Genomic DNA, 72,089 nt, shown 5'->3' on the forward strand with positions numbered 1-72,089 from the left:
AGGAATGATCACTATGAGTATTCGGTAATGCCGTTTGTGGTAACTAATGTGTCGGGTGTGTTCATGTAGTATATGAACAGGATTTTCCATCCGTATTTGAACAAATTTGTGGTTGTTTTTATTGATGATATTTTTATTTATTCGAAGAGTGGAGAATATCATGCTGAGCATTTGAAGATTATGTTAACAGTGTTGAGGGAGAAACAGTTGTATGATAAGTTTTCTCAGTGTGAGTTTTTGTTGAAGGAAGTGAGTTTCCTTGGCTATGTGATTTCAAGCGAGTGTCTTGTTGTTGATCCGTCGAAAATTGAAGTTGTATCCTAGTGGGAAGTTCCAAAATTTGTTTATGAGGTTAGGAGTTTTCTTGGTTTAGCACGTTATTATCGGAAATTTATTGAAGGATTTTCCAAATTAGCTTTACTGTTGACGCAATTGACTAGGAAAGGTCAGGCATTTATATGGGATAAGAAATACGAATGGAGTTTTCAAGAGCTTAAGAGAAAATTGACGACAACTCCTATTTGGATTTTTCCTAATTCAGCAGAACTCAAAGTGCAGATGCAGAATCAGCAAGTTGTGGAAGAATAAGCAGTTATTTAAGGTTCCCATAGATAACAATTGTCTTTAGACCTTACACCCTTCATCAAAATAGTATCTTTACCATCTTTGACTAAATATCCTGATTTTTAGAAATTGATTAATAATCCTTGGTCACACAATTGAATAATGCAAATAAGATTAGTAGTTAGTCCTTTCACAAGAAGAACATCTTCTAGACTAGGAGAGCCAACACTCACCAATTTTCCAACTCCTTTAATTTCACCTTTAGATCCATCACCAAATCTGATAGAACCTATGGGATGAGATCTGATACCCACCAACAACTTCCGAGCCCCTATCATATGTCTAGAGCATCACCTATCAAAGTACCAATCTTCTCTGGTTAAAGCTCTCAAAGAAGTATGGGCCTATAAGACTAGTATCAACAAACTTAGGTTTCCATTGCTTTCTACTTTTAATCATCACATGATTAGCCCTAGGGTGTTTTGGATGTTTAGGATAACCATACAATCTATAGCAGAATGGTTTTATGTGACCATATTTACCACAATAATGACATTTCCAAGGCTAAAACTTGGCTCTAGTCTGAGTTTTTTGAAGTCTGTCAAGATGTTGTAACATTTGGTCAAACATTATGAGCTCATTCTTCACTTCAACAGGAACAAGTTTTGTCACAATGGTTTTTCTTTTATTATTTAAAGTCTGATAATTAAACCATATACTAGTAAATGTTCTACCTCCTTCCCCAACTTGAAGAATTTCATCTAACACATTAGACCCATTGTTTAACATTCTTATGGTTGATCATGTTTTCAAGTTTGGAGGTCAATAAAGTTACCTCATTTTGAAGAGTTACATAGGAAATGACCATTTTTTTCTAGAATGTAGTTGAGCTATGATTCTCTTCTACTTTTCTCATGTCTTGCACACCTCTTCACTTCTGACACAAAGCTCTTTGTAGGAAGAAATCAATTCTTCATAAGAGAGATCTTCATCATATTCATACCTTCCAGTGAAGGTTGTAACATACATAACAGTTTCATCATCAGTTTCACCCTCAAATACCATCAAACAAGCCCTTATTTTGTTTCTTGAGGTATGTGGGACATTCTGATCTAATGTGACCAAAACCCTCACATTCATGGCACTACATGCATCCACCTTGATTTGGCTTCTCCTATGTTCTTCCTTTTCTCTGAAACTCATTGTTCTTGCTGATGCCAGATGATATGTTCTTGACATTTAGTCTTGATTTCCTATCCATACTCTTTAGCACCTTATGTAATTGCCTCCCAAGAAGCACAGTAGCATTAGAAATTTCTTCATCAGTATCCAAGTCAAATTGATTCTCTTTATCTTCAGTGTTGGATACAAAAGCTACTCGCTTGTTCTTCTTTTTAGATCTGCTACTAATAGCCAATTCAAATGTTTGAAGTGACCCAACAAGTTTATCCACTCTCATGTTGCTGATGTCTTGAGCTTCTTCAATAGTTGTTACCTTCATGTCAAATTTCCTTGGTAGAGACCTAAGAACCTTTCTAACAAGCTTTTCTTCTGACATCTTCTTCCTCAAGGAACTAGATGCATTTTCTATTTCAAGATCATTCATGTGAAAGTTCTTAATGCTTCCATCATCATTCATCTTTAGATTCTCAAATCTAGTAGTGAGAAGCTGAAGTCTTAACATCTTCACTTTAGATGTGCCTTCATGAGTTGTCTTGAGGATTTCCCTAGCATCTTTAGCATCAGTACAGGTATTTATTAACCTGAAAAAATTCTTGTCCACTCCATTGAATAGAGAATTCAAGGCTTTGGAATTTCCAAGAGCTAATTCATCTTCCTCTTTGGAGCAGTCTTCTTCTGGCTTCAAAGACTCATTCTCATCTTTGTCCTTTACAACAGGATGATTTCATCCTTTCAAAATAACCTTCCAAAATTTTTTGTCCATGGATTTCAAAAAGGTTACCATTCTAACCTTCCAATAGTCATAGTTTTTACCATCTAACAGAGGTGGTCTGTTATTGTATCCTCCTTCCATGTCCATAGTACCAGAAAGTCTCTTCCTTGGAGTTCACCAAAAAAAAGAACAGGGTGCCTGCTATGATGCTAATTGAAATTCTAGCACTTTGAAATAGATGTCAATACTGATGTCCCAACACCAAAATACAATGTCAATACAGATGTTAAGACATCACCTGCAGAGAGAATACTTTTACCAAATTAATAAATTTAACAACAGTAAATAACATAAGGTAAAATACATAATCAATTGTTAACCCAATTCGGTGCAACTCACCTACTTTGGGGGTATCCAAGCCAAGAATGAAATCCACTATAATAGTATTAGTTCAAAGCTAAACAACCCTAGTTTTCAACTTATCACCTAATCACTACCTTATACAACTTCTACCTAAGACACTCCTAGATATGAGAACCCTCTCTCACTTTCCACAATCACACACCTGTGATTATCAACAACAATAACAATTGACAGAAGAAATACTTCCTAATTAAACATATTACACTTTTTCCTAAAAGCTCATGAGTGAATCATAATGAACAAATAATAATCAGTCCAAATCAGTATCAAAGTGATACATGAGAGATATACAAATAACAAATGAAACTATAGAAGATACTAATCCTTATTCCTAGCTTCATGATCTTCTTAGGTTCAGACTTCTCCTTTTATAAGCCAGTGCAGAGCTTGAGCTTAGATATTCAATATGGATATAACCTTATGCAAACCAAATCATATCTAATCAAGTCTTCAAATGCAAGGCAAAAGGTTCAGACATCTAATCAAGTAAATCAGATATTCTGTTATCTCTTCAGCTTTGAAACAAATCTTCAGAGAATCCAATATTCAGCGCGCTGCTTGATCCACAAAATCTTCTGAAATAGTAGAAATAGATCTTCCAGAGATAGAAGCAACACAGGGTGCAATGTCGTAGCAAACATCTTGCTGAACTTATTGTTTACCAAAATGCAACCAACAAAGAAAAATCTAACACAAAGGATAAGAGTTCTTAGGATCATGAGGAGGAGAAGTAGCTAAAGGATAAGCGTCCTTAGGAAGGTGCATATATAGTCTTAGAAGAAAACTTTTCAGTTTCCCTCTAAGAATTTGGACAAGTGGTGTTCCTATTTTGACAGTTGGCATTTTGATTTTTGGAGTAAAATTAAATTAAATGATTTTCTTTTAATGTGAGTTAATCTTATGGCCCATGATGCCCTAGGAAATCGAAATCATGATGGCTGAGTGCACGCACATTCATTGACGTGACGGTTTGGTAAAATTATTCACGATGACGATGGCATATGCAAACTACTATCAATAGTGTTGAGAAGTTACTAAAAACATCACCTTTCTTCCATATTCCAAACATGATCGAAAGTGGCATTTTTGGGGGCATCTGCTAGCCTGAGAATTTTAATTTTAATTCTTGACATGAAAGTGTGAGAATGTATGAAAACGCTAAGTACAAGGTGACCAAGTTATAAGCTTTCGACATACTAATCGTTTCGACTAAGATGGTGAGTTCGACTTGCTTGTCTTTAGACTTAGTGTATGCTTGAGTCTAAAGATTATATGACCTAGAGACCCACTAAGCCTGGTTTGGAGAAATCTCAAGAACATATCCACAAGATTATGATGGAGGAATCTCAAGAACAAATCCACAAGATTAGGATCACTCTCTTCAAAACATGTTCAAAATTTCAAAAAGGTTTATAGTGATTTGACTTATTTGACAGGGGCAGTTAGAAGACTAAAGGATGTTTTCACAGAAGTAGTTAAGAGATTTAAGAGCAATTGTCGACCTAGGTAGTAGTTTAGAGACAGTTCAAAGAACCAAGGAAACATGGAAGCAAAATAGAGACGCAAGCCCACGTAATAGGATATATGTCGAGTTTTGGGGAAGTAATCGTTATCGACGGCTATTGATGTATTTAGTATATGAGTTGATTTTAGTTATGTAATAAAGATTCGCAAATTTTATCAGTATTCTCTATTGAACTCGAGTATCCAAGTCACAGAGAGAAAAGAGTTTGTGAAAATCATGTATGAATCTGCGTCCATTTTCTAATTCTTAAATCATAACATTCATTTCATTACTTGTAATATTCTCTTTATTTATTTTATCTCTTTAAACAATTATGCATTGCTCGTATTTGAAGTTCTTTCCAATTTCACCACATTCAAGCACCAAATACCCAAGCATAAACATGTTTCAGCAAACAGACTTGCACAAATTGTCCTTATGATTTTTTTCGAGTTTAATCCCTTAAGTGAACGGAAACCTGTGATTTGATTTACTAAAAACAATAGTAAATACTATCAAAGTCAAGAATACAGATGATCTCGATCCAAGATCTATCGGACAAGTCTCTGCATTCCATGACAGTAGATCAACGAGCGGCTATAACTGCCTATTATATAAGGGGAAACACGTCATTTCTCACATACAATTTGAATTCAAATCTCATTCACCTAATATTACTCAGATAGTGCCTTAAGCGTTGAAATGTAAAACCACCGAAAACTCAAATCCATGTTGCAATCTACATCAGTCAATCACTATCACTGATCAATTTTGATTCTCTCGCGGAAGAATATTGATTAAATTAAAACTAAGAACCTGGTATTAGATCAGCACCCAACATATGAGTGCACTAATGGCGATAATGTATTGTACCCACTAATGTATACAATACAATACATTTGCGTGCACCATCCTATGACATTGTCATGATCTACTACTGCAGTCCCTATGCTTGGCAATTAACACTACTCAGCTGATAATTGGAGTCTCCATCACATGATTTCACCAACATGGAAGCATGGCTACTTTCCCAGCAACCAGGGGCACATCTTCCCCTAGTTAACATAGCAGGGGCCACTTTATTTAAATACCTATTTAATACTAATTACTATTTCTTCTTTATGCTTTAATATTTTTCTCAGCTTATTTTTTCACGTTATACTTTTATTGACTTATTGTACATGTAATTACTCAATATATATATATATATATATATATATATATATATATATATATATATATATATATATATATATATATATATATATATATATATATATATATATATATATTACAAATTTAAATGTACATGAAAAGATATAATCAAATGGTATGTATAAAGTTTTATTAACATTATTAATACATACTAATTAGATCATAATGTATATCATAAGTTATCATTCTTATTTTCATTTTTTTCCAAACATAATTTAAGAAGAAAAAAACAGTATATGAAAAAAGTAAGATAAGGAAACTAGTCACGTGGAAATGTGGTGACCACCACCAGAAGCATATGCAATAATAATTTTGGAACATGAACAAGAAGCGTGTTAAGCAGTACCACGGCATCAATGACTTCTAAAGAAAAGCTGAAGGTTTTAATCCTTGACCACTAGCACCAAAGTGAGTGGATTCTGAAAAGTTTCACATGGAGCCAAGCAAAAAGGTAGTAGCAATAGATTACAAGGGATCGATATTGAAAGATGAAGGATGATTGTAAACCCACATGCACATGCTGTGTTCTAATTGATTAATTGATTTAACATTGATATCCAATAATCTCTATGTAAACAAACTCATGTGAACAAACCAACTTTTGTGTTTTCCTTGGTTTTGGTGGAATATTGTGTGAAATTTGGTATGATAGTTGACTTGTTGAACCACTCGAAAGTCTTAAGTTTAAACTCTTTTAAATGTAAAATATATTAATTAAATAACTAATTATTTAATTTTTGGAATTAGACTTAGGATTAGCCTGATTAATTTGTTTTTAGTGGGTTGTAATTTTGCCTTTTTTATTATTAATTAGCTTCTCGCACTATTTTTAGTGGGTTTTTAGTCGGTTAGAATTGTCAAATATTTTCAGGCATGAGATGCGGGGAACTATTTGATCAAATATGATTGTGGGTGTTTCATAGAGGGTAAGGATTAAGTATAGGACTATACAATACTATTATATATGATCCTTTGCTACTTTGTGGAGGAGCCTTTTGGGCCATACTTTCATGTGGTTGAACTTTCGGACTTTTGGACCTTTGTTCAGTCTGGAATAGTTGCCTTCCAAGGCTTTGATATTTCTTAGTAATGTGAAGGTTTGAGATTCCTGAGCCACCTTGGTTCGCCGTCTTGGTCTTCCTGACGGGACCCCAATGTTTGTAATTGTAAACACTTTATGGATATTCACTTTTGACATTGTGATATGATTGGTGTTGTTTTTCTTCTTCGCACGTACGATTTTGATCCATTATTTATCTTTCTGGATGATTTTATTTTATCATTATGACTCACCAATTTTTTCTTCATCATTTATTTTGTTGAACGATTTTGTTTCATCATTTTATGTCTTGAATGACTTTATTTCATCATCATTATACGCATTTGTTTAACTTCATTTGTTTAACATTTTACGCATTTAGTTTCATTGCTCTGATCTGTAACACTGGGATACAGGTTGATCATTATTGTTTTTTTGAGTTGATGTTTTTCAAAATGATGTAGCATTTCAGACACATTATTTTGTCGAACTATTTTTGAAGCATGTTTTACTAGATGATTCTACTGCTTATTTTCTAAATAAAATCGAATGAGTTGTTGTGTCGAGCATGTGTAACATCTCATGTGTGATAATCATTCATTTATCTCTTTAAAATTAAAAGTATGGATTTTAGGGTGTTACATAGTTGGTATTAAACTAGATCGTTCCATTTGGCCAGGTTTTTGACATTTATTTGTTCTCTAGTATGCGACATGTGTATCAATATTGTCGATGCTTGTTTATCCTAATATTTGTTGTTGGTGTATAGGGAAATGTTTAGAGGTAGAAACGACGAAGCAATTGTTGATCCTTTAGGAGCACTAGCTCAAGTGATGGCGCAAACGAATGAGGCATTGCAGGAGAATCAGAATAGCAATCATGACAACCAAAATGGTGGAGATGATCCTATTTATTGACTGAGTAAGTTTCAAAGGAACAATCCACCTACGTTCAAGGGAAGGTATGATCCTAAAGGCATTCAGAGCTGGCTTCAAGAGATTGAGAAGATCTTTTAGGTTATGGTTTACACTGATAAGCAAAAAGTGTTGTTTGGGATACACATGTTGTCTGAGGAGGCCCAATATTTGTAAGATAATACTCGTTAGAGGATGGAAGCGGAAGATACTGAGTTACAAAGTTAAAGTTCATTTTCAAGATGTTTTTCTAAACACACACGATACTCTTTCAAATATTTCAAACAAACAAAAGTGAGCTAAGCAATTAAGAGCCCATGGATAACCATGGATACAAAGGGTGCTTACACATTCCCTTTGCATAACTTACCCCCCGAACTCAATCTCTTTCAAAAAAGGTCTTTCCTGTTCTTTTTGCCTTTCCAAATTGGATAAAATAAAAGTCGGTGGCGACTCTTGCTATCCGCAACATTTTTAAAAAGTCAGTTCTCCCACCGTATTACAATGAGTATTCGATGATGTTGTTTGGTGTGTCTAATGCGCCAGGTGTGTTTATGGAGTATATGAAAAGGATCTTCCATCCTACTTGGATAAGTTTATGGTTGTGTTCTCGATGATATTTTAGTATATTCTAAAACAGACGAAGAACATGCAGAGCATCTGTGAGTTATACTAGAAGTTTTGCGAGAGAAATAACTATATGCCAAATTTTCCAAGTGTGAGTTCTGGTTACGATAAGTGATTTTCCTTGGTCATGTGATCTCCAACGGTGGTATAGCAGTTGATCCATCTAAGGTAGACACAATGTTACAATGGGAGATTCCAAAGTCAGTTACTGAGATCAGAAGTTTTCTGGATTTGGATGGTTACTATAGGAGATTTATCAAAGGATTTTCAAAGTTAGCGCTGCCTTTGACTTAGTTAACTCGAAATAGTCAATATTTTGTGGGAATTGTTCAGTGCAAGGAAAGTTTTCAAGAGCTGAAGAAGAAGTTAAAGTCGGTGTCAGTTTTGATTTTTCCAGATGCAAAGGAATTTTTCGTTGTGCATTGTGAAGCATCGAAGATAGGCTTATGTGGTGTACTTAGGCAAAATGGTCAGGTTGTGGCTTATGCTTTGAGACAACTAAAGATTCATGAGAGAAATTATCCTACCCATGATTAGGAGTTGGAAGTTGTAGTGTTAATGCTTAAAGTTTGAGGAAATTATCTTTATGGCTCTAGGATCGAGGTTTTCAGTGATCACAAGAGCTTGAAGTATTTGTTTGATCCGAAGGAGCTGAATATGAGGCAGATGAGATGGCTTGAATTTCTGAAGGACTATGATTTTGGGTTGAGTTACCATCTGAGTAAAACGAATGTGGTAGTAGATGCTTTGAGTAGGAAGTCCCTACATTTTTCGGTGCTTATGGTTTGAGATTTGGATTTGATTGAGAAATTCAGAGATCTTAGCTTGGGGTGTGAGGTAATACCTCAGAGTGTGAAGTTGGATATGCTGAAGCTGACTAGTAGTGTGTTGGATGAAATTAAAGAAGGTCAGAAGTTAGAATTGGGAGTGATTGATCGGTTGGTGTTAATCAATCAAGGTAAGGATGTGGATTTCATAATAGATGAGACTAGAGTTATGATATTTTGAGATAGGGTTTGTGTACTAGATTTAATAGAGCTTAAGAAGAGAATTCTTGAAGAAGGTCTCAGGAGCTATTTGAGTATTCAACCTAGAGATACTAAAATATATCAAGACCTTAAAAAGATGTTTTGGTGGCCAGGTATGAAGAAGGATAATGCATAATTTGTATATTCTTATTTTACTTGTCAGATGTTGAAGATTGAGCATCAGACATTGTCTAGATTGTGCAACCGTTGAATATTCCATAGTGGAAGTGGGATAACATTTCGATAGATTTTGTGACGAGTTTTCTTAAGACTTCTAAATGAAGTGACCCAATTTGGGTTGTTGTGGATAGATTGACTAAGTCTACTCATTTCATTCCGATAAATATCAATTATCCTATAGAGAAGCTAGCTAAAATTTATATTGAGAAGATTATCACTTTGCATGGTATTACTTTGAGTAATATTTTAGATATAGATATGAGGTGCACGTCGAGGTTTTGAAAGAGTTTACAGGAAGCCTTGGGAACCAAGGTGAGGTTGAGTTGTGCTTACCATTCGCAGGCGAATGGTTAGACAGAGAGGACGATCCTGTCCTTGGAAATGTTTTTGCGAGCTTGTGTTCATGAGCAAGGAGGTGCTTGGGATAATTACTTACTGCTGATTGATTTCACATATGACAATAGTTTCCATTCTAGTATTGGAATGGCTCCGTATGAAGAATTCTATGGCAGAAGTTATCAGATGCCTTTGTGTTGGTATGAGTCCGGTGAGAGTGTTGTACTTGGATCAAAGATTGTTCAACATACTACTGAAAAGGTCCAAATGATTCAAGATAATATGAGAGCTTCACATAGTACACATAAGATTTATCATGATAAGAGGACAAAGGCTATAAAGTTCCAAGAGGGAGATCATGTGTTTCTAAGAGTTACTCCGATAACTAGCGTGGGTCATGCGTTGAAGTCTTAGAAGCTCGCGCCTTGTTTTATTGGTCTATATCGGAATATGCAAAGAGTAGGATAAGTGGCCTATAGAGTTGCCTTACCGCCGTTTCTTTTGAATCGTCATGATGTATTTCACATATCTCAGTTGCGAAAGAGCATTCCTAATTCGTCTCATATGATTCAAGTGGACGATGTGCAAGTTAGAGAGAACTTGACCGTTGAGGCATCTCCCTTGAGAGAAGAGGATCGAGAGGTGAAACACTTGAGAATAAAATATATTACGTTTGTGAAGGTGGTGTGGAGAGAATCTGCTGGCAAAAGAATGACTTAGGAGCTGGAGAGCTAGATGAGAGAGTCGTATCCGACTTTGTTTCCTTCATGTAATTTCCGAGGGCGAAAATTCTCTAAGTGGGGGATAGTTGTAAAACCCCGTTTTGCTTACTTAATTATTCTAGTCCAGTTAAAATGTGTTATTTTAACTTAATTGGATGTTGATATGTTTTTCTTATGTTATTTAATTTTATTGGGAATTATTAAAATTTATTATAATTCGAGTAAATTAAATAATTAGAAAAATAGAGAAATTAGAGAGTTAGGGTAGAAATAGAAACCATAAGGAATAAAGGGTAATGAAGTGAAAATAGAATTAAGTTAGGTCCACATGTAATAATCAAAATATTAAATTAGGTTTTTGATTAAAAAGTAATTAGTGAACCTTAGAGTTGTCAGTACGTGAAAAACCAAGACAAGTGAAAAGAGGAAGCCCTAGGAATGAGTAGAAACCACCATTATTGGAGCTTGCTTTTGCTGGAAAACTCAAGTAAGGGGGATAATTACTCTAATATGGGTGGATATTGTATGAAGGGTAGAGAGGGATCCTCTCTCTCCTCGAGGTTTTCCTCATATTTGACCGTTGTTGATGCTAGAAGTGTTTTAAGAAAATTATACGCTAAATGTAATCTACATGTTAAGATATATCTGATTTCGTGTACTGATATTAAGGTTAAAAATCCATATGTCTTTATATGCATCCATTGATGGAGTTGTTATTAATTATTATAATTTTGGGGTTACGAACGTAATAATGATTTTTATGATAATTAGATGAAACCAGTGGTGTTTTCAATGTTATAAACATGATATGATTATGTGGTTTTATTTTTATGCGAACTAGGTGAATCAAGATGGAAGTCGGAGCTTTAGAGGCACTTTAATAATGGTGAGGAATCGTATTCTAATTTTTGCAGGTTCGTGTGTTTTCGCTTAGCGAGACCAGAAGCTCGCCTAGTAAGCTTTATGGAGAGAAAAGACATTCGGGTTTTGTAAGCTCATCCGGCGAGGAGGGAATGCGCATGGCGAGAGCTCACCTAGTGAGCTTTTGAGTTGCCTGGCGAGGTTGACAACGCAAAGTATATTCGTTTCAACTCGATTTCTTCGACAGAGTTCTGTTGTTGTGATTGCTTGATTCTGTTGAGTATCGATTATTACTGATGGGTACTTTTATGTTGATTGATGTTTTATTAATTATTTTATGGTGATTTTAATAATTAATATTGATTTTCATGGACAAGTGTCCATGGATGGGTGAGTTGCTAAGTGGGTTGTGTCGGTTTAAAGTGGAACCAATGGTGATTACTATACCTGAATGTTGTTGTTGCATTATCCTTGCATCATATGTTTCGTTGTTGTGATGTGACGAGTTGCTGATTCAGAAGATGGGATCAGTGAAGAGTTTCGGGTTCAAAGAGGGATCTGGTTCGAAGAGGAACCGTAGTTGAGTGGACGAGATCAGTAACAAACCTTGATGTCTATAATTGGTACCACTTGCATAGAGTCGAGTCATGAGCCACATTGGATACATAAAGGCTATGTGAGTTGATTGTTGAGTTGCAGTGTAAATTGAATGTGTGATTGATGATTTTTGTGCCAATGAAGTATATGTTTGATAATTAATGTTGTTGTTATGCTACCCTTTATGATCTTTTGCACCGGTAACATATTTGAGTGTACTGTCACCCCTATGTTGTTTTATTTATGTGTTGATGTACGCTATGTACAAATACTCGAGAACAAGAGTAGTACCTATTGAGAGTTAGTAGGAGGCATAAAGACCTTACTTCATTTGTTTATCGTTTTACGCATTTAGTTTTGTTGCTATAATATGTAACACTTGAATACATATCAATCGTTATTATTTGGTGGAGTTGTATTTTTCTGAATGAAGTAGCATTTCAGACACATTATTTTGTTGAACTATTTTTGAAGTATGTTTTACTAGATGATTTTGTTGCTTATTTTCTAAATAAATTGGAATGAGTTGTTGTATTGTGCATGTGTAACACGTTATGTGTGATAATTATTCATTTATCTCTTTAAAATTAAGAGTTTGAGTTTTAGGATGTTACACATGTCATCCATGTAGACTTCTAGTGTCTCGCCTATTTCAACTTCAAAGATTTTTTTCATCGTTCTTTTGTACGTCATTCACATTCTTAAATCTAAAGGGTGTGACATTGTAATGATAGTTATCTTGCTCCGTCATGAAGGCGGTTTTTTTGCTTGTCTTCCTCTTGCATGGTTACCTGGTTATATCAAGAATATGCATCCATAAAAGACAAAAGTTTATGGCCAACAGAGTTGTCCATCAGCTTATCAATGTTCGATAGTGGATATGAACACTTTGCATAAGCTATTTTGAGGTCAGTGTAGTCAACATACAATATCCATTTTCCAAATTTCTTCTTAACAAACACAACTTTTAATAGTCATTCGATACATCTCACATCAAAATAATATTGGCATTTAATAGCCATTGGACCGTGTTCATGGCGGCTTCATCTTTTTCATGGGATTGTCTTCTTTTTCATTGAGATATATATTGGGAAGAGGAATCGATATTCAATTAGTGTCGCGAGAAAAAACCTTTCTAATATGTAATTGTAGAAGTTTTCGCAAGGGAACCCTAAGAAACACACATCAACAATCCTCTCGCTATTCCCTTCAACAAAAGAAACTGGTAGTTATATGGAACCACAGGGCGGAATCATTGTACGCCTAGAGACTACTACTTTTGTATGATGTTAGATCCTTATATCATAGCCTAAATCTCATAAAGAGCATCTACGCACATGACGTTGCAAGCGCTTCTGTCATCAATAAGAATCCCTAAGACGACATGGTTACCTATTTCGGCTGTTACGATCAATGGAAATATCGCATTAGGAATCTCGTTCACTTTTTAGTTGCCTCAATACCCTAGGATATATCTTCTTTTCTACCTCTTATTCACATTAGGAATCTCGTCCACCTTTTTGTTTACTTTCTCTCCGCTAGATGATCCACCCTTGATTAGATAAACAATGAGGTAGGAGGATAGTTTCAAGGTTGATGAATTTGTGACTTTAGAATCAAAATGATATGACCATGGAGATATGTGAGATTTAGAAGGCAATTCTCACTGGAGGCGCCATTGTTTCGTGGTGGAACCATTAATGATAAAAGCGGAGGAATGGGCCTACTAGAGTGACCATGAATGCTTATTGTACAATGGAGCAAGGTGAACATATAAGATCAACACTCCAACACCCAAGTCAGCGAGCAGAGGAAGAGAAATGATAATGTGAGTAAGAGTGATATCATACATATGAATAATGTGTGGTGGAATCTATATATCAAAAACAATTATAATCATCATGTATTCTTCGACATGAGATGTGAGGAATCGTCTTATCAAATATGACGGTGGTGATCCTTAGGGGGTGTAGATTAAGTATTAGACTTTTCATCAGTATTAAATTTGATCCTTAGATACTTTTTAGATGTATTTTTTGAGGCGGACTTTCTTATAAGGGTTAAATATATAAATCCCCCTGTAATGTTAGCGAGTTTTGTTTTTAACCTATGGTAAAGTTTTTTTTGCAATCCCCCGTTGTAATTTCCAAATTCCTTCAAATATCTCCCTGACTGCCACATTGCAGCAAAGATTCTCTCTTGCTGCCTACGTGGCAGTCCACGTAGATTTTTTTAAAATTTATTTTATAATTCCACGTGGAATAAAATTTTTTTTATAATTTTTTTTAAAGAAAATCATGAGGGGTAAATAAAAATTCGCTAATATTACAGGGGGGTGTTCATAATAAAAACAGTAATAAAATTATTAAAAAATAAATTTAAAAAAAAAAGTTTAAAAAAAATATTTATTCAACGTGGAATTTAAAATTAAAATGAAAAATTCATGTGGACTGCCACGTAGGCAGCAAGAGAGAATCTTTTCTGCTATGTGGCAGTCAGGGGTCCTTGAGGAAATCTAGAAATTACAAGAGGCTGATTGCAAAAAAAAAAAAAATCCAAGGGCTAAAAACAAAACTCGCTAACATTATAGGGGATTTTATATATTTAACCTTTCTGAACTGCTTTTTGAGTTTTATTAGAATGAAACAAAAAATACCAAAAAAATATAGATTATGATATATTCAATTTATTAAAAAGAAAGGAAAAAAAAGGGTTAATGAACTTTTTCATCCCTCTAAATATTTCAAACTTCGTTTTTAGTCCCTTTAAAATTTTCCTTCAAAGAATGGTCCTCCTAAAATTTTAAAATTTAACTTTTGGTCCCTTTTGACATTTAGTGATGATTTTTTATTTAGCAACGGAATTAGAGACCAATTTAATTACGATTTTGTCATGAGGGACCAAAAGTTAAATTTTAAAAGGATATTTTTTGAAAGAAAATTTTAGAAAAACTAAAAACGAAATTTAAAATATTTAGAAGGACCAAAAAGAACGATAACCCAAAAAAAAAATGAAATGGAAAATGTACGCCTATGGTCCTCCTCTTAAAAGTGGTCCAAAGCTTGAGCTTGTTGGTTTACTGCTACATAGGGTTACATAATGTAGCCGATTTTGTTGAATATTTTATGTTTCTGTCAAATAATTTAATAGTTAAATTTGCATGTTTTAAATGAGAAATGGAAAACACCATATTCAAAGTTAGACTTATATATCAACATCCTTCCAATCATAAGTAAATAAAATTTGATGAAACGAGGTTTAAGATTTAAAGTTTCAACTAAAATCGGACTGATATTTTTATATAGATTTTTTAAATAAATCATAATATTAATTGTTTTACTAAATATAATAATTTTTAAAAGAAATATAATAAATTAATTATATAATAGCAATATATTAACATTGCATCACTATATTTTATTTATTTTTCTTGCTCTTTTTTACTATTAAAAATGTTTTTAATACATCACTATATATTAAAAGTAAAAAAAATACTAAAAAAGGCTTTTATTGTTTTATAAATGCGTCATTTCTAACTAATATTTCATATACTCTCTTCTATCATAGATACTTATTTTAAAAATCTAAAATATTTTTATTGACAAATATAAATGAAAATATATTTTAAAAAATAAAAACATAATAAAAGACTTAAGATATTAGCAAGAACATTTTATATACTTTGAAGCGAATTCAAATCAGAGATGTTCTATTTTTTTTATATTTTGTTTTTGGGAATTTTACTATTAAAATTTTTAAAATTAAAAATAATAATAAAATTAGATGCATCCGACTTCTACTTGTATGGTCTATTTGGTCGGTTTGTAATAACAGTTTTTTTTATTTGTCAATAAATATAAAAGTGAGGGAAAAGAATTGTATTTTTTTTTTAACTTAGAATTGATTTCTAAGCAGATTCTTCAATGAATTGAATCCTATTTTATGTCTAGATAGATAGTGAATTAAGAATTCAGATATGTTCAAAAAATGAGTAATGGTTTTGATTTTTTAGTAGTTTTCATGTTCTTTTGTTGGTGGGTCTGGTGAGCTCTAGCATGGTTTCCTACTTTGTGGTGCTGCTTCAGTAAGTGAGTATTTTTTTTTTTTAAGCTTTCTCTTTTATTGAGTGCGATTTTGCTAGTGTTAATTTTTTTCTCCTTGTTACCTTTTGTTTGATTGTGTTTCTTTCTCTTATATCTCTTGTTCTTTTTTCTTGTTTATAAGATGTATTCATTGTTTTAAAATAATCGGCTAATGCCAGGGGTGTAATATTTATAAGGGCGAAATTTAAATGAAGTTATTATGATGTGGCTTAAGCTATCCTTTGTAAAATTGGGGATAATTTATTTCAAATGACATGTACCATTGAAATTTTGTCACGTCAAATAAATTTTAAAATCACATATTAACCAAAAACTTTAAGTCGTTGAGTGTCTTTTTTCTCTTAAAAATAATTCAATATCCTCTTTTCCATCCAATATGAAAATTCTTACTCACATTTCACATACCCGCATCTTATTACTCAAAAATCAAGTCATATATTCTTTTTTGATTTAATTTTAATTAATATATGATTTTAAAATTTTATTTTGCAATTTATTAAATATTTATATTTCACATACATTTCACATACCCTACGGATATCCCTCGCCTTACAGTTTATTAAATATTTATATTTCTTTAAATCATTTTGCCCATTTTCATGAATTAAATAGTTTATCATTTAATTCTTACAATTATATTTAACTTTTTCAAAATTAGTCAATCTAGACATTTACACTTGTATTGCATTATTTTACTTAAAAGAGTTTTATTACGTATTTTCGAAGGACTAAATTTCAAGTATTTTGGTGAAAAGATTTATTCATAGTTATCTAATATCATAATTTATATAAGAATTTTTTTATAAGTTTTTCGATTAATTTCATATTTCTTCATCAGATAATTTACATATAAGTAATATGATATACAGTTTTTAAACTTTTTTTTTTATGTTTCACAGATGTGAAGGTCTCTTTACATATATTCACTAAAAAAAACATATATGTGTATATATCATTGATGTATCATCAATTATCCAGAAATTTGATACACGGAAAAAGGTGATAATCTAACATCAGGTGACTGCTATCACTACTCGCTCATACAATGAAACAGAAAAGAGGGGAAGAAGCAAAAAATTAATATTTGGTTTTGATAAAGATGGAAAATACAAGGAAGGTAATAGTGCAAAACAAAGTGCTACTAAGAATATGGTTGTTTATTAAAAACTAGATCAACACCGTCTAAAAATGGTTAAGGGTGGAAGAGTGATGTAAAATATTGACTTCACAACCACAATTTACTTGATAGATTTAAATGTCATGCATTTGTTGGTCGTCTAAATGCAGATGAGCGAAAATATATTATTGTTTTTTACAAAGCGTCATGCTCCATCCAAATATATATTGTTGTCCTTACGGAAGGAACATCCAAAAAAATGTCACTCAGATGACGCATATATATAAACATAAAAGTAACTTACAAAAAGATATTGGAGGTCTTAAAACTATGATATAATATTTGTTTAACATGATAGAGGATGCATATTATATTTACTAGAGTAGAAGAAGAGACAACTCAGATGCTGTGAGACATATTTTTGGACTCTCTAAGATTCAGTTAAGTTGTTGAATATTTTTCATATTGTGTTGATTATGGACAACACGTCCAAAACAAACAAATATAGGCAACCTTTGATTAAAATTGTTGGTATGACGTCAACTGAGTTAACATTTGTTGTTGCATTTTTCTATATGGAATTTTAGCAGACACAGAACTTCTGTTGGATATTGGATAAGTTGAAAATTTTGTTTAGCAAGGAAGGTTTATTATATCAACGACTAATAAAGATCTTTCTTTGATGAAATAAGTTGAAGTTGTGTTTCCAAAAATGATTAATTTACTTTGTCGATTCCACATCAACAAAAAAAATTCAAGCAAGATGAGATAGACTCACTATTGATGGAATTTTTTTTGTGTGGAAATCTTGGTATCCGGCCTTGCGACTGACTAATTCAAGAGGGACCAATCTCACTGTTCACTAACGGGGGTCCCGTTTAAAGTCAGAATAAAGTTTTGTATGAACTGGCCCAATTATTAATGGAACTTATATGGGCCAATGATGAGGTAGTGTATCATCCACACTTGCAACAATTTGAGCAAGTCTGTATTTATTGTAATCAATTTATTTATTATGTGAAATACACATGGTTGACTCTTCATACACATTAATTTGTTGGAGCATGCACCTATTGCAGCGCAAAAAATAATGGAGACATGCTTAAAAACAATGAAGTCGCCACCAAAGTTTATTTGAAAAGGAAAAATATTAAGAGTTCACGACAATCATATATAAAAGCATTTACCTCTAATTAATTGCACAAAAGGTTGTATTCAATGTTATATGTCAGTAAATGTAATGCTAAGAAATTGGCCTAAAAAATTGAGAGATATTTTATATCTTTTTTATCTTAATTTTGGGTTTCATTTTGCTTTTTTAACTTTAAAAAAATATCTATATTGATTCTTTAACTCTTCCAAATATCTCATATTAATTATTTTTTGTTTAATTAACGACGTCAAAATTCAGAATTTTGTTGATAAATTCATGGTTTATTAGATAAAAAAACTAAATTAAATATTTTAAAGAGTTAAGATATCAATTGGTTTTAAATATTTTTAAAGTTAAAACACCAAAATAAACTTGGAGATTAACTTACACGAGAAAAAGGACACTAAACCAAAAAGTAATGGCACACTTCACCATGATAACATATGCAATGCCATAGGACTTGTGATCTTGATTCTATTATTATATACAATCACATGAATAAGCCTCGCCATAGAAATTAAGTTGCATTGCCATTTGATGCAACTACTTGACTAGAAATTTGTTAGTTAGTTGAAGTGCTCTTATTCTTATCGCTAGGAAGTCTATTTAGATTACTCAAATAATTAACTCTGCTTTTTTATTTCAATCTTCAATCATTATTGTAGTATAAATAGAAATAAAACGGAATTAGCAAGTAGTTAGCCCATCAATTATTGAGAAATCAAGTAAACGAAAAGCTTCACTTACATAATAATATTTCTAAGAGCCTAGGCATATAATATAGCAAGCTAGCAGCACGCATACAGCATACATACTCCCTCTCTTAAGGTTTTACAAACAAATTAAAAAATGTGATGATTTTGTCATTTTATTAGTACATTGAAAAGTGAGAATAACATTCATTTTAAAATAAATTTTATTTGTTAAAACGATATTCATTATGAAAGAGAGAGAGTACAATAGTAGCACATATTTAAGAGAATTTCTTATAAATTCATCATAAAAAATTGGATAGAATTATTCATAAAGTAAATTATTATAAAAATATATTGAATTTAAATAATTTAATAAATAATTAAATATAATAAAATTAAATGGCATTTAGCAATTAGTTTAAGATACACTATCCAATTTTTAGAGATGGATGGAAAAGTTGTCACCCATATTTAATTTACACGTAATACACACTACGATCTATATAGCATTTAATGACATGTGAAATGTCATAAATTACAACAACATAACATAGTGTAACATAGTGTTAGAACAATATTTTCTACACCTCATCTCTAAGTTTTGATGATAACAACACATATATTTTATATTTAAACAATTTTGTTTCTAATATTTTTTTGAGTGTGCAGATCAGAAAGCTCTGTGTGATTTAGGACTGTTGTCTAAAGAATCATCAGAAATGATAATTTCAGAAAGATTATTCTCTTTCATTTTTGTAGGTACATGGAATGCTGAAAGAATCAGAAAGAAGATCTCCATAACACTTCTCAATAAGTTGTGCTTCAAAAGTCTCAAACTTCTCTATAAGAAACAAAGTCTACCAAGATGTTGCTGCTACAGATCAGAGTCAAAGTCTACATCAGATACAAGTTGTCACGTCAAGATCAGATGTCAAATATATGTTTGTCAAAAGATCTGTTGCTCATTACTCTAAAGACATAGTCAAAGATCAGCTGATAAGGATTCAATCTGAAATACATTGTAGTCGATGACTCTTGTTACGATATCTAGATGTGTTCCTCAGATATGTTGTTGCACTATTATTTAAAGACATTGTTCTATTCTTAAAGGACTCAAACATTATAGCTTGTATTGCTTGTGTTGTCCCACTATCAAACCAGTTATCTCTTCAGATACATATTTAATCTAGGAAGATCTACGTCGTACTTCAGAAAGGCTAATGTCATTACTTCTCAAAGACAAAGTTATGGTCCTATTTAGTTCTGATGTTCTTATGTTATCCCAACAAAGTAGTTTTTGAACTACTCGTCAGATACATCATCAAAAGAACAAAGAAAAGAAAGTGATCTCTTCTACTACTTCAGAATCAGAAGTACATCATTTGAAGATAAGATCGGGAAACTTTCTCATGAAGATTTAGTACAACGGTTTGCTCAACAAATCACAAATATCAAGATGTTTGTACTATTCAAAAGTTATCTTTCATGACATCACATCAAAGTTGCAAGCTACAAGCCTAAGGAGGTAAAATGTTCCTATATCCAACATCTACAATTATATTCGTTGGAAAGTAACCGTTGGCTTATGAAGAAAAAACTCTTATATTCTCTCAATGTCTCTTTCTCTAAAGACTATAAATGAAGATCAAGACTTCAAGAGAAGAGTTAATTTCTCACTGGAAAGTGAACAGCCAAAGGTGTTGGTTGCCACTGCAAAAGCCAAAAGCTATAGATTGCTACTACAAGAGCAGAAGATGTCACCAGTGCAAATTCCAAAAGCTAAAGAGGATGTTTATCGCAAATGCTAAAGCTGCAATGCTACAACAATGCGAAGAAGTCGAAGCTCAATCATTGAAGATCAAGAAGCAGAAGCCGAAGGACAAGTAAAAGAAGAGATGATTTCTACAAGATGCAATTCAATTTTTATCATATACATCTTTTTAGAATCTTATAAAAACAAGGTGCTATTACTCATATCTTGCTCAACACTTTTGTCTTGCATGTACTTTAAACTTTTGTGTAATTTGCTTTTTTGAGGCACTCTTGTAAACACAATGTTAATCAATTTTTATTGATTGTTCCTTGAGTGACTAATCTTAGTCTGTATACTCAAGAAGACGGTAATTGATGGTCGTCGTGGGAAATCTTCTTTAAGGGACCAGTTGGGTCAGAATTCTTAAAAGATTCGTTGATCGTTATATCTCTTAAGGGACCAAGTGGGTCAAAATTCTAAGGGATCACTAACAGGATGATCAATGTGCTTTGGAAAAATCTTCTTAAGGGGACAGTTAGGTCAGAATTCTTAAAGAAGTCATTGATCGTTATATCTTTTAGTGGACCAGTTGGGTCAGAATTCTTAAGGGGTCACTAATAGGGTTGATAAATGTTTTGTTTTAGTCACCGACAGTTGGCCCGTGCAAATATAATTATTTATATGATTAGTGGATTAATTCTTTTAGTAAGGCAAAATCACCTCGACGGGTGGACAAGACTAACATTTTCTAAGGGAAACTTGGATAATTGAATGTGTCATCTTTCTATTTCTTGCATGCGTTAACATTTATCTACAAGAATATTTTTCTAAGAAGGGAAAAATTTTAAAAACCCAATTCAAACCTCCTCTTTCTTGTGTTTTTCTCTACCTTCACATAGCTAGAAGGAAATTTCGAGAAGGCACACCTCAAACTGTCACTCAACAAATTATTTTAGTAAACGCACGAGATACTTAACAGTATAAGAGACATAGAAAGAACATGGAAGCAAGATATACCTTGTAGATGTATTTTAAAGAACATGGAAGCAAGATATACCTTGCAATCAACACATGTATTAGAAAGTTATAGAAAGAACGTTACAATTATAATTCAATTTGTATGTATAATAATTTAGAATAGAATTCAATCAATATAATTATAAGAGAAGAGTGTTGTTTTTATAGTTGAAGTTATTTCAATTCTAAATAAAAATTAATTTTTTTAACAAAAAGCCCGCGGGCAAAACCCGCCCCGCCCCGCCTCGGCCCGATTTTTTAAGCGGGTTAGGCGGGGCGGGCCAACTTAAGGTACCGAGCCGAAAACCTCAGCCCAGCCCGCCCAAAATGGCGGGTCAAACGGGCCGACCCGGCGGGCCTGGCCCGTTTTGCCACCCCTATTTTTAACCTGTATTTTGATATTAACATGTTGAAAATGTATGATTTATTGTATTTTATGAACTTTGATGTATGATTTACCAATATTTTGTTTGACAAATTGATCTTATTAATAAATGACCATTACGAATGATCTATTGTGGGTTTGATTTATAAATGATTTATAGTGTATGATTTTTTAATATTGAAAAATTTCTTCAAAATTCTTGTCAAAGGGTACAAATATTGTTTTGAGGTTTGTCTAAATTTTGAAATTCAGATTCAACCCATTGTTATAAAATAAGCATTGATATTTCTTCTAAACCATCAATGAAACACATATCGAGCCAATTAATGGAATTTGTCGGGAGAAAGATTGAAATCTGAACATTTTTTGGAAAAAATAGTGTCTCTTTGATAAAGTGTATTTTTTTAAATTTGTGCGTCCGAATTCTAATATTCAAACACTACGAATAACATTTTCAAATTTTTATTCGGGGTGTGAATATGGGGTATAGTAAACAATGCTCAAAAAAAATATTTGGTTGAGGAAGTTCTAATTTTATTTGGACCCAAATCCCAGTTGAGATGAAATTAAAAGAATGATATTTGTTTGGCTAAAAAAATCTATTCAACTAAGCGCAATCAACTATATAAATCAAACTTCCCCTTAATGTTCTATCAAAAATCCCACTTTTATCCAACTCCTTAATTTCAAAAATCTTTTTCCTATAATTTTTCTAAATCTTCTTTTTTCTCCTTCATCTGATATTCTCTTTTGACATAATCCACTTTTTTTTCCCTACATGCCCACATTACCAAAATTTTAGAAGAGAAAAAATGACACCACGTAAAGGTTAATGAGGTCCAACAATGGATGACTCGTTTTCTATTTGACACAATTAAACTAAACTAAAATTAATGGAACAAAATTTGAATAACTACTTGTGAATTCAATGAAACTACCAATGCAACCAAGTATAAACTACAATTTCCTAAAAAGTATCCAACCCTAAATGTAAGAAAAAAAATCAATGAAACTACCTATGCAACCAAGAGCAATTCTATTAAACGCGTTTACTCCCATAAAATAGTAGCCAAAAAAAATAACCAAAGTCAGATGAGATGCACAAGATGACATACCATCAATTTACCATCTCAACAAACAAGGATAAACTTACAAAATTAGTCAAGAAGCAAACAAATGATACAACATAAATGAAAGTCGCTTTTCAATTCATATATGAAGTGTGGGATGGTCAATGACACCTTACCTGAAGGCACTACATAAATGAAACAGTAAAGTCGAACATTGTCTTTCTAACTAAAGATAAATTTAAGACACAACCAATTGGATGAAAACAACTCAGCGGAAATAAATAGATACTTGAGGGATATCAATATCGTTATCATCGTCGTCCTCACAGGCCACAACAACATCGATGTGACGACGGTAGGAAGGGATTTCCATCTTGGCTACATCCCTTGCTAAATCCACAACTTTTTTGTCCATCCTCTCTTTGTGCCTAGGAAACATGCTATTGTAAAGCAGACAACTTCCACAAGAAATACTATAAGCATTCAAACCTTTTTCCTTCAGCCAATCAAGAAGCTCCCTGAGAGTAGGATTGTTTTTTATGATCCATCTGTCCCAAACCGTCCAACTCAAATCTTGATGCTTGATGACCTTTGCTGGAACTGGCTCAGCAATGGAAAAGAGAGGTAGGGCTAAGTTCGCAAATGTGTTTCGGTAGTCTTCGAGTTTGTGCCCTCCATCCAAAGCTTTGTACAACTCCAGGCAAACAAGGCCAGTGGCCATAGCAGTTGAGGTTGCAATTGCTGGAATGATCCTCCCTGCGATAAATTTGGCCTTGAGCTTGTCAACTTCGGGAATGCTGTAATTCCGTGCCCTCATGTTGGCAAGCCCAGCTATCACATCCATGTGGTAGTTTGTATCATCATCCTGCAATTTTTTAAATAGAAAAACAATTTCTCAGTTCGGATGAAAATAAATAAACCACCGGCACAAAAGTGGATGTAGTGTGAACCCAGATCCTATTCTAAGCACAGACAAACTTCCAAAATTCCCAATTGAAACCAGCAAATACAATTTAAGAAAAAAGAAAGGACTTTACTGGGTAACATGGTGAAATTTCCGTCAATAAAAGTAAAAAATATACCTTCTCAAACTGGATCGGCTTCATCCTGAACTCTGGCTGCAGATTTGACCGGCATCTCTCTAACTTGACGATTAGATCATCAATAACAGCTGCATCATCCACAGAAGCAGTAGAGAGACTGGTGGCCTTCTCATCTGTCACAATTTTTGCATCCTTCCTGGGCTGAAAATCGGGTACTATCATTCTATCAACAAATTCAGCCAACTTTGTAGGGTTATTCACCCAGTCAGGGATAGGGATACCAAATGTTTCTGCTCGTAGTATAGAGGCTGCCATCAAAAACTGGAGATGACTCTGATCAGAGGTGGAGAACTGCAGTGGACGAGGGAATCGTTTTGGTGCAGACCAAAAAGGAGCTCCAGTACTGGTTGCAGCATCTTCGGGAAAAGTATAAGCTAATTGCTTCACTCGGTTCGCAAAATAATCTTCAAACCTGTGAATAAAAAACCATGATTGAGTACATAAAGAAAAAACTAATCTGCACGGACATGAAATATCATAAATAAAGCATATTAAGTCAAACAATCATACTTAAGCCTAGCCCACGTAATACAATCTTCTAAAGTCTCACACTTCTCCTTGTCCAAGCATTCAAGTACACGCTCTAAGTTATCCCTAGCCTGAGCATCACCAGCATTCCTCATTGCATTAGTATATTCATTTGGATTTGATAAATATGCATTTACTTCAGCTGGAGTTTTCTCTAGCAAACCCTCAAACTCTGATCGAGCCCATGTCAAGCAGTGGTCAATATTGTGTGGAAATGAGTGCACAGTACACATTGGTGCTTGTTTCTCAGGTGGATCTCTTGAGGCCCCATAGTTTTCTGTTAGGTGGGGAATGACCATTTGGGTATTGCATTTAGCACCAAGTGTTCCAGATTCAAGAAGTGGTTTCTGGAAATACAAGCATCTCTGATCTACATATAGTCTTGCATTCACATTGTCTAGTGCATTAACTACAACACTCAAGTTTTCCCAAAAGGTATCGTGAAAAACATTTTCAGTTTCAGCGCCAACACGATTTTGTAGAGCTACAATATTCAGTCGAGGGTTTATAGATGCAGCAGCTGAAGCAGCAACAGTAGACTTAGCCTGACCAATATTCCAATCACGGAAAAGGAACTGCCTACTTAAGTTACTCTTCTCTATGACATCATCATCAGTAACTGTCAGCTTCCCCTGACCTCCACAAGAGACTCCCATTAGGGCAAGATTTTTCAAAAATTCACATCCCAGAGCACCAGATCCAACAACAAACACCTGAGCATCTTCAAATTTCTTCTGTAATTTTTGCCCAAAAACTGAAATCTGTGCATCATATCGACTATTTATTGGTTTTAAATCATTAGGATGCAATGGTTCTGTTGGAAGTGATTCCACCGAGTCAAAGTAGAAAAACTGCAGAGGTCAGAAGAGAAACAGAAGTTAATACAACAACCACAAAATACAACTTTGACAAGAAGAAATATATGGAGGAACAAAAAAGCTAAAACATGAAATTCTCCAAGAGCTTTAGTATTTTATAAGCTACCCAAAAACATATTAATCCCAGTATATCTAGGAACTGTTTTAAAAACTTGTATCATTGCCTCGAGGTACGGATTACATTTAGAAAGGTTGTTGAACACGCACGCAGATGGAAGAACGTGCAATACTACAATACTTGGGAGAACCATGGATATTATAAAAATGGTCCAAAATTTAAACAATTGAATGATAACTTAGACCAAATTTTGTTTAAAGTAAGCATCACTTTCAACAAACGGCTTTGCTCAAAGATGGAAGAACATGCAATACTACAATACTAGGGTGAACCACAGATATTATAAAAATGGTCCAAAATCTAAACAATTGAATGATAATCTTTACCAAATTTCATTTATTCTAAGCATCATTATCAACAAACTGCTTTGCTCAAAGATGGGGGAGGCTTTTTCCTAAGATCCAAGATAAGATATAGGATGTTTTTGTTTAAAATATAATTATGCTAAGCTCAAGAATGATTTCTACCAAAGACATAAGATACATATATCCACTATTAAAAATCTCAACAGTAGCCGTGTCGAAAAAAATCTCAACCGAAGCAGCAAACTGAACATACAAAACTCAAATGGCTGCCAAACTTGGAAGCATTATTATGGTTAAGTACTTTCCTATGCGCTCATTTCATTTTCACTAAAAATAATATTTAAAAATAAGGATATAAGGCTTAGCAAAAAATACTACTAATTACCTGGAAAAGTGGATGAAATTTTCCAGAGCATGCCTTAACAACCTCTTGTCCTACAATGCCACCAAACATGGCGGCCATAGGATTCAATACTGCCCTAGCACCAAAGGCAAACTGCTGTAGAAGTGTTGGATTCACATCTTCCAATCTTCCATCACCTAAGTTTCCATTAATACTATTGGCAATAGAAATAAATTTCTGTGCGTCATCCTCCGAGCCAGCAACAGGGAAGCGGCCCGTCTCAGAAATGAACTTGTCCAGAGCCTGGAATGCTAAATGCAGGAGAGGTGGGCGGTCAAACTTGGAAAAATCACTGAGAAGAAATTCACCTGGATCAGAGAGTGCTTCCCTTAGTGGTTTGAAGTTCAAAACCTTTGGTTGTTTAACCTGTGTGACAATACCACCTTTCTCATAGGCACCATAGTTTGTGGTGTCTTCCTCAAGAGTGAACGAATAAGCTCTAGCATTTTTAATCTTTCTTGGCTTTCCGTCATTCAACTCTTTCATACCATGAACCTCCGAGAAGACAACAAGGTCTCCATCCTGAAACTCAAGTCTCTCATCATCAACACAAGATACAAGAGCAGGGTTATCATTGCCGATAGAAGCAATTATTCCAGTATGGGGTTCCTCTCCATCAACATCAGAAACAGTAAACTCGGGTCCAAAATCACAAAACACAGCACCAAAAAGACCTCTAACTTCACTTTTAACAAAAGCAATAGGAGGCTGATGACTGTGACAATAATCATTGAACTCGACAGCTTTCTCAAGACTGATTTCAGTAAAAACAACTGCCTACAAAATAGTGAAACAACAAATTAGTAGTTATTCAAATAACTCAGAAACAAATAGACACATTACAAAATTCCAAAAGAGGACATGGTTACTGAAACAGACAAGTTCCAACTTGCTCCTCAAACATGACTAGTTTAATTGATCTACTATATAGTAAATAGGTGATCAGGAAGGTGTTGTGGACGAGGTGCTACGTCATTTCCTTTCCACGTCGCCCCTTGTGGGCCCTTTACAAATATACCAATACATAAGGTAATAGATGCAACTAGTTGTCTCTCTGCTCTGATCATGTTATCGTTGACACCCATACCACAGAACATGTAATATCACTAGTAAACCTTAGAATAGAACCTAGCCACTAAAATACCGACTACAATAAACGTTAATCACCTATTATGCTTCTTAATTGGCTGTAATGTTCTATTCTATTTCCTTTCAAAATTTCAATACAGATGATTATCCTTCATTCAATAACTTATTAATTACACATACTGCAATCTTCTATTCTCAATTCTCATTCTACATAATTAGCAACCGATCTTTCAGTGTTCTAGTTTTGTAGTCACGAGAACTTTCCCTAGTTAAGATATTAGCAAAAGCAAATAAACCACAAATGTAAACTATAGAGGTATGTTAGCACCAAGATTATCAAGCTCGAGAGTCTAGGAAAACAGGAGTAGCCTACACAAATAAAATAATTCAACATTCCATCACCATAATAAAGCATAATTAACTTAAATAGATAAATATTTATTAAAGACCAAAAAGAAATGGTGAAATAAAAAAATGAAATGATGGAAAAAATCACAAACTCATATATAATAGTTGTCCTTAACAAGTAACAATACTGAAAAGGTAAATTTACTTTTTAAAACCAATAGATATTGCAACACATAAATACTTAAATCAAATATTGGCTAACATTTAACAAATTGTCTTATAAAACTAAGCTAATGCAGAATCGTAAACACGTAAATCACTAGTAAAATCAAGAGTTAAGTTTATCATTGCACGATTAAGGCATGAAAAAGAAAACTCATTCCTACAATGCCATATATAATCACTTGATATATTGAAGATATACATATAAATGCATTGGGAAGAAAAAAAGTAGGACTCCAAAAAATAAGCAGAGAGCAAAAGTAGAAGTACCTGGAAATTAGAAAGTTGTTCTTTTGTTAGCTGAGTTGTCAAGCTTAATACAAGCACTGCATTATTGAGTTCCTGTAACTTACTGACAGAAGCCACTGCCCTGTTTTTACCAATATCGTTCTCGGAAAAAACAAAATTGCTGGACAAATCCCATAATTCTACATTCCCTTCATCGTGCAGGGTTACAGATTTAACACCAGCCAGAATAAGATTCTTCGCTGCATGCAGTAAATTCCAATAAAAGGTATTACAAAGCTGGCAGATTTGAGATTTTACCGTGAAACTGTTACTAAAAAAATCACTAGTAAAATGAAATGGTTCAAATTTCAACTCAAAGATCTCTTAATTAGTCTAAACTGAATGTCGCATAAGTGAGGACATTCGGCATGGTTGCCCCTATGAAAGCAGCAATGACACTATAACCTCTGGTATAAGCATACATACATGTACATACAGAAAATTAATATCCCAAGTTATAGCTATAAATTTAGTAACACTGAATATGACAACTGGAAATTGATATTTCGGTGAAATTTATTAGCACAACTAATAAATTATTTTTCAGTGAATTTTCTTTAGCTGAAAGAAGCAATCAACCAAACCTACTAACATAATAAATAATTGTTATATGCCAGGAGAGGTTAAAGCTCCATTAAGGATGGCAGACCTATACAATTACTTTCCATTCTAGATCACATAATCTAAAGATCAAGTGTTCACTTTGTAATGGTCTTACTAAGGGAGAGTTAGAAAGGTTATTCTGGAAATACTTGTAAAAATAACCTATAACATGTTCATAATTTATTTTCAGTTTATTACGTAAGCTACTCAATATAGCTTAGTATAATAAACTAACAGCTAATGAAGAGTTTACCCTCATTCCATCTTGATTGTAGAAAAAAGTAAAACATGTTATAATCACATCAATAAATAGTATATCTAAACGCACCCTAAACACTAGTTCAATAAGCTATTCTAAGGAGGTCAACTAACTGTTACTTTATAAGTTATCCCACGAGTTTATCAACGAGAAGATCATGGGCATATCATAAAATTATTGTTACAAGCGTATTAAAACACTATTCCAAATATTCATGTTATGAGATAAATTCAAATAAACTTCAAACAAACAATAAGCTCATCTTCCAAATTCCAATTAATCACTACCTTCATTTATCAAATATATCAGCCTAACATGAAAAGAAATAAAAACAAACCATCCTTACATCTATCCACGCAATAAAACATCAAGACATAAGCTAGTTAAAAGACCGAGTTTAAGACACAATTACCAATCTCAGCACCAAGTCCTCGCATCCCCGAAACAAGAACACTAGAGGCAAAAAGCCTCCTCATAGTCTCGCGGCCATACACAGCAAGCTGACGGCTATGCAGATCCTCGTCAATCTCCTGAGGTTTCGAATTTCCAAAAGCCATAGTCGATGCCGCAATCAAATTCGCTCCGCTGTTACTGTTATTGTTGTTTCCGCCGCTACCAAAGCTCCGGTCACTCTCGTTCACGGCAGATTCACGCGAGCAAGCAGCTGTAGAACCGATCCGAGCCTTCTTAGCAGAACCGTTGTTGTTGCTGTTGTTGTTAATCTGTTCTTCTAGATTCACTCCTCCTTCACTAGCTCTCTTTCTAGGAAGCATATAGTGCAACAAGCTGCTGAAAACGCGACGACAAATTCGAACCATAGATAATATCAACGCAACGCAACAAAAAAGATAAAAACAAATTAATCAAGCTAGAATCGAGATCGAGAAAACGATAAAATCCAAAAACCCTAACTGAAACGTGATTCGAGTAAACAACAACGAAGCGATGAAATTGAAAACATAAAAAGACGAATCTGAGAAACGAGACGGAAGCGGAGATAGGTAACGTACCGATTGGAACTCCGGCGAATGAAGGAAGGAATCTGATCGGAAAGTGAGAATCGGAAGTGAAATGAGAGAGAAAGTTTGGTATTCTTTTGGTTGGGTTTAGAATTATGAAGAGTCACAGTGAGGTTTGGTTTGGTTTGATTTGGTAATAAAAGAACATTGAGATGTGGAGAAAGGGTATTTATGGAATTTGCAGAAAATGTGTTCAACTTTAACGAGATGCACGGATTTGTTACGGTGAAAACAATAATTACATGTAGTAATTAATCTTTGATTATTGATTTGAATCTAACCGTTCATATTTATTTAGTTTGTATTAAATTAATTTTAAATTATTCTAGACCGTCTAGATTTGTAATCGTGGGAATCAGATTTTTTTAAATCTACTAGTAAAGGACCCGTGCGCTCGCACGGGTCACGTAAAGTCGGTATAAATATTTAATATATTTAATATGTTTATGGTTAAAGAATTCTAATAAAAGTTATAATAATTAAACAAAAAAAATTCGTAAATAATAATTAGCATATCCATATTAATTTAATGTATAAATTTTTATTTGTTTTCAATATGATATTAAAATTGGATAAAAAAGTTCATAGTATTATAAATAAATAATTATTATAAAAACAATTAAATAAATAAAGTTTTAGATACTGTAGAAATGATGTACTAATGTGAAATAGCGGGTCACGTAAAGTCGGTAGGAATAAACATTAAACAAAAAAAATTACGGTTAACGATTTATATAAAATAATATATTAATTAAGATAAACAATTTATTCGATGATAATTAAAAATTCAATATAAATTTAAATAGGTATTTTTAATTTGTTTTTTGCTATAAATATAAAGTCATGTTTGATGCACTAACATGTTTAATAATCTATGCAATGAAATAATTAAGTATTTGTATTACATTATATAATAAATATAAATCAATCAATTATTTTCCCACCCAATAAAATCATTTGACTTTTAGATTATGGTGTGAAATTAATTATTACTATTAAAAAGATATAATTAAATTTACTTCTACATGTACAGAAAAAGGCATTTCAACAGTTTCCAAAAACTTGTGCACGTTTACCTACTAAAAGGAAGTCTAACAGGTAATGGGAGTTTGAGTATATATAGTAGAAAGGACACAGTTTTTTTCCACTCTTCAAGTACCAAATCCTGAAACCTAATCCGTGAGTTGGAGATTTCACAAAATGGGTAGCTTCTCCCAAGTTGCAAAGGCTTGCAGGTACTCTTCGTTCTTTTTTTTCTGTAATCGAATCTCATTGTTTCGTTTGTTTGTTATGAAATGTCACTTTTGTTCATTATTTTTTCTGATTTTGCAGAACTATGAAATTTTTTGTTGTTCAAGACCCAGTCAAACGATTGGCGATTAAAAGGAGGATGAAGCAAAGATCGAAGATGTTGCGGATGAGTTTGAAGACGAAGAAAGAGCGGATTACCAAGTTGTGCACTGAGTGGGCTTTGCATGTGATGGATGGTGTTGCATGCGCCTGGCAAAGGGGAAGTAAGATTCAGAACATAGCAGGGGTGTGGCAGGATGAGATGCTTGGAATCAGGTGGTCGGGGAAGCATCAGGAATTGAGGGGTGGCTTGAGGTTCGCTGTACTTGAAGACGTGGAATTTTTAACGGATGTTCTGGGAAGTGTTGGACTGGAGATAAACCCCAGAATGATAGAAATATCGAACTCAGTGTATATTGGGAATTTTTTCTTTGAAAATGAAAGGTATAAGAATGTTATTATCCGATTTTCCGAAAAGGCATGCTATTAGGTTATATGAATTCAATTTAAATTTAAGCATTAAGTCTGTGTATGTTGTTTAAATGACAGAGAATGGATGATATGGACAGAGTTGGTGGAGAAGCTGAAAAGAATGGTTAGATATATGTTTTACGTGTTAAATTATTTGTTGCTGTCATTGTATGTTTCTGAAAGTTAACAGAAAAATTATCATTCTGTTGTATTGCAGGGTTAAAGAATATGTGTTGTTGGGTATTGATGGCTATGGTGAATGAAGAAGTGCAAAGTTTTGGAAGAACAGTAGATTGTTTTGGATGATGTTGTTGGGCTTTTTTTTTTTTCTATTTCAGTTGTATGTGGATTAATGTTATGTTTAAGACTTTTTGTGTTTGTTATTCATCAGTTTTCTTTGGATTGAAACAGCTAATGTTATCCTTGCTACTCTATAATTGCAATATAATAGTCATATGCTTTGCAACAATGTGTGAAAATCAAATGGATGAGCATGGTTTAAAATTATCATTTATGTACTCCTGTTAGTATAATTTGGTTATGTTTAATATTTTACTTATTTTTCAACATAAACTTCAAGTTAATAGGAGAATGGGAACTCTGATATATATATTGAAATATGCACATAAGCATATCAGTATGGCTAATAAATCTTGAAACATGTATTATAGTTTAGTTAAGTATGTATACAAATATATATATAAATTCCCAATGTTTTTGAAACATATTAGTAAGTGTTGAAGAATAGTAATAAAAATGTTTTGTATAATATTAAAATTAGTGGGATCAATAAGCAAAGTAATATTAGAAACTATAAATTTCATATTAGATTGTATAATTAATTTTTATTTAATAGGCGAGTGGAAAAAAAACAACTTGTCAACTTTTCTTAGTAAAAGATATTCTTTTGTGTAATTAATATTTTTAAAAGAATTATATATGGATTATTTATCAACTATTATTTGCATAAACTTTAAATTATGAATAATATATATGTTGATAAACACACATAAGGATGTCAATATGTGTAAAAAATATTGTAACATGAATTATAACTGAGTTAATTATGTATAAGAAAAGATATATAAATTCCTATTGTTTTTTTAATATGTCACAAAGTGTTGAATTGATAGTTGCATGAATTATATCTGAACGGCTGCCTCTTGGAATAACCGGTAGAATCTGTCTGAAATCCCCACCAAACACAATTACCTTCCCACCAAATATTTTATCAGATGACCTGGTTCCACCCATGATATCTCTGAGTGTTTTATCCAAAGCTTCAAAACAAAATTTGTGACACATGGGAGCTTCATCCCAAATTATCAATTTAGATAATTTTAGCATGTTACCCCTGTCACTACCCTTGTTAATGTCGCATGTCGAAGATTCAAGTGTGGGGATCGGAATTTTAAATTTCGAATGTGCCGTTCGACCACCGGGGAGCAAAAGGGATGCAATACCTGAAGAGGCAACTGTCAAGCATATTTGTCTTCTTGATCTTATGTAGGAAGCTAATGTTCTCCACATGTATGTTTTCCCTGTACCGCCGTATCCATACAAAAAGAATACCCCTCCGTTCTGGGTATCAACAGCTGTCAAGATTTGTTTGAACACATCTCTTTGTTCATCTGAAATAAAGTCAACACATAATTTAGATGCTTCATATTAGAAATATAAGTTTCTAAGTTATATGAAATTCTTCTGCCTAATTGATGTTAACTACTATTTACACCTGTGAGGTTATTATACAGCGTATTAAACTGTTGAAGTTGTTCAGCAGGATCGTAGTTTCTCTCTTCGTAAATTAAATTATTTCCAAGCTCCTCATTTATGTAACCATGTGGTTTTGGCATTCCAGGAAAATCACTTAAACTCTTTCTACTGCGTTGGAGAAGTTTTTCAATTTCAATCAACGTCAGATTGAGAATTTCTTCATTTGTTAGGCGCAGATCTGTTAAATGAACAAAAATAAATAAATCGCTGGTAAATATTGGAATAGCATAGTAATATTATGTGTAATTAATTACTGTGATCATATTTTTGTAATATACCTCTGTTGTTTGCAATCCTTTGCTGAGAATACAGAATTCCATCAGATAACAGATGTTGAGTTTTACTCCATACATGCTTTGGCCTATTAATGCTACTTGACAATAACATGTGAACAAAAAGTAATCTCAAATAATGTCCAGAACCCCAATGAAATGCTTCTGTTATTGCAGCTATGAATTCTCGATCATCCCCAATAAATCCCATAGCAAAACATGCATCACGGAAAGTATCGTACCTAACATTGTTTACTGTCTTTATTTCATCGTAGCTTTTCGGCCCTTTCACATGTGTTAGCATCATCCTTAGATAGTACAACTCCCCGGTAGTTGGAGGAACCCAAATTAGTCTTCCAATTGTGTATCCCTTTTGTCTGGGTTTCCACTCTCTTTTTTTCTTAACGTATACAAACTTTGAAACAAAATTGCTATACGTTAGTTGGCGCGCTTCGTCGTATTTCTTGTTTGCTTCAAACCATGAAGTGAACATCGACTCAGTAACGCTCGGTTTATCAAGGACTTTGGTAATGGGACTGACATCAGTATAAAAAACAGAATTTTGTCCCTCCCCATGAAAGTGAAGTCTTTCTACAGCTGGTTTTCTTCCATGAATGGAAAAACCATAAATTCTCCAAGCAGCTTCACTTGGAGAAACGTACCTACAGTCAATATACTGCTTTATTTCATCGACGGTTTCGTGTTGCGAAACAGATCCATCTTCATTCATGACAATTGCAGCAGTTATTCTGTCGTATCCTTTGTTGATGTATTTAAACAAATATTTGACGGATGTGCTTTGATTGCACCATTCCATATTAATATGAGCTCTGTACTTCAACAATAACTTTGCATTGTAAGGAACAACAAATCTGTTATCAATCTCAATTCCATTCTTAGAAACTGTGTGTCCGTTGTCCCTTCGTCTATACACCGGATATCCATCTTGATCAACGATCGTATCACGTCTGAAATCTTTAGGGAAGTATTTAGAACATTTTCCTTCCTTCATACACGTAGAATTACGAAAAGCATTTCCGCAAGGTCCGTGTATCATGTGAGATTTGACCAAGTTATATAACTCTTCGTCGGTGTCTTTGTTTGGTATTTCTGCTGATATGATACGATCAATGTCAGCGGGTGTTGGGTACTTGCTCGACGGATGAAGGAAAATTAATATGTGCGCATGGGGCAACCCTCTTTTTTGGAACTCAATTGTGTACATATCTACAAATATAAAATGAACATATTAGCCTATAACATTACATTAAAAATGAATAAGGAAATTAAATTAATCAAACTTACAAATTACTTACACGCAAGAACCTTTCCCATGATACTCTTTTTAGTCAAATCGGACAGTAACGAATCAAATTTCAATTTGAAGATTCTTGTTATGAGATCCGGACGATCAGACGCTTTCAGATTTGTAGAACTTAATACGCGCTGTATTTCTGGCCAATTGGGATTACATGTGAATGTAATAAACAAATCAGGAAATCCAACATAACTACAAATTGCCATGCCATCGAAATATAACTGATCCATAAATCTACGGCTTCCAACATACGACGAAGGTAGGACAACTCTTTTCCCTGTAGCTGCACCACGTGTATGTCCATTTGTCCTAGCATCTGCAAGATGATCATACTTCCCTACTCGTAGTTTTGACTGATTCTTTCTTAACCATCGAAGTCTCTCGGATTCCATCATTGTAAAACCATCTACCAAAAACTGTTGAAATAACCTCCTTGACCTGAGAATTGTCTGTGCCTCGTTTTTTCTTGACTGAATCCTAAAGGCGAACCACTCTCTGATTGTAAGTCTGTTTCTCTTGGTTGCATCCTCCCATGGAACATCGTCAATTTCCGATACCGTGGTCGTTGTTTCTGCATTACGGACCGCTGTAGATCCTTTATTGCGATGCCGTATGTTTGGTCTGTAACCATCTTCGCCGTAAGGGAAAAGTAAAGGATATTGAAAACCCAAATAAGAAGTGTGATATTCATCTATTCTCTGAAGTTGGCCACATTGTTTTTGCATTATAATATCCCTTTTTTCGGCAGTATCAACATCACCAACAATGAGAGCAGCAACTTCTGAAACTGTTGGTTGATTATATATTCTTCCATCATTTTGACGATCAGAAATGAGACGGAGTTTTAGATCTGCAACATTTCCTTGAGAAAGTATGTCCCTTGCCATCTTGAATGACTGAGCATGAACATTATGTTCATATAACATTGAAGACAACTTTTCAACTATATTAATATCAACTCCGTCCCTTTTTCTGCAAAACATCCAACATATAGAGTTCAGAATGTTGAGAATTGCAACAACAAAATAATATACAGTGTTGAAACAAAGATGTATAAAGTAAAAACCTGAAAATATCAAATCTATTCTGAACTTCATGTTCAGTATCGTATATATATAGTTGGGCAAAACGGGCCTTTTCACCTGGCAAAGGTAACATGCTGCCTATACGATGACATGTTTGACCTTGAATACGATAGTTAGGGGGACCTCTACCATTATTAAATCTGTTATCCATTTTAGCACCCGGAGAAGTAAATGCGAACATCATATTGTAAAGACGAATCTGTTGTTGGAATATTTTTGATTCACTTTCGTTTTGTTCAAACAACAGGCTCTGCAATACGGGTGGAGGTTGTCTCAACAAAGGTATTTGAACCTTTCCTTCTCCACAACACATTGAGAACTTAGGATTAGCAGAATGTCGAGACTTGTTTTTCCTCTCCATATACCACATATTTGCACCACATTGCTGACACTCACATGATGGGTCACCTAAATCGTAGTATTCTCCTAAACAAAAATGTACAGTTGTCAGGTAAAATAACATAATAGATAATGATTTTTTAAATAAAGAAACATATCAATAAAATAAAATACAACCTGATCTTTGAACATCTACTTCTTCAATGTCAGTGTCAAAACCTACTTCATGCTCGTCATTTGAATAGTTGGAAACTGAACTGCAGGCTACAGCAGCATATAATAATATGAGTTAGAAAATATTATGTTATTATATTTGGTTAAGTGTAAGAACATTCAAAATCGGTTAATAATCCATCACAATAAAGATACTAACCATCTGAAGAATTACCGGAACCTTCATCCCCTTCACTGTCATCTTGGAAAAGTTCGTTGGTGCTGGAATCTGGATTAGGTGTATGGCTTGAAGATGCCGTCGCACCGCTCATAAACTGGTTATCAAATCTCCTTCTGAGGTTAACTCCTAAATTGTTAATGTTCTTTACAGAAACAACTCTTGGGCGTTTTTTTGCTAATGAACTTGGCAATGTATTCAATGTTGATACATTGTGAGTTTTCTGCTGTGTATTTCGATCAGTTATGGTGGAACTTGGAATATTTGGAGAAATAGAAGATAGTGGTAATCTGAAATGCGAAGATATAGTATCAGCAGGGGGTTGAGTTTGACATGCATTTTCTTTGTTCATTGCCGCCAATGCCTTGGCTCTCTTAGCTCGTAGAACACGAATTCTATGATGTCTAGCATCAAATTGCCTTTTTCTTCTGATAACATTCATGAAGTGATCATGCTCATCGCTTTGTTTCTTTTCCATGATTTCTTACTTTGAAGATACAATCATTCTGCAAAATATGGATGAATATGCAGGGAAGCATGAAATATATAGACAAAGACTCCCTCCAAACTATTTGTTTATGGAGGGAAATAGCTGAATATGAAAAGTTTATGTCATCTCCCTATTTTATGCAGTTAAAAATATTGTGACTTAATCATTAAATAAGCAAAAAATGAATGCACCAAGCAACCATAATTGCCTGAAGCGTGCACAAATAAGATGAGAATGTAGTGCAAGCTACTGTTCATATGTCAGGTAGGTATGATGGTTGACATGATGCTGGTGCAGTTTTCAAGAGCGACATTAAAAAATTTGTAAAACACATTTGGTGAGGTTATATTTAAATAATGCATGCAGTATTCAAATCAAGTTGCCAAAATTACATTGCCAAAATTTGTAAAACATTACTGTAAATAACATTGCCAAAATTATGGTTTAATGAAAAAATACTGTGCAAATCAAAGCGATTCTGATATATAATTTATTATTCAAAAATTAATTTTCACTTGCAGGTAAGAAGAAATATCATGTAGGATGGTTTACCACTAATTTGTTTCCAAATAATATGGATCGTTTGTATAATCGGACAACATATCACGCAATATTAAACACAAACAACAGTTAATATACTTAGCATTGTATAATCGGGCAATATATCATGCAATATTAAACACAAACAACATACCATACACCATTGCTACAGAGAAATTATAAGAAAACCAAAATGATAATTGATATTTGATATCGTATGACAAAATGATAATTGATATTTAATCCATGGATCATAACTCGTGTATCTTGTACCAAAACATTAAAACAACTGTCAAGAAAATATCACAAAATAACAATAATGATGGAAATTAAAGTGGTTCTGGTGGAGTCTTCATGCATCCGATTCAATCTTAACTTTCTTTGCAGGCTTGGTTCCTGAGAGCTGGGTAGTACCATACGCTTGTAATTCGGAATCTTCAGCATCAAGATAAACAAGACTTCCTTTGGATGGAGTATTGGTCACTTGTTTATCAGGATCATTTTCTCCATATGCCGACAACGACTCCTGGAAGAAAACAAATTAACAGTAAGTATAAAGAAAATACTGTAATTAACAGGCTAAAGTTTAGTCAACATTAACATACAATGGATTCATCAACACGATCAACAACTGGGTTTTGGTTTAAAGATTTGCTATCTCCCTGCAAATCAGATATTGAGATGAAGATTAAGATACAAATATTGATAAATAGACATATGTAGATGTGCAAAGAAAAATTTCCATACTTCATCAGTAATATAATCTTTCTCAATTTCCTTTACAAACTCTTCATCATAGGAAAGTTTCCAAACAGATGCTTGGCCAAATGTTGGCTGAACTTTAGCCCTAAACGCCATCTTTTTACCAAGTAGCATGTCAAGATCATCTGGATATATCATTGGGTCGTCGTCACCTTCCTGCACATTAAATTCAATGTAAGTACTTCATTCATATACAAATAAACATTAAAATAGGTAATGAATTAAAATGAACCTCAAGCATTGCTTTATAAATACTATCAGCAGACTTTCCAATAATGTCGGCACAGTCAGAGTCCCAAAACACAAAGCGAAATTTGGAATCACCATCAACTACATATATGTCAACTCGATACCTTTTTACATAAATGCATAGGAAAATAAAATTAGAACACTACAAATATTGAATAATGGCAAATGAATTAATCTGATTAAAGGTTGAAAAATACAACCTCGGTATGGCATGTTCTACATTCTGTCCACATGAACATTTGTATGGATTGTTCACATCAGATGCCTTTAGAGAACATTTAGTACACCCATAATAAAACCAACCGTGTTTTGAGACAAAAAATCTTTGAGTTGTTCCAACAGTAACGCATAACATGTCCTAAGATACAATAAGTTGAATATAAAAAAATGCAACACTCTAACAAAAATCATCTGTATAAAATAATATTGATCTTACTATTTGAAATTTGTTATAACCATGTACCTGTTTCACCTTGCAAAGTTCACTGAGAGAAATACACTTGGCCTTATGAACGAAACTTTCGACTGGGGTGAATTGAGAGGCACCAGACCAAAGAGACATTCCCTTCGAAGACTGCGAAGGCTTTTCAGTCTGCTCATTTGACGGTAACCTGAAACATTGAACCAAAAATGAATGTAAATGATGATAAATTTTAAGGGAGCTTATTATACTTTAAGAATATAACAATTTGTGTATACTTTGATAAATACTCAGTTATCTCTGGAATGTCTTCGTTAATAAGCAACTTAGATCCACTCCAACCATTTGAGACTGAAAAAGACCAAAAATAGAGTATCAAATTTATTGCTCTGCGAATAGTATTTGAAAAATAGGAGATTATTGATACAAACCTTGTGATTCCTTTATCATTGCATGAGTTAGTATTATTACAATAGCACCACTGTTTTTTTCGTCGTGGTAGAAGTCCAAAAATTTTGTTCCGTAGCTCTCCCATAATGTGCAGTTAACAATGACTCCTCTGCAGAAATAAACATAAAAAATATCAATAAGATAATAATGATGGAACACAGTTGTAATATTTGAATTGAGATAATTTACTTCAAGTCTTTAAGACTCAGTGAAACAAATGATTTTTTTCCAGAATTGTTGTATTGAAAATTGTTGATTTCTTGAACCACACCAATGATATCTACAAAACATAGTAAGAGAGAAAGTTAAAATCAACTTCTGTAATAATAAACAACATTGTAGTATGAAGAAATCAAATGACCTAATATATTTACCTTCAAGTCGGTTCATCTCACAATTTCCTCCAAGAATATCATTAAAGTCTTTGAAAAAAAATCTTTTGGGAGGAAGGTTCTGAATTTCAACTTCCTTAACAGTTGTACCACCAATAAACACAAATTTCTTGTCGTGATCACAAAGCTTCCACTGAAAATCGTTTTCATAAACAGTTCCATTGTTGATTATGCAAGACATGTTTTCGCGTATTCTTGCTTTCCATTTTGGTGTGTGGTCAGAACGAATCAAAACTTGTATCCTATCACCCTGACGATGACAAACAACAACAATATCATAACTGAAAAATATAATAACCTAATAAACTTGTTGAGAGAATACGGATCATTACCGATACGTCCATTAGAACCATCTCCAGATGCTCCTTACCCTTGCTGTTGATAACACTCCAAAAATCAACAACTCGAACGGCCAATCTCCATGTTTCTTTTGAATCGTTGAGATCCTTAATCGGGGAAAACTTTCTGCTCATATTCTGTTGAGAAAAGTAGTGGAAGAAACAGAACTCTATCAGTAAGGTTGAATGAAGAAAAAATAATGGAAATGGTGAAGGTGAAGAGAAACCCTACCGCTCCACTGCTGTTTGAAAAATGAGAATAGGGAGATGGAAAAGTTTACACATGCAGTGGTTAGACTTGATACGAAAATATATAGACATAGGGAGAAATGATGAAAAGTTTGTTTATCATAAATATGTATGTTCCACATGCAGCTAAATTATAGAGTGCAGTACACGTTTTTGCATATTCCAATAAATAACTTTTGCATTAAGTAAAGTGTGGGAATGTAATGATGATTAAATGTAAAATTACGCTCAGGGGTATGCAAAACCATGTTTTATTGTTTGTCATTAGGGTAATTAAGGCAATTTGGTAGTAATTCATTTTTATATATTAAAATAGATTGGCGTATACAATTATTAATTAAAAATAATTAATTTTTGTACTAAAAACTAAAAAGGTAACAATAAATGTGAGTACTATTGTTCAATGTTACCGTAGAATGCACCAATACTTCTACCTAGGGTTTCGCAATGAGTTGGTGAATTGAAATTTGAGTTTTCTTTTCATGTTCTTGCTCTGCTATCTTTCCTTCTTCTACCTCAACTAGCGGGATACCCGTGCGTACGCACGGGTACTGGTACGGGACGCGAATTTGTTTTTAATACATAATAAAAATGAAATGAAAGAAAAATCAAATTGTAAAATAAAAAAAATTGATTAATATATTTTTTATTTAGAAGATAAATTAGTAGTATAGTTGTTACTGTTTATTACAATAATAATTTGTGTCATATATTAAAGTTAGATCAGTAGTAAAGTTGTTTTGTTTATGTACAATAGTATTATTTTTCACCTTAATGTTTTCACATATTTGAAACAAGTTATTGATAAATAAATTTGGTATCCAATATTTAGATTAATAGTAAAATTGTTTCCATTTATAATAGTTATAATTTTTTCTATATATAATAGAGAAATGAAAATAAAGTGAGAATGACTTAAAAAACAAAGGGTTAATAAATTATTTTTTATTTATAGAGGGTGGTGATAAAAAAATATTGTAAAAAGGTAGTAGTTTCTTAAAAACATAAATGGAATGTGTAGAAATAGATATAGTAGTTTGTTAAAATATTTTTTTATAAAAGTCAATATTTTAATTTTCAATGTTTGAATACACGCATTTAAAAAAAATATATTATTTTAATCACTTAAAGAGTGTCCTAAACGCACTGGTTAGCATTTCACAAATAATATTATTTATAAAAATAATTTGGGTTAATCAAAGATTGTTTCGTATTTTGACATCATTTATAAAAATATTTGAATCAGTAATATATTTTTTCCCGTATACCAATAAAAATTTGATTCGTAAATTTTTTTAATGCGCATAGCATTGTCAAATCAAATGATAAAATATAAGCATAATTTGGGTTAATATGATTTTCATTATTATTATTATTATTATTATTATTATTATTATTATTATTATTATTATTATTATTATTATTATTATAAACATCAACTAAATAATCATTTTATAATTGACATAAATTTTGGTGAAAAAAATTATTAATAAATATATATGTGTTTGATTTAGGTTAGGCAACAACTTTAACTTATCAATTTGCAACTAAAAAGGTGAATTTTTATCACCTGATTCTGTAAACTTTGTTGTCTTGATGACTGCAGCTGAACAACATAAACTGATGTGTAATAGTTTAAAGATTTGACTAAACCAAATTTAGGGGAATTTCTTACCATGACTTCATTTGATTTTAACTCCATAAGATTTCTCAAAAAGATTTATATGATTTGTTTCTTCATCCATTTCTTCTTACAACACATACATAAAATAAAAAACAGAATTGAACATTGAAACATCAGAGTTACCCCTATGTGCTATGATACGCAGTCTTTATTTTTAAAATATAATTAAAATGTTAATAAAAAAAGCAAAATTATGTTACCAAAATAGATTATAATTTTCATTAGAAAAATATATTTTTAAAATAAAAACATAATAATTTTATCAAAACTGTGTTATAGCAATAATATATATTTCAATTTTTCATATATATTGATTTACTCATAACTTAGACATAAGTTTGTGGATGAAGAAAGAGAAAGGGTTTTGAAAATTAAAAGTGATATGATGAAGTAAATGTGAAAAAGCATCAAAATAGGTTTGCTTTGGTTGATTTGGAAACAAAAAGAGCTACGTGACATCAGCGTTTTGTTTATTCCTGACAACCAAAGGCAAAATTTAGTAATTATGTAGTTGTAATGGAACAAAGTGACATCATCGGTTGGAAAAAGTAAATTTTGGACAACAAATACCCCTATTTTAGACACATGGCAGATATAGAAGCAGGGACATAGTGGTGTTTTCCAGAACCATTTCCCTTCTTATATTATAGATTTACAACATTATAATTTTATCGAGCTAAATGATAATAATACTTCGGTTGTCAAAGATATATCCCTCAAATTTTTAAAAAAAGTACTTCCAGTTAACTCCAAATCAAATTTTGAAGTTGCAACACATTAAGTTTAATATTAAAATAACAAATATGTTGTCTAGTGTTTTTCATTCAACACAAAAGAACCAATGTCAAACCTTATATGTATATGCAGAAATAGTATTAGGACTTTGAGAAACCCAATTCCCAAGCATTAAATATTTTGGTTCTGCATAAAAGTCATAAAAAGAGTTGTTAGTCCATACATTTTATAAAAAGGTAACATTAGTATTAGAAGCAAGAAACAATTCTTGATTCAAATTGGTTGAACTATCATTATTCTATTAGGTAGATGTTATTTATTAATCAAATCTGTTATAAAGCTATTTATTTCAGAATGATTATACTTTTCCTAGCAAAAAAATTTAGATTCAGAAAAAATCCAAAAATAAGCCCTAAACCTGATTACTCGACATAACAGAAGATTCAATTCAACCATTTCTGACAATTCGGCCATTTTTATTGTTAAAACAAAAAAGTAAGGCCCCTAAACCTGATCACTTAACAACAACAAAAATAGATCAATACTCCAAAATCATAATCACCAGACAAAAAACCAGGAACACATAAACCTCTGCCTAAATATGAAAATCAAGACCGCTCTCAAACCACACGAAAACCAAACTTCTACAGGCACCAACACCTCAAACCACCGAGGGATCAAGCTAAAAAGGGAACCTCACTCTTATCAAACACCGAGGAGATAGACCGGTTCTCTCCAGAAAAAAGACTAACACACTTTGCCGCAACTTGAACCTGCTGCCACAATCCCCAAAGTGCCGACACAATACTCCAAAAGAGACCTTGAAAAAGTAGACCTTTAAACACACTTTGCCGCAACTTTAATAATCCATATCTTCAACAATTTTGCCCAAATAAAACCACACGAACACAATTCAACAATACCATGTGAAATTCTACAATAGTATGAACATGAAAACTAACTATGGCATACCTCAAACAACCAAAGGAATCGTCTTACAGCATCGACCGTAACCTAAAACCACTCATTTCCTGTACCGTCTTACAACATCGGCTGCTATTAATACAATTACTCATTAGTATATTCACCAGCCTCTAACATCATCTAAATGGCACCTTAGCATAACATGAAGAACACAAAAAGACACATATGAGTGAATTCATGCCTAGATAGAACACGGATCTCTTGCTTCAACAACACTTTTCAGCGGTATGCTAATGATACTATTCAACCACAAAACTACCTGCCACAAATATTTCTATCAGGCCTCCTTGATAAGTAGAAAAAGTTGGCAAGCTGCAGTACATTGCTTCAATGACAGTTATTCTAAATGCTTCATACAAAGCAGGATGCAAAAAGCAAATAGAGTGAGCACAAAACTATACCATCAATCTATTAAGATGACCTATCAGACCACCAAGAGCAGACAGAGTGATTTCAGGATGAATCAGTTTGGTCAGCACATGATACCAGCATAAGGAAAATAGTTGAGTCAAGAAGCATTGAAGCATAATACGCAAATATTCAATATGTACCATGGTGTATACATCAAGATTTTCCTATTCTTTCCGATTTTCCCAACCCTTGCCCTTACATAATTTACAAAAGTGTTTCATTATTCTATCATTCTAGTTTTAACATATGTACATTATGGCCATTTTAGAGAAGAAATTCCCTTTTCTTGAATATTCTGTTCATGGTTTGCTGTTGTAGGCTTAACAAAACAATAACCAAAATAATTTGTATCAGGTAATACTAAAATGCAGCAGTTTGAACACCGCTACTACGACAGTCGATATAACAGAACAGTAAGGGTCACTTATCCTTAGATGGTGCTATTGCAGTTCTCTTGACATCAAAACGTACATTCTGTCATCCAATCCACTACGACTGGAGGTTTGAGCCTCATGCTTGTCGAAATCTCGAAGTGGCTAAGAACTCGGTAGCCCCGATGAATCATTCCTTGTTATTAATGAAACCTATGTCGGCCACTTTGCTTGTGAATCATGAATAATAGTAGTACTATTGCGAATCAAAGACACAAACTCATGAAACATTTGTGTCGCAGCGGATTTGAATTGTATCAGAAACTCATGAAAGATCTTTGAGATATTTAGAGCAATATCAAAGTTAGAATCAACATGAGTAAGATGACCAATTCTGAGATGAGCATGGTTTTGAGCATTTGAATAGAGAAGAGAATACTTATCTGTATAAAGGAAATTGCTTCCATCATCAATAGTGTTGTCGGAAGAATTTCTGGCTCCGAGTGAAAATGTATTGTTTCCGACAGTGGCGAGACGGAACCATCTTTTCAGCATGTGGTATTTGAAACATAGTAATATTAAAAATGGAATAAAATTTTCATACCTAGTAGTGGCAAGGCAAGGCTGTATCCAGAAGAAGTAGAGAGATAGGTTGATTGCACAGACTTGTTATGAGAAAATGTCTCCAAGGTTGTGTGCTTTGGCCCTCCAAAACATCTCAAATCCCAAGTATATACAGTTCCATCAAAGGAACTGGTAGCTACAATATGAGATCTGTGAGGAACTTGGTTTGGAGTAAAAAGTGCATCAAACTACAACATGTTGAAGGATTCAATATTATATATGCACTTCAACAATAAACCACCCTGACATACGAGCTTCAATCGGACATTGATTTTGAGCTCGACAAATTGAATCCAACACATCAGATATTCCGACATCCATATTTCAGAAACTATAAATCATACCTTAATTGTGCTGCATTGAAGAATTCTAACTAACTGGTAAACAATTCATCACTAATGAAAAATATCACATTGCTGCAGATTAGAAGAAAGCCACTGTAACCAACCTAAGTTGTAACTGGTACTGCAAAGTTCACTAAACTGGTACCGCCTATGAATCTTTGGCATCGAAATAGTATACATGAGTACTTATCCAAATAGACCCTGAGTTTCTCTTGAAAACCAGCAATTCCATAATATGATTTTGCAAGTAGAGAAAGAACATATTTGACATCGAAAACATGAATGGTCCAATTTGGTGTAGCTATCGAACACGTAATCACTTCAGCTCATTGATGTAGATTTCGAACACGGAATCGCTTAACCTCTTTGATATGTAGTCTAATAATAATGCATAATTAGTTTTAAATAATTGATCAGTACTGGTGTATAGTGATAAAGTATAAACTTACGAAATCGCTTAACCTCTTTCAATGTATCAGCATAAACTTCGGTTGTACATAATTCAGATAACTTGGATGCCATGGTGGCGTCGAATGTAAGAATATGCAACTTATGAAAACGATAAGGGATAATAACAATTGCTTACCTCAGGTGGGCTTTTCAACTTAGTACTCTCATTTCCTAGTGAAGCAATGGCCAAAACCAAAACTCCATATTTGAAATCTCAAACTCATAAAAATCACCAATCTCGAATTTTCGTTACACCTAAGCTCACATTACTATCATAATACGAAGCGAATACCCGGGTTGCATTGGTAATTACATTTAAGCTAATGTCTAATAACAAATGAGAAAGACATAATCCATGAAACAAACTATCGTAATACAATTTATACTCATATTCATATATAAATGAACACATGCAAACATGTTATGTTTTTAAGTTCTAAATGCTCACCGTATTGGAAGCATTCTCCTTGCGAAAGCTTCAGAAATACACATCCTATCAATTCCTTCATACTTCCAAATCTGCAAATTCCAATCCTACATTAGACTCAACTCAAACACAAAGAACCACATTATCAAAATTACCAAAATCAAACATACGGTAGGCTGAGAAGTTCGTATTCTCTGAAATTCCTCAATGAAGTTATAGTTGCAATAATGTGAGGCACTAACATGACGAACGTATAACTCCATAATCTGAAGCAGCAGTGACATTCTGTTACGAAGCTTCCTACAATAACTTTTGTTCTTTTCTTGAAACTAAAACCAATCAAACATTTGAACTATTATAGAATTCAATTTAATTCAATTTAATTCAATTCAATTCAACTAAATTCAACCAAACATTAGAATTAATCTAGAATTGAGAAATTATCGTGATACCTGTTCGGAAATGGGGTTTTTGATTGGGAAATATTGGTTCAAACCGACCCTGCTGCAACTTCAAACCGACCCTGCTGCATCTACATCTGTAACTTCAATGAACCAATCTGCACCTGTAACTTCAAACCGACCCTGCAACCAAATTAAAACTTATCAATGAACCAATCTGCATCCTGAACAAATCTGCCGAGCCAATACATTCCAAGAAAACTGAAACCTGCACATAAAAATGTTCAGACTAACACCCACAACAAAAAAAGCCGAAACGGCTAACGGAGAGTCCTGCATCAGCTAAAAAAAGGTTAGAAATCAAAATGAAAACAAAATTCTAGCATAACAATTCTGCAGTGGAGCTCAAAATGAAAACAAAATTCTAACATAATCAGACAAACCTATAACCACTTTCGCCTGCCGACTTACCTGAATCAATCTATAATTTCAAGTAGGAAAAACAATTTAAAACATTGTGAAAGACAGTAAAAAGAAAAGGGTGTTATCCAACTATATATGCCGAATCGTATCATCAAAAGTGAGAGAAAGAAGCAACATAGAAGCAACCTGGGAAAGATATAAAGCAAAGATGTCATGGTGTATTCAAAATAGGTCTAAGACAAATGTGAACTCAAAATAGGCATTACCATCCCCGTAAAACTCGTGATAGGGAGACTTTTCCTCCCTTGCTTGTCCATCAAAGAGGAAGCAATAACAGTTCCTACAACAAAGAAAAAACATAAATGAGAAAGATATACCCAATACCATAATTTTGCAATATGTAGAAGTAAAATTTTTTTAATTGAAAGTGCAATGGAAATGTTTAAGAAATAAAATTACTAACCAATAACATTTGATGCACCGACCAGGAAACTTGCTGCTGCGACATCAGTGGTTCTTTCAACGGATCAACCGAACTAACAAATAAAATTACTTAAAAGCATTAATGAACTAACTGAAAACAACAACCCAAGGAGCAGTGAAGCCAAAGTTCACAACAACATAGCAGGATTCAAAATAAAATAGAGGTGACAAAGCAAGAAGGATGGTCTCATAATTGGCCTGAAATCATATTTAAATCGAGCCGCACTGTATCAAACCCTAAAAGAGATACTAAAACTGAATCTCTCTATCCAACCGATGCACCACCGTAAAACCGATTCCCGCAGTTACAAAAAACTTTCATGGCCAGCAATCTAAAATTTGTTTTCGGTCAGTTATGGTGATGGTATTCCTCCGATGATACTCAAAAACAAATTTTGAGAAAGAGGAAGAAGAAGATAGAGACGTTGGTGGCAAAATATGAACGTGGAACATAAAAACCCTAAAATCTTAATTCATCAACATTGAAACAAATTTTGAGAAGAGGAAGAAAGAAGACAGAAAATGAGAGAGGAGGAGGACGAATACGGAAGACGAAAGAAAGAGAATAGAGGGAAAGAGAAAGAGGAATGCAGAAGAAAGATAATAGAGGGAAAGAGAAAGACAAAGAGAGAGTGAGAGAAAGTCAATATTTTTTGAAATTCAAATTAAAGTAACATTGAAAGAAAACAAAATTTGAAAAGAAATTGAATTTGGACCAAGTGACATCAACAATCCATTCCAACCTATTTATCAAAGACAAAAAACACCAACCATGTAATTGAAATAGAATTATATGACATCAGTAGTTGGAAAAAGTATTTTTTGGACACGAAATACCCTTATTTTCATTAGGTGGCAGTCAAAGAGAAAAGGGCAAAAATGTTTTTTTCAGAACAACTTCCCTTCTTATATTATAGATTTGAATCAGAGAAATAATGAATGCACTATGATGTGCACTGTGGACAAATTTGTGCTAATGCACTCGGTGTTTTAGACGAGGAGTACATGTCACTTTGGTGTATGAGAGACGATGTTAATATTTATTTTTGTGACAAAATTTGTGACGACCATGTTACGTTATTAATCATCATAAAGGTTAAGAAATTATTTAATTTTTATAGCTTTTAGGTAAAAATGAAAATATAATAAGCTTCAAAGTTAGTAACTTTCTTAACAAGTTTAACAAGAAGTTAAGAATTGTTTTGGTACTAACAATGAAGAGTAAGTATCCTGTCTTTCTTTTAACTATTCTATCATGTTAGAGTATTTTTATTGAGGTAGATTATAAAAAACTAAATAGATAAATTAAATTTTTTTTTTGTGACAATTTTATTACTTTATAAATTTAGTTGGCCTCTCCTAGGTTGGAATTTAATAGTGAGGCTTACGTGGATCAACCTGAGAGAAAATTATTGGAAACACAAGCTCAAGTCCACTTAATCCACCTGCCATTAAAGTTCATACGATTAAGAATATTAATGAGGTATTCTCGAGATAAGGAGTCGAAGGCTTTTTCGAAATCAATTTCGAAAACGAACATATCTTTCTTGTTTCTTCTACCATAATCCACCCATTCGTTAATCATAAGAACTTCGTTCTACATGTTCATGTTAGCAATGAAGGTTGATTGACTCCTTGAAATAAGTTTGTCAATTACCTTATTCAACCTCCAGCAAGCAACTTTAAAATAATCCTATAGACCATTTCTATCAAGCAGATTGGTCGATAATCGATGCATTTTTTAGGGTTATGATTCTTCGGAATAAGAGCAATAAAAGCATAAGGAATAGCTTTAGGGAGATGAGCATTTTAAAAGAATTCATGAATTCCTTCAAAAAGGCCCTTTTTTATTATATCCCATCAAGCTTTAAAAAATATCATTGTGAATCTATTCGGTCCAGGACTTTTGTCACAAGCAGAGCTCTAAATTACATCCTTTTAGTCCTGAAAAGAAAAAGATTCTTCCAAACTTGTGCTTTCCTCTGAAGATAACTCATTGAAAGCCACTTCCTCAAGACTTGGGCTCCTATGATTAGACTCTTGAAAACGCTCCTTGAAATGGTTGAAAACAATACCTTTAACACCTCTTGCATCCTTAGTCAGATCCTCTCCGGATTTTAGAGCAATAATATTGTTACGTTTGAAACGTGCCTTCATGTAAAATTGAAAAAATTTAGAATTTTTTCTCCCTCAGTCATCCATATGTATCTAGATTTGTGCTTGAGCATTAATTCCCTAGCTTGAAGATTTTGCCAAACTACCATTTGAGCCTCAATTCTTTTATCTACCAATTCAAATCTCCAAGTTATATCTTCTTCTGCTACAGTTTGATCCAACACATTGAGCTTTTTTATTGCATCTTGAACATTTAGATCAGATTTCCAAAACCTCCATGATTCCAAACTTTCAATTTGGATTTCAAAAGCTTTAGTTTCTCTTTAAGAACAAACAATTTATTGCCTTGAATCGATGTTAAGTTCCAAGTGAATTCCATAACTTGTATTAAATCAGGATGATGCAACCAAGCAGAAAATTTTGTAAAGGGTTTGGGACCCCAGTTAATGTGATTAGCCCTGATCAAAATTGAATAATGATCAGAAATCTCCCTGTCACTAACAAATTGATCTTTAAGGCTCCAATTCTCAGTTAAACCTTTTGAAATTAGGAAATAATCCAGACAACTCATAGAGTTCCATGTTGTATTAAACCAAGTAAATTTGCTCCTCACTGCTAGGAGATCTGTCAGATCCATTTGAGAAATATATTCACCAAATTACATCTTCTTGGGGTTACTTACTTGCATTCTTTGATCTCTTGTTTCGCTAACCCTTTTAACAGCATTATAACCGTCCCCGATACACCAATTTCCCCACTGGAAAAGAAGATTTAAACTTTAAAAGAACTGCCCACAATTTCCTTTTATTACTAATATCGCGAGAAGAATGCACATTGGCTATATAAATTATTGAGTTTTTGCAATTCAATTGGACTCCCCACAAACTATATGCCTTCAAAGTTGAATAGGAACATTTATATGGGCTTATTTCATCCTTTCAGGCTAAATGATGATATTAAGTTTGATCTTCTTCAATTTGTAAATGATACAATCATTGTTGGTAAGGCGTATTGTTGAAAGAGTATTGTGGTGTACTTTTCGTTTATATCGTATCCACAGGGATTATTGCGATATTACCGCCGTTCTATAGCCTATTTTGTCTTGAGTTAATATTACTTTAGTTTTAGGTTTGCAAAAGGTCATTCAATCACTTTAGTAGCAAAGAGTAAATTAATGAAGGTTCTAAGTTAAAGAAAATGCATCAAGATTCGATTTCATCGACCTAAGTTTGTATGTTTCCTTATAAATATATGCTTATGAACTTGCTAACGATCAATATAATTACGTATCGACACCTATATCGTCCGTGTCCGCAACGATATAACTAGATTTACCGTATTGTTTAACCGACGATTTCTCCACCGTTTAAACAATACAAATAACGTTTTAAAAACCGATACTTAGTAAACATCAAACTCTAAATCCATGTCTGCAACTTATAGTTTGAAAGATGATGAGTTAGGTCTAGATACAAACATTGATGTCTCAAACATTTATACCAAAGAAAAAGCTTTAATAAACAAACTAAACCATCTATATTGATCATCACTTGTTCATACACATATATTCACAAGAAAAACATACAAAAGGCTAGGAAGATTACATCTTATCTTGATACAAAAGGGATTTAGCTATCCATGAGAATGGTAGCTTGCACAAGAAGGAAAGGATGAAGATCAACAAGCATCAAAGGCGATTAATCGACGATCAAGGCTTCCAATCTTCAACTCTATGTTTGCTACAGTGTATTATGCTCTTGTTTCTCTCTAAAATATCTCTCCTTTTATAAAAAATGATCTGGCCCATAAACAAATAAACAAAGTTTCGCAGACCGCGCTTAGCGCGGTGCAGCCCGCTAAGCGCGCTATCAAAAATTGCTTAAACCGCCCAACCGCGCTAAGCGGGCTTCAGACCTCGCTTAGCGTGGAACTCTCTGCCAGAACTTCCTTCTTCTCTTCAAAAGCGCGCTTAGCGGGCTCAACCTCGCTTAGCGCGCTACCTCTTTTCAGCAATCTTTGGCTTTGGTCTTGGAACATCTTCAAAGTGCTTTTTCCATGGTCCAAGCTTCCAATTATCTATAAAAACTACAAAATCCAACATAGATTGCAAAGATAAGAACTATTCAACAATAATATAAATATAAGAATAAATATATACCAAATGACAATAAAATACCACTATTAACCACAAAAAGACTTGAGAGTTACCAAAAATTACTTAAGATATTTACCCAAATTGGTAACTAACTACTCTCCCCAACTTAAACCTTTGTTTGTCCTCAAACAAAACAAATACAACCAAGAAATCACAAGCTAAGACAAAAACAATTTGATGGTTCAAATTCCATAAGTACACAAGTAACATTTCACCCTTGCTAAAATAATACCATGATTGAGATACTAATACTAAATACACCTTTGATGTAAACAGTTCCTAAAACAAAATAAGTTCAAAATTGAATCACAACCTACACACTTCTCTAGTAAGAGACAAAATTGAGGACCTAACACTCACACAACAATGTCGCCAACATCCAGAATTAATTATGCATTCATCTACACAACATTTATATAAAAAACGTAAAAGCAAGAATCACAAAGACTTTAGGGTTGTATCTTGGCTTGGTTAACAAGGAAGTGTCATTTCTCAAGGCCATTGAAACGAAAGGGTCAATTCCTTAGAGAGCATTCAAATCAAGATTATATCCACACATCCTTATCAACCGATCACACAATTTTATTGCTCAAGAGTTCATCTTTTTAATTTAAAGGAAACTAGCTATATACAAAGCTCTTTTCTTTTTCTTTTTCTTTTTCTTTTTCTTTTTTTTTCTTTTTTCTTTTTTTTTCTTTTTCTCTTTCTCTCTCGAGCAATCACTTATTTTCTTCTCATCACCAATACAACCAAAAATTTTTATTCTCCCCAACTTGAATATTACCACCACATAATCACGAATGCTCTCTATTCTAAGGCGAAAAGGAATCATTCCTAACCACATTTCATGGTACTCTTCAAGGTTAAAAGAAAGTCATCAAGATTCAGATCAAAAATCGGCAAATATAAACAAGGAAATGATACCGATTGAATCTTGGCAAAAAGGCTCAAAGTGGTTATTAAATGCTCACACACTCACCGGGTAGGTTATATATGGTAGAGAAGTTATACTCGAAATGCGAAACAAAATGCTTTGATCACTTTCATGCTTTACACAATTAAATAAAACCGCAAGATTAAACATAATAAACACGAGTTAAACGCACATTGTTGGTAACCACAAAATAATATATATATGTACAATGGAAAGGCTCCTCACACTAGTTTTAGAGCTAAAATGATTCATTATTGAACTATATTTGTTAAAGAAAATATGACATCTAATTTGTACAATTACAAGTATCTACTTCATGGCATATTAAAGAAACGATAAAAATGTACCTTGTACGTACTAATTTCACATTATATCATCACCGCCCCAATTGGATGTAAAACTTGCTCCCTCAAGGAAACACTTTCACAAGGACAATCAAAAATTAAAAGAAAACAATTGCATATGTTCATAGAAATAAAAACAATTAAACTAAAAACTTAATAATTTAGAACAAACACCAAAAGGTGTCACAATATCCAAAAAGGCATAGCAATGCCTAAGGTTCAAAATACCTCATCCTATACAAGGATGGAACAAAACATAACAAAGCTAATAAAATATAAAAAAAAAACTAGTACTAAATATACTATAGCACTAAACATAAAATATAAAACTACTCATCCTCATCCTGATGATCTTCTTCCACATTCTCATCCTCGCCACCTTCCTCCTCCTCAGGAAATGGACTGACCTCAGGCCAATCAGCATAATCCACCAAGTCTTGGCGAGAACTCCACGGATGAGCCACATGGGGCTCCATCATCTGCAACCTCAGCTGAGACATAGAATCATGCAAAAACATGAATGCTCTCTGATGAGCCATATGAAATGACAAGTTCTCCTCTCTATCAGGATTACTACGGCGGCGAGCAGGGCGAGCAGCAACAGGAACAGCAGTCAACCTGGATAAACAATAACGCTCAATAAAAATGTCATCAATAAAAGTGTCAATAGACACAAGCCCCTCAGAAGGAATCTGCACTCTTGCTTTCTTGCACAGATTCATGATCAAACCAGGAAAAATCAGCTTGCATGGAGCACGATCACCATGCCGAGTTCCACTCAAAGCAACCCTCTTCAGCTCATTCGCAATAATGCGAGTAATATCAATCGGCTCATGCTCAATCATACGAGCAACCAGTGGAGCAGACTCAGCAGGTAAAGAGGAAGTGTGACTCCTAGGCCTTAAATTATGAAGGACCACAGACATGAGAATCTGAGCATTAGTAGACAACGACTTCCTAGAGAATTTCTGGGGCTGTTGTGAAGGATTAAGATCATAAGACTGCCCAACCGAACACAAGACCTCCCTCAGATGCTCCCAATCAAAATTACCCCTTGCTAATTGCACATGATACCCACACAGCTCACCATCCTCAAAAGGTAATTGAGTTCCAAGAAACTCACGGATAGCCTGACGAGAAAAATCAATTTCCTTACCACGCACCCAAGTTTTGAACTCAAAGGGAACACCTTCAACCGGAAATTCTTCATTTGGAACGGCATTAGCATAGAACTCTCTTACAATCTCCAAATGAAACTTAGGTGCAGGCTCACAAAGCTTAAGCCAACCATACTCCTCAATGGTGTTATGACACCACCCATAGGTTCCCTCAGGATTGATTCTCACAATTCGCTCAGGCCACCATGTCCTAACCTCTAACTTCTTGTACCTCTCCTCTTGGACATGACTCTTAAAACGGTTTTGATTAAACGGAATAGCCCTAGGTGCTTGAGAAGAACTGCCACCTTCGGTTCCGGTCTTTCTTTTCTTAGAGCCTAGGAATTTCGGTCCCATCTGAAATGATTAAGGAAATAGCAACACAAAAACAAATATGTTAACACAATACATAACAAAAATAAACAGCCCTAGTAAGAATTAAAGCACAAGATCACCCCCCCTGCATCAAACAAAAACAGGGAGAAGAGGGGATTTTTCTGAAATCTCCAGACCGCGCTAAGCGCGCCTACCGCGCTAAGCGGGCTCTGCGATTTGCAGAAAAAATCCCCTGCGAACCAGGGTTTCATCCATGCATTTCCAGCACCCAAAATCAATTCTAAACAAGCACAAGGCACTGGAAATCAGATTAAATTACTAAGATTTCAAAACAACAACCCTAACCACATTCTATTCCTAAAATTAAATCTAAACCTTAATATATATAAACAAGCATAAGAGAAAAGAAATAATAAGAAGAAATAACAAGAAGAAGAAAAAGATTACCTTGGAGATGATGAAGAAAGAGCAAGGACTTGATTAATTAGCACAAGGAAAAGGAAAGCAAAGAAAGGAAGAAGTTTAGGAGAAGAAATTGGGAGAAATGAGGTAACAAAACCTCAAAACCCTACTTCCCTCACCCAAAATTCGTGCTGGGCCGGTTCAAAGACTAAGGGCCCAAAAATGAAAAATATTTTTTTTTTCTTCTCAAAACTGACCCGCGCTAAGCGGGCTTAGGAGCGCGCTAAGCGCGCAACTCTCTGGAACTAAGGGTTCAAAAATCTTCAAAGCGCGCTAAGCGGGCTTAAGCGCGCTAAGCGGGCTTAACAGAACACAGAAAAAATTTTCTTCTACCAGCAAGTGTAACTTTACCGGTAGACTGATTTTGGCTCGACCAGAACGCAAAAAACATAAACGGTAAAAAACACATAAAACAAGCTGAATATTTACAAATTGGGGTGCCTCCCAATAAGCGCTTTGTTTAACGTCGGTCAGCTCGACGGTCAAAGGCAATCAAGGATCACCAAACGATAAAACACAAGTTTCACGATTAAAATCGCTTCCTCGATAAACCTTCAACCTCTGACCATTAACTACCCATTCTTGCTTTGATTTTTGGTCCTCTATCACAATAGCCCCATGGCTTCTAACCTCTTTGACCAAAAACGGTCCGGACCATTTAGACTTCAACTTTCCCGGAAAAAGTCTTAACCGGGAATTGAAGAGTAAAACTAATTGCCCTACCTTAAAGTCCTTAATTCGAATCTTACTATCATGATAGAATTTGGTCTTTTCCTTGTAAATTGAATTAGACTTATAGGCATGCAATCTCATCTCTTCCAACTCATTTAATTGGATTGTTCTTCTCTCTCCACACAACTTGTGGTCAAAATTCAAAAGCTTCAAGGCCCAATATGCCTTATGTTCTAGTTCTACGGGAAGGTGACAGCTTTTACCATACACCATTTGGAATGGTGTAAGACCGATCGGTGCTTTGAAAGCGGTCCGATATGCCCACAAGGTTTCATCAAGCTTCATCGACCAATCCTTCCTAGAGCTAGACACAGTTTTCTCAAGAATTCTCTTAATTTCTCTATTGGTCCTCTCAACTTGCCCATTAGTTTGTGGATGATATGGAGTAGCCACCTTGTGCTTTACTCCATATTGCTCCAACACTTTCTCAAGCGGGGCATTACAAAAATGAGATCCACCATCACTAATTAATACTCTTGGCGTGCCAAACCGCGAAAATATATTTTTCTTCAAAAATTTTATCACGGTCTTACCATCCGCTTTGGGTGAAGCAATCGCTTCCACCCACTTAGACACGTAATCCACAGCTACCAAGATGTATTCATTTGACATAGAGGAAGGGAAGGGTCCAACAAAATCAATGCCCCAACAATCAAATACTTCTACTTCTACAATACTTTGGAGGGGCATTTCCTCTCTTTTCCCTGTTCCACCAGTTCGTTGACAATTGTCGCATGAGGCAACATGGTGGTAAGCATCTTTGAACAAAGTAGGCCACCAAAATCCCGATTGAAGGACTTTTGTGGTCGTACGCAAACCATTAAAATGACCACCATATGGCGAATTGTGGCAATGCCACAAAATGCTTTTTGTCTCCTCATCCGCGACACATCTTCTCAAAAGATTGTCACTACTCAACTTAAACAAGTGAGGATCATCCCAAACATAAAAATTAGCATCGTTTAAAAACTTTTTTCTTTGATTCCAAGTTAGATCCTCCGGTATCCAGCCAGATGCTTTGTGATTAGCCATATCTGCGAACCAGGGTCTAACTTCTTGTACCATGTACAGTTTTTCATCGGGGAATTCTTCCCTCACTTCTTTTTCATTGTTTGTCACCTCGGTATTCACTAACCGAGACAAATGATCCGCAATCAAATTTTCTGTACCTTTCTTGTCTTTCACTTCAAGATCAAATTCTTGAAGCAAAAGAATCCACCGAATAAGCCTCTGTTTTGAATCAGGCTTGGTGAGAAGATATTTGATTGCGGCATGATCAGTGTAACACACCACTTTAGAACCAATGAGGTAGGAGCGAAACTTTTCCAATGCAAATACAATTGCGAGCAATTCTTTTTCGGTAGTGGCATAGTTAACCTGTGCCTCATTTAAAACTTTGCTCGCATAATGTATAGCATGGAATTGTTTGTTCTTCCTTTGGCCTAAGACCGCACCAACCGCATAGTCACTCGCATCGCACATGAGTTCAAACTCAAGCGACCAATTAGGAGCGACAATTATGGGTGTGGTGGTCAAATTTGCTTTAAGTTCTAGGAAAGCTTTTAGACATGATTCATCAAAATTAAATTCCATACCTTTGTTGAGCAAATTACTCAAAGGCTTTGCGACCTTGGAGAAATCCTTGATGAATCTTCTATAGAACCCAGCATGTCCCAAGAAGCTCCTTATGCCTTTCACGTTCACCGGAGGGGGAAGCTTTTCAATAACTTCAATTTTTGCCGGATCGACCTCAAGCCCCTTTGAAGAAACCTTGTGGCCAAGAACAATCCCATCCGTCACCATGAAAGTGCATTTCTCCCAGTTGAGAACCAAATTTGTTTCAATGCATCTCTCCATCACCACATCAAGGTTCTTCAAGCACAAGTCAAATGACGACCCGTACACAGAAAAATCATCCATGAACACCTCAATGCTTTTCTCGATCAAATCTGAGAAGATAGCTTGCATGCACCTTTGAAATGTTGCAGGAGCATTACATAGTCCAAATGGCATTCTTCGGTATGCGAAAACGCCAAAAGGACATGTAAAAGCAGTTTTCTCGTGGTCCGCCGGATTCACTGATATTTGATTGTATCCCGAATAACCATCCAAGAAACAATAGAAATTTCTTCCGGCTAACCTCTCTAACATTTAATCCATAAAAGGTAATGGAAAGTGATCTTTTCTTGTTGCTTGGTTCAACCTCCTATAATCAATACACATACGCCACCGGTCACCGCTCTCGAAGGAATCAACTCGTTCTTCTCATTTCTCACAACTGTCAATCCACCCTTCTTAGGAACCACATGCACCGGGCTCACCCATTCGCTATCGGAGATGGGATAAATCATCCCCGCCTCTAATAACTTCACAACCTCTTTTCTAACAACTTCTTTCATGGTTGGATTTAATCGCCTTTGAGGTTGTGCCACGGGTCGAAAATCATCTTCTAACATAATCTTATGCATACAATAGGCCGGACTAATACCCTTCAAGTCGGATAAAACCCATCCTATTGCTTCTTGATTCTTTGTCAACACTTCCTTCAATCGATGCTCTTCCTTGTTAGACAAACCACTATTAATGATAACCGGCTTAGTAGAATTGTCACCGAGAAACACGTATTTCAAGTGAGACGGTAACACATTCAACTCCACCTTTTGCTCTTCAACTTTAGGTTCATCCTTCAACTCTTCAATTTGAGTTTCAAATGGATTCATCTCATCACAAGCCTCTAAATTTCTCAAGCAATCTTCAATTTCCTTCTCTTGATCTTTGGTGAGAACTTCAAGAGCTTCCATTAAAGTCTTCTCAAGAGGATTCGACAAGTGCATTTGATTCTCCACTTTCATAATAGCCTTTTCGGTAGCATCGATTCTAAAACAATCATCCTCATCATTAGGATGCTTGATGGCTTCAAAGAGATCAAGACATAATTCTTCATCTTGGTACCTTAATTTCATTAAGCCATCATCAATATCTATCATCATTCGGGCCGTCTTCATAAAAGGCCTTCCTAAGATTAATGGAATCTCAGGATCTTCTTCCATGTCTATGACAATAAAATCAACAGGATACCAAAATTTGTCAACCTTGACAAGCAAGTCTTCCGCAACTCCATGAGGATGAGCTGTTGATTTATCCGCTAATGATAACGTCATTCTTGTCGGCTTCAAATCGTTGATTCCTAATCTTCTCACCATAGACAATGGGATCAAATTAATGCTAGAACCGGTATCTACCAAACCTTTGCCTATGTGAACATTTCCAATAGACACCGGTAAGGTTACCCGCCCAGGATCATTTGATTTTATCGGAGTAGTGCGTTGAATTAACGCATTACAACAAGAGCTCACCGTTACTACCTCCGGATCCAAGAATCTTCTCTTCTTAGTGATGATGTCTTTAATGAATTTTGCATACATCGGCATTTGCTCTAATGCCTCGGAAAAAGGAACATTGATTTGCAACTTGCTAAAGATGTCCAAGAACCGAGCATAGTGCTTTGCATCTTCTTTCTTTGACGCACCGGGAGGGTAAGGTAATTTCTTCACTTGTATAGAATCATCCACCTTCTTCTTTCCCTTCTCACTCACACTCAATTTTTTTTTCTCTTTTTCTACAACTTTCTCAAGAGTTTCTTTTTCCACTAATTCTTTCTCTTTCTCATTTTCAACTAAATCACCCTCAACATTTTTTTCTACTTCAATCACCCTATCTTTTTCACTCTCAACAATTTCCTCCTCAACTATCTCTCCTACACCCATATCAATATTTCTACCGCTACGAGTTAGAATTGACTTACAATGCTCACGAGGATTTTCTTGTGTAGTAGCCGGAAAAGGACCTTTGTTTTGATCGGCAAGTTGCTTTGACAATTGCCCGACTTGAGTTTCAAGGTTCTTTATTGCGGCATCCGTACTCTTTTGGCTTGCAATTTGCAATTGCATGAATTGGCTAAGAGTGTCCTCGATTGAAAGCTTTGTTTGTTGAGGTTGTTGATTGTAACCACCTTGATAAGGATTTTGACGATTCGATGGGCCCGCTTCCGGCCTCCATCCTTGTTGATAACCTTGATTACCTCTTTGTTGGTAACCTTGGTTGTTGTTGTAAGGTTGTTGTTGTCTCCCACCATATCCTTGATTAGGATTAGACACATAATTCACCTCTTCACCCGGTGGAGGACAAAAACCTGTTTGATGGTCACCCCTACACAATTCACAACACATCACATGTTGATTTTTAGAAGGGCTCCCATTTATCTCTTTGATTTGTTGAGGGAGTTTTGACATTTGTTGAGTGAGCAATTCTACTTGTTGTGTCAATAACTTGTTTTGAGCAAGTATTGCATCACTAGTATTCAATTCAAGAACTCCTGGTTTTCTTTGCGATGCACTACGGTTGTGTTGCCCTTGATGATCATTCAAAGCCATCCTATCAATGATAGCAATTGCTTCAGCAGCTGTTTTTGACATCAACGAACCACCCGCGGTAGCATCTAAAAGAGTTTTTGGTTGAGGTTGGAGTCCATTCCTAAAGATATGGATTTGAGACAATTCATCAAACCCATGACCTTTGCATTTTCTAACCATGGACTTGAACCTCTCCCATGCTTCATTGAGAGATTCATTCGAACCTTGAGAGAACACCGCAATAGAAGTTTTTGCTACCATGAACCTATTGTGAGGAAAGAACCGATCCAAGAACTTCTCTTCTAACTCGTTCCAATTTGTCATGACATTATTTGGTTGATCAAGGTACCATTCCTTAGCTTTTCCAATTAAGGAATGAGGAAAGAGTCTCCTGAACACCTGTTTTTCTTGGTCTTCCGGAGCACCAATTGTTCCGGCGATCTCGTAGAACTTTGTTAGATGAGTAAATGGATCCTCGTGATCTGCCCCTGTGAACGGATTTTGGTATAATAATTGAAGTAACCCCGTCTTCATTTCGGAGTTTCTTCCATTGGCCTGATCACGAGCAAATTGTGCATTGAGACGAGGGCTGTTAACACATGGCCCTCGAGCTGGAGGATCCGCAACCATTTCTTCCTCAACCAAATTTTCAACCGGAGTTGAAGAAAAAGATGCTTCTTGTTGTTGTCTTCTTTCCCTAGCTAGTTTTCTCCTCCTACGAGTTTTGCTATTCTCTCTACGAGCAGTCCTCTCAATCTCAGGATCAAAAAGGAGTTGATCTGCAGGTATACGTCCTCGCATAAACTGTAATCTGAAAAACTAACCAAGCAAATTAACAAACACAAGGAAAATAAATTTAGAAACAAGATATTAATTATAAGACTCAATACAAAACAAACTATTGCAATGCTTGCAATATCTAAACAACAATCCCCGGCAACGGCGCCATTTTGTTGAAAGAGTATTGTGGTGTACTTTTCGTTTATATCGTATCCATAGGGATTATTGCGATATTACCGCCGTTCTATAGCCTATTTTGTCTTGAGTTAATGTTACTTTAGTTTTAGGTTTGCAAAAGGTCATTCAATCACTTTAGTAGCAAAGAGTAAATTAATGAAGGTTCTAAGTTAAAGAAAATGCATCAAGATTCGATTTCATCGACCTAAGTTTGTATGTTTCCTTATAAATATATGCTTATGAACTTGCTAACGATCAATATAATTACGTATCGACACCTATATCGTCCGTGTCCGCAACGATATAGCTAGATTTACCGTATTGTTTAACCGACGATTTCTCCACCGTTTAAACAATACAAATAACGTTTTAAAAACCGATACTTAGTAAACATTAAACTCTAAATCCATGTCTGCAACTTATAGTTTGAAAGATGATGAGTTAGGTCTAGATACAAACATTGATGTCTCAAACATTTATACCAAAGAAAAAGCTTTAATAAACAAACTAAACCATCTATATTGATCATCACTTGTTCATACACATATATTCACAAGAAAAACATACAAAAGGCTAGGAAGATTACATCTTATCTTGATACAAAAGGGATTTAGCTATCCATGAGAATGGTAGCTTGCACAAGAAGGAAAGGATGAAGATCAACAAGCATCAAAGGCGATTAATCGACGATCAAGGCTTCCAATCTTCAACTCTATGTTTGCTACAGTGTATTATGCTCTTGTTTCTCTCTAAAATATCTCTCCTTTTATAAAAAATGATCTGGCCCATAAACAAATAAACAAAGTTTCGCAGACCGCGCTTAGCGCGGTGCAGCCCGCTAAGCGCGCTATCAAAAATTGCTTAAACCGCCCAACCGCGCTAAGCGGGCTTCAGACCTCGCTTAGCGCGGAACTCTCTGCCAGAACTTCCTTCTTCTCTTCAAAAGCGCGCTTAGCGGGCTCAACCTCGCTTAGCGCGCTACCTCTTTTCAGCAATCTTTGGCTTTGGTCTTGGAACATCTTCAAAGTGCTTTTTCCATGGTCCAAGCTTCCAATTATCTATAAAAACTACAAAATCCAACATAGATTGCAAAGATAAGAACTATTCAACAATAATATAAATATAAGAATAAATATATACCAAATGACAAAAAATACCACTATTAACCACAAAAAGACTTGAGAGTTACCAAAAATTACTTAAGATATTTACCCAAATTGGTAACTAACACGTATTGGGATAATTTATGAATTATCATAGTTGTGCTTCGGATATTCGAAATGGCCTCTAGTTTAAGAGTAAACTTCCACAAAAGCAAAATCATATGAGTGAATTTTGAAACTGGCTTTTAGTTCACTAGCTCGAATTTTCTTTCTTGTGCAACTAGTTCATTGGATTTTATCTATTTAGGCCTTCCAGTTGGAGCAAATCCCTAAAGATCTTCAACGTGGGAGATTGTTTTGCTAAAGCTTCACAAGAGGCTTTCATTGTAGAAAGGTATTTTCTTCTCTATTAGTGGTAAGGCAACTCTTTTAAACTATGTTTTGAACTCTTTGTCTCTCTTTTACTTCTCTTTCTTCAAAGCATCGAAACAAGTTTTGTTTGAGATTATTCGAATTCAGTGTGCATTCCTTTGGAATGGAAAAGAGAATAAGAAATGTATTAATTGGATATCTTGATCAACAATCTGTAACCTAAAATTGGAAGGAGTTTTAGTGCCTTGCATTACGATACTTTCTATTTGGTTTTTCTAAGTAAATGGGCTTGGAATATTTTATCAAACTTTAACTCAGTTTTGGTATTCTTTACCGGTATTTAAATATGGGAACATTAAAGTGCTGATCCTGGATCCTTCATGGAAATTGAAAAACTCGAAATCTTCTATTTGGTGGTGAGACTTAAGGATTTCCTTAGGTAATTAGGGAGATGATTCAAACTGATTCGGCAACAGTATCTCCTGTAAACTAGGAAATGGCTTTGAGATTGACTTTTGGCGCCTCAAATGGATTGGTTAGACTTCTTTGAAGCATTGCTTTCTTAATTTTCTGTTAAATCAACTCATCTTAAATTGACAAACATTTTATTATCAAGTTCCCAACTGGATTTTGATTACTCTAATGCTCTCAAGTTGTTGCGGAAAGCAATTGTGCCTAGTAAAATTCAAATTTTTGCTCAGAGATTGCTCTATAGTAAGCTTCAAACTAAGGATGGTCTAACAAAATGTTGGGTCTTGATGGGGGCGCATAATTAAGTTTGCCTCTTATGCCTAGGATAAGAATAAATTCATTGTCATCTCTTTCTTTCTTGCTCGGTCTATTAATGTGTTTGGAAGCTGACTTTTGATTGGATAGGTATGGATTTCTTGTCTCAAAGCGTGTCACTTTTAGATCATTTGAGGTTCGGAGGCCTTCTCTTGAAAGGTAGAATAAAGAAGAAGTTGTGTATTCTTTTTAGGCTATTAGTAACGTGGTCAATGATATCCTCTTTAACGATGGCCACAAAACGGTGAAGAATATTATTTCTTTATCTAAGTCTCTTGCATGGGATTAGATCAATGGCAAGTTATAAGAATGATGTTCATACTGACTTTATGAGCAATTATGTTATCTTCACTTTTAATACAATTTCTTTGTTTATAAAGAAAAATAGCTAACGTTACCTATTGAGTTGTCGAACTAGTTGAAAAATATGTCACTTGTCTTGTTATTATGATGATAATTTTAATCATATAAATATAATTAAAATTTCACCCGATATATCATTAATAAAATGGTAGTTTCAATGCATCATATTTAATGTTTGCCTTATATCATAGGAGAGCACTTATGAAAAAGTCAAACATGAAGAAGAGTGTGATAGTATTTATTAAGAAAAATGTTAGCTTGTATTTTAAGGATACATTTTAAAAGTTTAAAATGATAAAAAAAAAACATTACCTAAAAGTGTTTGGATAAGATGGTAGAGTCTCTTCCAATTTAACTAGAGATTTTGAATTAAAATCTATAATCACACTTGCATATAAGATATCCAATTCATATAATTAATTTAAAAAATATATTTTTATTTAAAATTCTAAAAGAGTTGTTATCTCTAGAATACTAATTTTTTTTTTTAAATATACTCCTATTATTTTTATAAAATTGCTCCCTAAATAACTAAACAAGTAAACATTAGTTTATATAGTACTAGTAGCTCCATTCTAAATCAGTAGTTACATGTGGTAACCAATCTTTGATTATTGATTTGAAATCTAAGTATTCATTTTTATTCAATTAGTATCAAATTGATTTTAAATTATTCCGTCTAGATTTGTAATAGAGGGAGTGAGGGACGCAGATATTGTATGAAATCTATTGGCGTGTATCCAATTATTAATTAATTAATCAAAATAAATTAATTTAAGTTTATATACTTTTTTTGGCCTTCTTAATTTCATTGAATTTTGACTTTAACACATTTGGCTCTGCGACACGTTTGCAAAAAACATGATGATGTAAGAGCTTAGCATATATGTTTTGGTTCTTTCTTTCTTTAGATCATAAAGTTAAGTTTAACTTTTTTTTTTTTTTTTTTTTTTGGTATAAACCGGGGTATCCTCTGCGCGCAACTGCAGAGACTAATCCCTCGAGCCGGGTAGGACCATATAGGCGGTAAAGCTCTCCCTCAAGAGATTTAACACTGCTGCATGCCCAGGGCCGGGATCGAACCCAGGACCTCTGGTTAAGCTGGAAGAGATCCTTGCCATCTCACCCAAGTGCTCTTGGGTAGTTAAGTTTAACTTTGATTTTACATGTTTGATTGTTTTAAGTATAATTTGTTTTATATTTAGAATCTTTCTTTCTTTAGATCATAAAGTTAAGTTTAACTTTGATTTTAAGTACAATTTGTTTTATATTTAGAATCTTTCTTTCTTTAGATCATAAAGTTAAGTTTAACTTTGATTTATATGTTTGATTGTTTTAAGTATAATTTGTTTTATATTTAGAATTAATTTCAATTTAAAATTAAATTTAATAGATTTTGAATCTTAATGTAATTTTAAATATAAATTTATTTTTTAACATAATTTTACATAAATATATTTTTAATTATTTTTAAATGAAATTGTTTGGAGGGACTGTTAGTTGAGATGAAGATTTTATCAAATGAATTATCCATGAAGAGAGCGACCAGAGCTGTTGAGCTCATACATCTTCTGCCACAACTAAGAGATTCTCATAGTGATCTGCTTTTACTTCGTTCTTGCATGGGTATCGTCAAATTCATTTTTGGCCTTAGAACGTGTCAACCTAATTATACGCAGAAAACAATTATTTAGTTTGATAAAGAATTGTAAAGGGCGGTTGAAGACATTGTGATTGGCGGAGGTCCTTTCTTTAAGGACCTTCAATGGAGGGGGACTTCTTTACCTATTAGAGTTGGTGGATTGGATTTGTACTTGACAGTAGAGGCTGCTTTCTACGCGTTTATGGCTCATAAGACCCTATCTTAGGTACTACAAGATCATATATTGGTTGTTTGCAAGCACCACATGCTCAAGATTTTCTCCTTGTTATCTCTATTAACGGTCTAGGCCAACATATGTCACCGATAAAATATCATACCATCCTTAAATACCAGTTTATGATTCCCTTAGTTCCTATTGATGATGTTTTTTCTGTTTGTCGCAAGGCGTGCTTGAATACATTTAGGAAGCATATTATTCATTGCAATGAGCTTCTAGGATTAAAGTACCAACAAGACTTTTGTAGGTATGTCCTATTTGATATATTTAGGCGTGCGTGGGTATATGTGAAGAAATAGGCGCATGTGAATTTCTTGACTGACCCACAGGAGGAGAGATCGACTCTTAGACCAGCAGATGTTTTAGTGTATGAGTGGGTAGGATGGAAACATGCATGTGTAGACTTGACAAGGGTTTCCACACTAGTGGAACTAAGGATTGAAGGTTTTATCATGGGATAGACAACTTTCAAAGCCACTTCAAGTAAAGTGGCCAAGCATAAGAAAATATTTTCTGACAATCAACATGCTTTCATACCATTTGCCTTTGACACTTTTGGTTTTCTAGCACCAAAAGAGGGTAGATCTTTTATAGAGATTGCAAAGGTTCATGCTTAGCATTGTTGTGTCACCTAGGACAATGAATATAGTTTTTAAGAAGATTGATTTTACCATCCAAAATGAGGTATCACACCAATACCCTAAATATCTCAAAAAGATCTACAAACATAAGGCTATCTCATTGTACTTTTTAGCAAGTACATATCTCAACTTCCACCAAATTATGATGAAAATAAAACTCCCTTTCTCTCAAAGAGAATTGCTACAAATTTACTTCTCACTATCACTCTTGAATTCCCTCTTGGATAAGATGATAAAACTCTTCACAGAGCGTCATATCTATAAGAGAGAGATATGACTTAAATACTCAAAGAAAGATGGTGGATAATCGGTTCTTAAATTTAAAATACTCTTATAATTTTTCTAAGTTTAAATGTTTAGTCTCAAGGTTAAAAAAAGAAGTCAAATACCTTGAAATGTCTATATTTTTTTCTACGTGTAGTAATTATTATGATGACTTAATTATGGTTCTCCACACATTAAGGAGAAAATACAACATTTCTGAGATTAAATATTAAATGAAGTTCTTTTCTTTTCTTTTCACGAAACAGTACACCCCTCCGCTACTGTTCATGGAACAACAAGCCCATCAGGTATGATACTTAACCCTTCCTCTATTCCTAGGGTAACAACACCCTATTCTCATGTTCTTTCACCATCCACGACACCAATTAGACATTCTGCCACTTTCTCTACCACAAACCCTCAACCTACACCCATGAGACACACTAATACTCCCATCCCTCAACCTTCTTATTATCGTAAGGTTTCACATCATCTCCAACTATCACGTCACCCTAAACATGATTGAGTTACTTATCCTACTCACTCTATGAAGATATTTAAACTCCCAAATTGATTCTTATGGATGACATTGTCCTTTCCAAAATGGATTCATTGAGGTATTGGACGATCACCTTTCAAACATATCAGTAACAGAGGCTATGTCAGTTACGCTTAAGCAATGCCAATAGTAAATATAAATTATAGATGCAATCAAATTTACTTACATGAAATGATTGTTATTCACATATTCAATAAAAATGAGTTTTTTACTTTCTTTTGGTGCACCTTGTAACAAAAAAAAAAAGATTAAGTACCCATGTTTGCTCAATACAATCACAACACTTTTATATTTCTATGCAATAAAAAATTTCATATCTGACATAATCATCCATTTATTATGAAGTGGTGGGTTAATTCCTTCAGAAATTAGAACGTGTTTGACGTGATTGAATCGACTCGCCAACCCAAACAATTGGAGATAATCGAGGCGATTGCTATTTAGATTCCTTGTAAGATCAAGATAGATGGTGGAATGTAATTCAACTTATCGGTCAAATAATGTTGTCTTCTCAAACATTATATAAGTAAATGCAATTGAGTATGACTTCTAATTAGAAGTAATAAAGACAAAGTCCAGCAACTCTAAGTGATATGAATTGTTATTGTTCCAGACTGGCCCAATGGCTAGGCATGATCCAATTTACTTTTGCACCCAGAATGACCCAATAGTCTTGGCCCAACCAGTTGAGGGCAAAGGGAAGCACTTTTCCTCCCTCCCCACCGTCGAGAACATATCCTTACCTGGCCAGACGACCAGTAGACTACCGCTGTCCTCGCCTAGGCCTCCACATACGCCAGCGTCAAGACGTCTATTCTGCCCCGCAGACGAGGACAAACAAATGATCACCTGCTCGCTGGGCACCATTGCTGCCCAAAAGTACGTCTCTGCCCGCCCAAACGGCTAATTTCAAGGAGCTTTATAGGATTCTTAGTTTTACGCCTAGATTCCCGGCAATCACATATTTAGGGTCTGGATCTCTAATCCAACTCAAAATATGGACCTATGGCCAAGCACTGGAGGCATTATAAAAACCCCCTCACTTAAGAGGGCCAGGTAATTCAATTCAAACCTTAAAAAACACTCAAACGTATTTGTGCTCCTACTGACTTTAGCATCAGAGTGTCTTACAGATATACTTCATCCTCTCCATCACCAACATTGTACGCGAAGTCGCTGGTCCACGTCAGATTCTAGATTCTAAGCAACCGGGAAGATCAATTATATAAAAAATTTCATCACCAAAAGCGTAGAAAAAATGTTAATCAATTTAATGGAATCTAGATGGACATATGAAGTATCTTTGACAATTTCAGCTTTTCTTTTTTTATATTGGGCACCTACTAGCGCGTTTAAATATACGATTTGCATTATAAGTATGACCATATTATCTATCACCTCACGAGCAAGTTTCACCTCTTTTGATTTTAGACATTCTACATATTTATCACCTTCAAAAAATTCAAACGTCTTATGATTTAAGTTATGATTGTGTTCTCCCCGCACAACGCTAAGACTGCAGAGACCACTACGTCTCCAACAATAACCACTCAAATTAAATAGACACGCGCATATAAAAAATCTTGTGTCTTCACGTTTCATATTCTTCTTGTACTATTGATATTGATATGCATCACATTTTTCACATCCAAACCCAACAAATAGTTTTCTGTTTCTGTCAACATTATCTGATTTGTTAATAACAATAGTAAATAATAACTTCTCTACTTCACTTAGAACTCATGTCAACTCCTCTTGTGAAGTAAATTATAGACATGAAATTGGAGATACAATGTATTTTTTTGTATCAGCGATATAATACTCAAATTCAAATTTTGGCAGGAGAATCATGAAGAACATCGTATTTTCTATGATAATTCTTAGACAAAGCATTCAATCAACAATAATAATATTATCAATACAAGTTATAAAGAGAGGGGAATCCCCTTCATTATATTCATATGGAATTTATGCTTCTTTTTACTTTTAGATTATTTACTGTGAATAGGAATTAGTTTAAATGTATTTATTTAGTGTAATTACCGATATAGCCCTGCAACCTTTATATATACGAGAAATAATAATGAGAAAAGTATGAAGCCAAGAATTATTGACACAGCAGAGTTAGGATGACCCAATTTTCTATGTCAGTCCTCATAAGAATTCAAGACATTATTACAAGCAAGAGATAAATGACTAGAAATAAACTGAAGTGGAAACAAACTTCCCACTTTAGGCCCCTTCGCAACCACCTTCCCCGACACCTGTTCTTGCACAAGGCAACCATCACGAGAAAAATTTACATTACAATTATTATCAACCAATTGACCAACAGATAATAAATTGGAAGCAAGTCCAGGTGATACAAACACATCCCGAAAATCAGAGTTGAGGTCACCAACATTAGTGATAGAGAGAGCATTACCATCCGCAATTTGAATTTTCTGATTACCATGGTAAGAATGTAAATTGTGCAAGTATTCAGAAGAGGCTGTCATGTGATTGGATGCCCCAGAATCAAGAAACCACGGGCAGGAAACATTCGAAGACTTACCCTGAATTCCCAAGGTTGAAAGAGCGGAAAGTACCATCTGTTGGATTGTTTCAGGTTGGAGAGCACCACCATTAGATGGATTGGTGATGGAAGGACTAACTGCAGAGCTTGTACTAGCAGGAAATGCTTGCACCGACCGTTGTGCTGATCGTGGAGGACGAGTGGGACAATCAAAGATAATATGGCCCCGCTGCTTGCAATAATTACAAAACTTCTTACTGCAACTCTGAGCAAAATGTCCAAATTGTTTGCAAGAGAAACATTGGACATGTCGAATATCACGACCTTTACCTCTACCCTGAGGAGCATATGCAAACATAGAAGACTCAGAAATGACAACATCATGAGACATGGATCTTTGAGTAGCAAGACGTTGTTCCTCTCTAAGAAGTTCACCGACACATGTATCTAAAGAAGGAACAGGATTCCTATTCAGCAAGGCACCTCTGACAACCTCAAATTCTGCACGAAGCTTCATGAGAAATTGATCTCGCCTACTAGTATTATAGACCTCTTGGACATCCGCGAGAGAACTCTTGGGTACCTCAGCATGTATAATCGCAGAGTGTTCTGTCCACAAATTCAAAAAACCAGAATAATATTCTTGAACAGACAGATTGCCTTGTTTGTAATTGGCAATGTCTAGCTTATCGGGCTTCCTCTTGTTTTGAAATGATTCATAGTGATGTATGGGGTATGTCTCCTGTAGTTTCTCATGCTCGCTATAAATATTTTGTCACATTTATTGATGATTATAGTCGTTTTACTTGGATATATTTTCTTCGGTCTAAATCTGAAGTGTTTTCTATGTTTAAGAAATTTCTGACATATGTTGAAACTCAATTTCATGAAAGTGTTAAAATTTTTCGCTCTGATTCTGGTGGTGAGTACATGTCTCGTGAGTTTCAAGAATTTCTTCAACAAAAAGGCATTTTGTCTCAACGATCTTGTCCCAATACCCCCCAACAAAATGGGATAGCAGAACGCAAGAATCGTCATTTGCTTGATGTGACACGCACTTTACTTCTTCAAGCTTCTGTACCACCCCGATTTTGGGTGGAGGCTCTTTCCACAGCTGTCTTCTTGATCAATCGTCTTCCTTCTACGTTTATTGATCTCGATTCTCCTTTTTTTCGTCTTTTTAAAATTCAGCCTAATTATAATGATTTACATACCTTTGGATGTGTTTGTTTTGTTCACTTACCTCCATTTGAAAGGCATAAGCTTGGAGCGCAGTCTGTTCAATGTGCATTTATGGGGTATAGTCACTCTCATAAGGGATTTGTGTGTTATGATGTCACTAACCATCGTTTTCGTATTTCTAGGAATGTGACATTTTTTGATAATCAGTTTATGTTTCCATGTGTTTCTCCTGTCATGAATGATATTGTTACTCTTCCTAAGTTTTCTATTATGCCTCAATCTATAGAACG

General features: G+C 34.3%; 4 protein-coding genes across 5 annotated transcripts; 1 reads left to right on the top strand and 3 right to left on the bottom strand.

The window, feature by feature from the left end:
- Positions 1–23,206: 23,206 nt before the first annotated feature.
- Positions 23,207–30,509, bottom strand: LOC131620768 (ubiquitin-activating enzyme E1 1-like). Of its 2 annotated transcripts, none has more exons than XM_058891927.1 (7): positions 30,352–30,509; positions 29,754–30,130; positions 28,462–28,679; positions 26,515–27,309; positions 24,811–25,679; positions 24,280–24,712; positions 23,207–24,062 (listed from the first exon to the last, which is right to left on the bottom strand). In XM_058891927.1, exons 2-7 carry the CDS (start codon positions 30,112–30,114, stop codon positions 23,466–23,468), a joined length of 3,273 nt encoding a protein of 1,090 aa, XP_058747910.1. In that variant the 5' UTR covers positions 30,115–30,130; positions 30,352–30,509; the 3' UTR covers positions 23,207–23,465. The 2 variants fall into 2 exon arrangements, with proteins under 2 accessions (XP_058747910.1, XP_058747909.1); XM_058891926.1 differs by having other exon boundaries at positions 29,754–30,127; positions 30,352–30,482.
- Positions 30,510–31,488: 979 nt separating this feature from the next.
- LOC131617419 (uncharacterized) lies at positions 31,489–32,469 on the top strand. Its single transcript, XM_058888708.1, has 4 exons — positions 31,489–31,595; positions 31,693–32,094; positions 32,200–32,245; positions 32,339–32,469. Exons 1-4 carry the CDS (start codon positions 31,561–31,563, stop codon positions 32,342–32,344), a joined length of 489 nt encoding a protein of 162 aa, XP_058744691.1. The 5' UTR covers positions 31,489–31,560; the 3' UTR covers positions 32,345–32,469.
- Positions 32,470–33,213: 744 nt separating this feature from the next.
- On the bottom strand, positions 33,214–37,780 carry LOC131619307 (uncharacterized). The gene is made up of 7 exons (XM_058890418.1): positions 37,285–37,780; positions 37,089–37,175; positions 36,554–36,998; positions 35,486–36,459; positions 34,176–35,396; positions 33,857–34,075; positions 33,214–33,752 (listed from the first exon to the last, which is right to left on the bottom strand). The coding sequence occupies exons 1-7, from the start codon at positions 37,778–37,780 to the stop codon at positions 33,214–33,216; spliced, it is 3,981 nt and encodes a 1,326-aa protein (XP_058746401.1).
- Positions 37,781–39,485: 1,705 nt separating this feature from the next.
- On the bottom strand, positions 39,486–41,167 carry LOC131619308 (replication protein A 70 kDa DNA-binding subunit C-like). The gene is made up of 7 exons (XM_058890419.1): positions 40,939–41,167; positions 40,589–40,856; positions 40,404–40,494; positions 40,196–40,323; positions 40,043–40,115; positions 39,807–39,954; positions 39,486–39,701 (listed from the first exon to the last, which is right to left on the bottom strand). The coding sequence occupies exons 1-7, from the start codon at positions 41,077–41,079 to the stop codon at positions 39,486–39,488; spliced, it is 1,065 nt and encodes a 354-aa protein (XP_058746402.1). The 5' UTR covers positions 41,080–41,167.
- Positions 41,168–72,089: the final 30,922 nt, after the last annotated feature.

This window comes from Vicia villosa, linkage group LG7 (assembly GCF_029867415.1).
Source record: "Vicia villosa cultivar HV-30 ecotype Madison, WI linkage group LG7, Vvil1.0, whole genome shotgun sequence".
In the NCBI taxonomy this organism is placed as follows: domain Eukaryota; kingdom Viridiplantae; phylum Streptophyta; class Magnoliopsida; order Fabales; family Fabaceae; genus Vicia; species Vicia villosa.

Excerpts from the sequence above, each read along its gene's own strand:
- LOC131619307 (XM_058890418.1), bottom strand. The coding sequence starts at position 37,780 with ATGGAAAAGAAACAAAGCGATGAGCATGATCACTTCATGAATGTTATC. Across the intron at positions 36,460-36,553 it reads AATAGATTTGATATTTTCAG|AAAAAGGGACGGAGTTGATA; the intron begins GTTTTTACTTTA and ends GATGTTTTGCAG. Across the intron at positions 35,397-35,485 it reads CATGGGAAAGGTTCTTGCGT|ATATGTACACAATTGAGTTC; the intron begins GTAAGTAATTTG and ends TTATATTTGTAG.
- LOC131619308 (XM_058890419.1), bottom strand. The coding sequence starts at position 41,079 with ATGAGCAGAAAGTTTTCCCCGATTAAGGATCTCAACGATTCAAAAGAA. Across the intron at positions 39,955-40,042 it reads ATAACTGAGTATTTATCAAA|GTTACCGTCAAATGAGCAGA; the intron begins GTATACACAAAT and ends TCAATGTTTCAG. Across the intron at positions 39,702-39,806 it reads AACTTTGCAAGGTGAAACAG|GACATGTTATGCGTTACTGT; the intron begins GTACATGGTTAT and ends ATTGTATCTTAG.
- LOC131620768 (XM_058891927.1), bottom strand. The coding sequence starts at position 30,114 with ATGCTTCCTAGAAAGAGAGCTAGTGAAGGAGGAGTGAATCTAGAAGAA. Across the intron at positions 28,680-29,753 it reads AGGACTTGGTGCTGAGATTG|CGAAGAATCTTATTCTGGCT; the intron begins GTAATTGTGTCT and ends TACTGCATGCAG. Across the intron at positions 27,310-28,461 it reads AACAACTTTCTAATTTCCAG|GCAGTTGTTTTTACTGAAAT; the intron begins GTACTTCTACTT and ends ACTATTTTGTAG.
- LOC131617419 (XM_058888708.1), top strand. The coding sequence starts at position 31,561 with ATGGGTAGCTTCTCCCAAGTTGCAAAGGCTTGCAG. Across the intron at positions 31,596-31,692 it reads CAAGTTGCAAAGGCTTGCAG|AACTATGAAATTTTTTGTTG; the intron begins GTACTCTTCGTT and ends CTGATTTTGCAG. Across the intron at positions 32,095-32,199 it reads TTTTTCTTTGAAAATGAAAG|AGAATGGATGATATGGACAG; the intron begins GTATAAGAATGT and ends TTTAAATGACAG.